The sequence below is a fragment of the Hemiscyllium ocellatum genome, chromosome 13, assembly GCF_020745735.1.
Source record: "Hemiscyllium ocellatum isolate sHemOce1 chromosome 13, sHemOce1.pat.X.cur, whole genome shotgun sequence".
NCBI classification, from domain to species: Eukaryota; Metazoa; Chordata; class Chondrichthyes; order Orectolobiformes; family Hemiscylliidae; genus Hemiscyllium; species Hemiscyllium ocellatum.
In genome coordinates, this window is record NC_083413.1 from 74593598 (window position 1) to 74660127 (window position 66530).

At 43.6% G+C, this 66530-nt stretch overlaps 1 protein-coding gene across 1 annotated transcript; it reads left to right on the forward strand.

The window, feature by feature from the left end:
- The first annotated feature begins 15397 nt into the window (after positions 1–15397).
- On the forward strand, positions 15398–60331 carry parlb (presenilin associated, rhomboid-like b). Its single transcript, XM_060834953.1, has 10 exons — positions 15398–15464; positions 29492–29717; positions 32056–32196; positions 38331–38379; positions 49407–49502; positions 50279–50428; positions 52361–52431; positions 53295–53396; positions 54690–54787; positions 57007–60331. The coding sequence occupies exons 1-10, from the start codon at positions 15418–15420 to the stop codon at positions 57119–57121; spliced, it is 1095 nt and encodes a 364-aa protein (XP_060690936.1). The 5' UTR covers positions 15398–15417; the 3' UTR covers positions 57122–60331.
- The last annotated feature ends 6199 nt before the right edge of the window (positions 60332–66530 follow it).

Sequence of the window (66530 nt, forward strand, 5' to 3'; positions counted from 1 at the left end):
ATAATTTTAAAGTGAGAGGAGGAAGATTTTAAAAGGACAAGAAGGGACAACGTTTTTACAGACTGGTTCGTGTGTGAAATGAACTGCCAGAGAAAATGGTGGATGCAGGTACTGTTACCACAGTCAAAAGATATTTCGATAAGTTCATATTTAGGAAAGGTTTGGAGGGATATGAGCCAAACGCAGGCAGGTGGAACTGTTTTAGGTTGGGAACATGGTCAGTATGGGCTGGTTGGACTGAAGGGTCTGTTTCAGTGCTGCATGACTCTATGGCTCTGAGTGAAAAGATATTTTCTAATATCCTAGGTAAAAACAATGACTGCAGATGCTGGAAACCAGATTCTGGATTAGTGGTGCTGGAAGAGCACAGCAGTTCAGGCAGCATCTGAGGAGCAGTAAAATCGACATTTCAGGCAAAAGTTCTTCATCAGGAATAAAGGCAGAGCCTGAAGGGTGGAGAGATAAGCTGGAGGATGGTGGGGGTGGGGAGAAAGCAGCATAGAGTACAATAGGTGAGTGGGGGAGGGGATGAAGGTGGTAGGTCAGGGAGGAGGGTGGAATGGATAGGTGGAGAAGAAGATAGGCAGGAAGGACAAGTCATGGGGACAGTGTTGAGCTGGAAGTTTGGAACTAGGGTAAGGTGGGGAAGGGAAATGAGGAAACTGAGGAAGCAAATGTGGCTGTGGTAGCGAGTTTGTTTCAGGACATCGTTGAAGAGCTTCAGAGGAAATGACCTGGGAGTTGCAGTGGGAGAGGGAGTCCCTGAGATTCTTGTAGCGAGAGGAGGAAAACTTCTTTAAGGCAGGTTTTCTAATATCCTGTCTAATCCTTCTAATAATTTGTGCCTCATGAGGGGCAATGGTTATTTCCTGACTACCTGTCTAATCTATCTAGTCTTCTCAAGTGGCCTCCTCTGTTATAGGGAAAACAACTCTCGCCAATCTTTCCCAGTGGCCACAGAGTCCAGCACTGGCAACATTCTTCCAAACCTCTGCTGAAATCTTTCCACGGAAATTATCTCCTTCCTGAATTGCAGTGATCAAGTCGATACAGAAAACTCAAAACCACAGTTTCTTACAGTTACAGTATTACACCTTGATCTTGTATTCTATAACTCATCCAATAAATATTCCATATACTTCTTTAGCACATTTCCTGTCATCTTCGAGGATCTGCGGACATATACTCCAAGATCTCTCACTTCCTCTGCTTGACTCAATATCCTCCCCTGAAGTGTATTTCTAGTTTTGAGTCCTCTTCGCTCGCCCCAAATAGATTAGCTCACACTTCTCCCGATACAATTCCATTTGCACTTTTTTGATGACTCAACCAAATTATTGATATAATTTTGGAGTTGACAACTTGCTTCTTTACCATCATCTATGCATCCTCTTTTTGTGCTTTTGCAAGTTTCTCAGTCATGTCTACCACATTTTAGTCTAGCTCATTAATGTATAATATATTTATATCCAAAACAGCATGGAATCTGCCCCTGAGCCCTGTAGAATATCACTGGAAACTTCCTTCCATTCATAAAAAACATTCGTTGACCATTATGTTTTGTTTCCAGTATTCCTGATGAGCAGCGCAAAGATCCTGACAAAATCATTTGCTTATGGAAGATCAACTTAAAGTTGAGCCTATTTTAGGATATACAGGCTTGAGTTCATGTAATACCACCAATGATGGGTGAAATGATCAATTTTCAGCATCTGTTGATACAAATGTATGGAATGTAATTTTGCTGAGTGAACTTAGCTGAAAGGCTTATGGAACTGTTCATTGCTTTGATAGCCAGCAATCCTGAACAAACCTGAAGAAATAACATACTACTGACATTTTGTTAGAAGGAGGACATGGGTTTAAAGCAATTGTAGCAGGCCAGCAGCATTGGCAAGTTATTGCAACCATTTGCAGGTTCAATACAACAGCTAAATTTATATAAGGTGTGGTTTGTTTTTCTCAACAATATCGTCTAGCATTTAGTGACATATGCAAGTGACATTCTACAAGTGGACATTAGGCAAGAAATGTGTCAGATTTCCAATCACTTACAGAACCCAAAGCATGACACAATGATCCACAGCATGTGAAAAAGAATCAACCATGGAACAATGCCAAAAAAACTTTCAAGTTCCATCATGCCACACAAACATGTCAACTGAGACCAAGAGGTAACTGCAATCTTACAGCTTGAGAACCCCAGTCAGGCTTGACAGTCCACATCGATGTGATCAGAAAAATTGAAGCCTTTACCCCGATCCGAGTCATATATTTCAAAAGAAAAGGACAACATGTGCTAAATGTCAATACTGAAACTGGTGTAAATATCACAAGCTATATTAATGTCACTGGCACAATATTGTGTGGTCCATTCAAGAAAAATTGATTTATAAGTCGCAGTACTGTTCCCACTTTCTTCCCACACCGTTTGATCTCTTTAGACCTAAAAACTATATCTAACTCCTGCTTGAAAACATTCTAAGTGTTGACTTAAATCACTTCCTGTGGCAGAGAATTGTGCAGAATGACAACATTTCTCCACACTTCAGTCTGAAATGACTTAACCCATATCCTTAGACTATTACCCTTAGTTCTGTACTCACCAGTCATCAGGAACAACTTCCCTGCATTTAACCTGGCTAGTCCTGTTAGAATCGAGAGTGTGGTGTTGGAAAGGTACAGCAGGTCAAGCAGCATCCAAGGAGCAGGAGAATCGATGTTTCGGGCAAGAGCCATTCATCAGGAATCAGTCTGGTAAACTTTTTTTGATCTCCCATTGTAGCCAGATCATCCCTCCTCAGATAAGGAGACCAAACTGCACACAATATTCCAAACTCCACCAAATATTTACGAAAATCCAAGGGTACAATTTAGAAACCAAGCTTCCCAACTGTCCATTTCTGATTCTCTTAGTTGACTTCTGACACCCTCTAAAAGCAAAGACATTCTTTTAGACCCACAAATAGAAATTATTGAATTTGAACCAGAAGCTAACATCAACACAATCGCATGCATTTTGATTACAGCCAGATACAGCAAGTTGCAGCACATGGTGATCAGCTACAGCAGCTCAAAAAGATCCTCATTAGTGGATAGCCCAGACATACCCATCAGTTCCCTGACTTTGTACACTTGTTCTGGTCATTCAGATTAGGACTCTCCTGAAATGTAATCTTCAAGAGAATATAATTCCACAAGCTCTTAGTTGGGACATTCCATTTGTAGGTCAAAAAGAATATCTTTGCTCTTAGGTGGTTTTGAAAGTCAACTAAGAGGAATTCTAGACCATATAAATGTAGGTCACATTTGTGCAGAGAGAAACAAAGAGTTTGGCCAGTGAATCTATTAAAATTAATATTAGTAGGAACACCAATCAACTAATAAAAGCATGTGAACTCTATCAATCCTGACAATCTCATGGTGGAGTGTACTACAGCCTCCCAGCACTAGGGACCGATTCAATTTCAGCCTTGGGTGACTGTCTATATGGCATTTGCCCATTCTCCTCATGTCTGTGTGGGTTTCCTCCAGGTGCTGTGGCATCTTTCCGCAGTCCAAAGACGTGCAAGTTAAATGCATTGGCCATGGCAAATTGTCCATGTTGTCATGGGAAGTGTGGATTGAGTGTGTTGGCTATGGAGGATGCAGGGGTACAGGGATAGTTTGGGGGGGGGGGGGTGGGGATAGGTCTGGATGAGATGCTCTTTGGAGGGGTGGCATTGATGAATGGCCTGCTTCCACACCAGAGGGATTCTAAGATCTCCCTCAAATGAAATTTGTTCCATGCTGAGGTGCAAGATAGTGACTGTTATTCTCCACGTCAAAGGACATAATTACATTCTGATGACTATTTCAGCAAATTTACTTTTGTGCAACAAAAGATACCACTAATGTAATGTCTGTTGACACATTGACTGCCATATTCAATTTGTTTGCTCCACAGTAGACTAGCAAACTCTTCTAAGTGTGGTGCAGGAAATGGGGCATTTAACATATTACCTGTTCTCCTCACTACCCTCAGTCAAACAGTCTTGTGGATGACTCAGTGTAAAGCGATTGCCAAGATTGTCAGATAGTTGCATTAAATCAATGTGCTCCTCCTTTAAACAATGGTTGTCTTCCAGTGGCTGATCTTGTGTGTGGGAAACAGACCCTTACATAGCCATACACTCATCAACAAAAACCACATGTGCACAGCACAAATTTGGAAGGAAAGGATAAAATAATACATGAACATGATCAGTGAGCATGCAGACAGTTATTCCAAGATGAACCAAGACAAACAAATGTTCAGGGAAAGACATTACATCATTGTGCCCAATCTAGATCATATGATATTGCAATGAGCAACGGTCAAGGCCTGCAATGAAATAGATATCGGAATTGCATTAACTACTTCAAGTTACAATGGATGTTGACTTGGATAATGAAAATATCATGCCAGATAACATCTATGACAAATTATATACATCCATTTGTGAAAAGGGATTGCAGATGGCAGTGTGAAGCTACATGTCAAGCTGAAATGATGGTAACTGGACTAGATGTGGTTGTATTATATGTACACCAAGTCATTACTTGAATATACGGAGATAATTATATGTATGCATCCATGCATGTCAACAGAAAAGGATTCCCATGTTTTAAAAGGGGAAAGTGGATGGGTGCAGTTGTATTTTGGCACAGGTTCCTGAGCAGACCGGTGAGAACTTTTAAGACAGGTGTGTGACATCACAACATGCAACACACCAGTATTATGTACCTGCCTGGTTAGATTTCTCTTATTGGAGATGATTATTGCTTGGCAGTCATGTAGCAGTAGTGTTACAGGGTAACCATGAAGGTTAAGAAAGCTGCTGTTCGTTGTCTTCATAAGTATATGTTGAGGAGCCAGGAAAACCCCTAGCCCTCTCTTTAAATTCCTCACTAAAGAACTGTCTGGGGTTTATCTACCAGCACAGATTGAAAGATGATCCAGCTTGTTAAATTGTGTTATGTGTAATCCAGTCCAGATCAAATTTAATTCAATTCACTGATCTGGTATCTTCAAACTATTAACTGAGGGAGTTAACTGTTTCTCATCAATTTGTCAAGGAAGGAGACACACCAAAAGCCATGGACTAAATACTATTTATTGGTCACAATCTCTAACATAAAGTTGAGTAAACTAGTGATTAATTGACATGTGTAAACATAAATATAACTAAAGGCTCCTTTGACAAAACTAATATCAAAGATTACACAGGCAATTCAATGTATTACTATAAATTACCTCCATAGCAGTTACCAGAAGCTAAGCTTATCTTTTTGCCTCTTTAACAATGATTTGTCAACAGTTTTTAAAGCTAAGTTACTAAATAACTTATGTTAATGTGTGTGATTAATGGCATTCATAGCTAATACAATCTGAATAATGTGGCCAGGCCAAGCACTTTGCTGTTCTGAAATGCAATTGTTAGCTTGTGGAGTGCTGAACTGAATAAACCTTTTACAGTAAGTTATCTGTTTCACTTGGAGCTTTGGGTCACACGTGAGAATGGGGATATAGCCTAAAGGTATTATCGCTAGGCTGTTAATCCAGAGACCCAGGGGATCTGGGTTTGAATCCCACCATGGAAGATGGTGGAATTTGAATTCAATAAAAACCTGGAATGACCACGAATTGAGCGGGAGGATCCAATCTGATTCACTAATGTGAGAAAAATCCTTACCTGGTCTGGCCTAATGTGACTCCAGACCCACAACAATGTTGCAAACTCTTAACTACCTCTGGGCAATTAGGAATGTGCAATAAATGCTGGTTTAGCCAGCAACACCCACATCGCATGAATGCATTTTTAAAAAGTGGTATGTGGGATGGCTTCCCTCTCAGATTAATTATATACTGCAACAGGCCATAGGGGTCTCTCTCCGTAGTAGAGATAGACAATTAGCCACATATAACTTGAGGAATACCACTCTATGAATGTGGGGCAAGACATGAAGGTGGGCCTTCATGAACCCCACAGATGGTATGAGAATTGAACCCTTGCTATTGGCATCATCTTGCATCACACATCAGCTCTCCAGCCAAATGAGCTAACTTACTTACAATTAAGTGGCATTCATAGCACTGCCTGAATAGCTGCTGTGATGCAATTTGTAATGTTTGACTCTCTATCCTGATAGGAACCCTGTACTGGCAAGAACACCATTGCAGTTGCCGCTGAAAACTGTTGCAGAAGAAGAATTGAGGAAATGACAGTTTTCTTTGGGTTAACATGGGAAGATTGTAACTTAGTCATACACTCGTACAGCACTGAAACAGACCCTTCGGTCTGCTAGTCTATGCCAAATATAATCCCAAACTAAACTAGTCCCACCTGCCTCCTCCTGGCCCATTTCCATCCATATCGACTTCTAACAAAGAAAAAGAAAATCACCACTTTAAAAGTGCCCATGCCTTTTCCTGTCAGTCAAAGGCAGTGCCAAAGCAAGGGTTTCCAGAGAGGTTGGTTCAAATTTGTACCAAATACAGCCTTAGTTTTCTTAAGGGGAATCACATAAATTTGAAGGATGATGATCTATTAATGACAAACTGAACACTGTCTCTGGGAACTATCCTTGGTGGTGCAGAACTTTAGCATTGCTGAAAATATGGATTTTATAAAAGGTTCCCATTTTGCGCTAATCAGGACAAATACAAGAATGCCAAATTTCAAACAATCACCGCAAGTTATATTACAACAGAAAAGGGTGATGTTAAGATCCTTTTTGAATTCCCTTGGAGTTTGGGGAACTTAGAGATCCCTAAGGACGTGCCTCGTTCGGTTAGAGTTGACTTGCTAACCAAACAGCACCCTTCTCTGTAAATCATGGTGATCGGTTAAAATTTGGCATTCTTGCATTTGTTGTGTTAATACAAGACATGAAGGTTCAGTAACATGTTTGTCTTTGCATCAACATTTTGCAGGTTGCTTATTTAAAAAAAACTGTCAAATTCCCTTCCTTCAATTCATAAGTTAAATTCTACTCTGTAAGTTGAGAGGGGAAAAAATTAAAAGGGACTTAAGGGGCAACTTTATCATGCAGAGGATAGGGCATGAATGGAATGAGCTGTGGAGGAAGTGGTGGAGGCTGGTACTATCACAACATGTAAAAGGCATCTAGATGGGTTTCTGAATAGGATTGAGAGAGATACGGACCAAATGTTGGTGAATGGGACTAGATTTATTTAGGATATTTGGTCGGCATGGACAAGTTGGACCAAAGGATCTGTTTCCATGCTATGTATCTCTACGAGTGTAAGTGTATTCGTTTATAGGGTATTTCTTCAGATAAATCTCAAAGACAAATACAACCCTTTCACTAATTTCACTGATAAAAGTAAATGGAAGGCTTTGCTCAATGGAGTCAAACATTAGCTAGTTTGCTCATTCTAACATACTAACCAGTTGGACTTACTCGTCGTACATGCCTTAGCATCGATAAAGACCAGATTGTTTTTGTGACTTCTCGATACCTGAATGCATAAACATACGGAGAAATTGCCTTGGGTAACATCATAAGCATGTTTGCCATTGACAGAGTGATCCAAAGTCCCGTCATATAGGAAATCAAGTGCAATTCTTGGAGTGCACCCCCAGTCACCAGTACAATCAATGGAAAGAAATAAAAAATGAATAACACTGAATTGATGACATAGGTCTTTCGAGCCCTGGAGTTGCCAGCCCATATTCCTGAAGTCCTTGTTTTGCAGTATAACATGACATAGCAACTGAAGATCAGTATTAAACAGATTAGAAAGTAGATTACTGTGAAACTGTAATAAATTTTTAACAGAGATGAATGAAGGACGGAGAGCACAAATATTAAAGGTAAAATACAAATTGACAATGTGGAGAATGGATTCTGTTGAGTTCCCAGTGTTATTATGTAGACAATGGATGGTGCGAGGGCAGAGATAATCCATATGCAAATGATAATTTTAAGGGTCCGGGTGGGTGATAGAAGTGAGGTGTAACGAAGAGGCCAACCCACAGCCACGTAAGTGTCCACCACCATAGCCGTGACTGTCAGGATCCCATTACAATAAGCCACTGTTAGCACATACAAGAGCGTCTCGCAAACAACTTTAGGCATTCCCACACCTGCAGCATTAAGAACATCAATGAAGGTGTTCAGTATTGAGTAAATCAAATCATTAGCCAAAGTGTTGGCAAGTAGCAGATACCTAGTCTCCTGACGAAGGTTGTTGTTTGAAAAGATGGCCAACAGGACCAGAGGAGTTGCTAAAAGTGAGGCAAGTAGACAGATGACTAAAGGGATCATCAAAATATCTGTTTTGGAGTGCACCATAGCACTCATCCATGCCTGAATTACATTGTGTGGAAAATGAAGGTCCTCAGGATGGGAAACATTTGCAGATACTTGTACAGTAACGATTTCTTCATCCAAAATAGGCATCTCATTGTAGGAATTGCAATATTCACATTTGGATAAATTCATATTGTCCTGCTCATAATTCCACAGATCTGTGTCTTCTTGTATAGCTATACATATTGTGTATTTGGTATAGCAATGCTCTCCAACCTCTTTAACCAACTTGGCTCACCGGCTGTGTCTAAAGTCTTCTCTGAGTTACTGCAGATTATAGTTGCATCCAGCTACAAACAATACAAAACGGTACACTCTCCAAAACAAAGAAGAAAAATCCTTCTCCACAGAAGAAAAGGGAACTGTGTGTAGCGTAAAATCGATTCCATTATACTGTATTGTCCTCGTCAATCGTCAGAGCATGTAGGTAGAAGTCAATACCACAGAGATTACGGCATCGAGAAAATATATTAAAATTTCTCAAAGTTATCTACATTTCACAAAAGTGAATATATGGCACCATCAACATAGATCAAGTGGAGGGTCGTTAAGGATAGCACAGTACTAATACCTGTCACTCCCAGTCGAACAGAGAGATTCACTGCAACTCAATGACTAATTGTTTGATTTGACACTTCATTGAGCACATACTTCACCCGGCCAATGCCAGTGAACAGAAGGATCAGTTTACTCAAACCAATCACTGAATGAATAACAGCTTTTGAACAACCTCTCACAGGTCAGCACCAAACCATATTGGATATTTCCAGTAATGATTATGATTGTTATTGTGAAACAATTTATTTATTAGTTTCCTACAAGTGAAAGCCGAGCCATGCGTGGAAACGTTAACAATATTTAGCAAGTCGGTATTGTTAGAGTTCAAACCAAAATACTTAAAGAAAACCACTTTCTGATTCCCTGATATGTGATTCGTCAATCAAGTGTTAGCATAACCATTAACCCAAATGACGCATTTTTGCATAAGTAGTTTACAGTTGATTGGAACAACTGTAACAAAAGAACGATCAAAATGGCTTTGTGTGTTGCTAAGAATTTTGTGGGAGCAGGTGGCATTTCATAAATTTATGACTGAGGTTAAATTGAAAGAGTTAGCAGTTAAAGTGAAGGTAGAAATAAAAGCTGGATCTTGCAAGGTGTTTAACATTTTGAAACTAGAAGGAGGGAAACTTGGCATTGAGATGTCTTATTTAGAAAGAGGTAAGGTTTAGTTGGAAGTGAAAAAAAACTTGAGTTACAAGGAGAGAGAAAGAAAATAAAAGTGGGAGGAACACAATGGGAGCAATGGCAATGGAGGAAGAAGAAAGTAAAAGACAATTGGAAATAAGGGAGCTTGAACTGTGAAGACAGGATAGATAATCAGAGAGAAATGGAAAAGGAGATGGCACTAAAAATAGCATGAACAATAAAGACACAGGGAAATTAGACAACATGACTAGGCCAGAGATGAGCTTAGAAAGAAGAGGTAGTAACTTGGAGGATGATTCTGATTCAAATGAGGAACTTGTTCAAGATAATCCATGGTTAGTGCCTAAATCCAGGCCATCACTGCAGGAATTACTCAAGGTAGCGCCCTCGGCCAAGTATCTTTAGCTGCTTCAACAATGACCTTCTGTGCACAAAAGATTTCACAATAAATGTTAATTTTCCATTACATATATAAAGTCAGAAGTGGGATGTTCACTGATGATTGCACAACGTTCAGCACCATTCGTGACTTCTCAGATACTAATATAGTCCAGACCCATACAGAGCAAGACCTGAACAATATCCAGGCTTGGACGGATAAGTCACAATTAACATTTGCACCACCCAAGTGTCAAGCAATGGCCGTGGAAATGTAACCATGGCCATTTGACATTCAGTGATATTACAATCAATAAATCCCTCATGGTCAACAACCTGGTGGTTACCATTGACTGAACTGGATTATCCAGATAAATATTGTACCTTCATGAGCAGGTGGTCAGAGGCTAGGAATTCTGTGGTGAATAATTAATTTCCTAACTCTCCAATGCTTATTTACCATCTACAAATGACACTCAAGAGTGCAATGCAATACTCCCCACTTGTCTGGATGAATGTAGCATCGACAACACTCAAGAAGTTTGACACCACCCAGGATGTATCAGTTTGCTTGACTGACACCACAGCCACAGACATCCATTCCCCCTGCCAACAACACTCATTAGCAACAGTGTGTACACTACCTACAAGATGCTCTGTATACAAGATTTCTATAGACAGAACCTTCCAAACCCAAAACCACTACCATTTAGAAGAGCAAGGGCTGCATGGGATCACCACCACCTGCAAGTTTCTTTCCAAGCTATTCACCATCCTTGTCTCGGAAACGTGCCACACTTCCTTCAGTGTTGTGGTGTCAAACTTCCAGAACTCCCTCAATGACAGCATTGTGGGCCAACCTACAGCATATGGACAACAGCGGCTCAAAAAGGTAGGTCACCAGCATCTTCTCAACGGCAATTATGGATGGGAAATAAATGCTGGCATCGCCAGCGACACTCACATCCTCTGAAGGAATAAAAATAATGACATTCATGAGGATGGAGTTAAATGATATTTCACCTCATTTGGAAAGGTAGCTTGGCAGATGAAGTGATGAAACAAAGCTTGGACTTTCATATTAGAGCGTGCTTTTACAGGTTCAGCGATTCAATTTGTCAGATTAATTTGCACACTATGTAAATTATAAAAGCAATGCCATGCTTATGACCTTATCTCTGAAACTGATCAATTAAAATTAGGATTACAAGAAAGAAATCTAACGAGACAGTCACAAGATTAAAATGGATTAGGCAAACTATAGTTATGAAACTCGTACATTTAATGCCAATTATTATTCCTGTTAATGTAACAGGGAAGTAGTGTTAAGAGGAATTTTTTTTATTGGAAATAAAAATGTATCTTCAGAACACATTTCCATTCTTCTTTTGGAGGTGGGGAGAACTATCAGATTATGTCTTCAGCCCACAGCAAAGAAACTGTCAGGAGTCAGCGAAGTATAAGTTGAGAGACAGGCGCCATTTCTCTTGACTTGAATGTCTTGAATATCAGGAAACAGGCTGAGCCTTTTTTTTATGATTTGCAATAGCATTCCAAATATCATCTGTATTTAATTAGCCTGTTTGTTTTTTTTTGTTTCTTTTGTCATTAAAGAAAATCTACAGTCTCATGTGAATATGTCTCAATGATTAACAATGTTAAGTTAACAAAAAATAACTTATCACCTATTAAGCTGAGTTTCATCTGGGATCTGACTTGTCCAGTAGCACCATCAGCAGGGATCATAATGCATCACAATACTTTTCAAAGATGTACAACAGCTTTCCTAAACTTACCACCCGCTTCAGACACTTCTCAATATTTTTAGTTTCGGAGTCATGAAGCTGAACTCACGAATTTCATATGTTTTTTGAGGAAATCACCAACACGGGTTTTCAGTTCATATACTTTGTTGAGATGAGGTGCAAAGAAGGAGAGAGGAAGCATAGCGTTAGTGCTCCTCAGGCAAATTATCTCAAAATTCTCTCTGACTAGGTTCAATAAATTGCAATAAGCTTATTCCACCCACAAACCAGACCATGTCACCTCTACAAGATTGAGGTATCCATACAAACCGCTGCTCTTGGTGGATGCAACATTGGTGCTTGTGTAGCTAGTGCCTTTTATCTCATACATCATTTGTTAAAGGTTTTCAAAGATCCAGTCAGTATTCTTATAAATATTCAAATTATTTCTCCAACTGTTGAATGTTCACATTTGAAGTCCCATAAAAGCTAGAAGTGGGATTAGGCGACAAAATTCTTTCTTATCAGCACAACCTGTTGGGCTGAACAGCTTCGTTCCGTGCCATGAAGTTTGTTCATTTCCAGCAATACTGAAAATGACTGAGAAAGATAAGAAACTTCATGTCACAGTTCAGAGATCGCTAATGGCTCAGGTCCAGTGTAGAGAAATTGTAGTTAAAGCTAACAAGGTATTGCATTATACCATTAGAATTATTCAATTCGAATCAGATAACATCTTAATGCCACCAAGGTTACCTCAGGCAGCACCTAAAGTCTGTGGCTATGGTCCACAGTATGGTAGATAATTCTGTGATAATAGAAAATATCCAAAAAAGATAGCTCTAAGAACGATTCTTAGCTCAGAAATTCAGCCACAAAGATAACTCAAGAAACTTACAGCAGTTGTGGAGTAAGTGAGAGAGGAAAATAAAAGAATTAAATGACAACCTGCGTACTGATAAATTATTTGATTTAAATATGATGGATTTTGGCTCACAGACTAAACTACGTTATAGGAACAGACTGGATTGTGGGTCAGTTTTATTCCCCTCATGAAAATCCAGCTGCTGGAATTAATACCCCAATGTGGTACAATAGGCGCTGACTTATTGTGTGTTAAGAGCGAACTGTTGGCTGCTAAAACTATCATCTATTTTAAAGTGTACATTTAAAGCAGCAAGTCACCATAGTCTGGTGTAGCTCAGACACTTCATTTTTAATCTCAAAACTGAAGTAATGTGTAAAATGCATCATTAACAGTACAATAATCATTGCATGCAATACCCATTCTTTTAAGATAGCTTTTATCAAGATTGTTCAAATATAAAGTCCTACCATTCATTTATTCACGCAAAACATCGTGCACATCTTTCCATACTTTTGCTGCTTTCAGAACAAAAATGATTTGCAGAAACTTTCAAGAAAATGAAGAACTATCAAGATGTGTAAACAATCTGTGAGACCGATTATTTACTGCACTACGGGACCTGAACTATAGAGTTCAGGCTGCATGTGCATTGTCTGCAGTGTTGCTTACTAGAGTTTGTACATGGATGCTCATTGTTGCTATGATTTAATTTGTAATTTAAAATGGCTAAACACATCAAATTTATGCTTAGTTTGTCCTTTTTCCCATCAGGACATCTTTTCATTAAAACATTTTTTTACTTTTTATAGTTAACAAAGATTTGGTGGATATTTGGAATCAAACCAGTTTACTCATTTTACAAAATATATTCCTGTTTGTAAATCTGCAGGTTGAGAGGTTGTCCAAGACCAGCAGATTTTAATACATTGCACCTTGTATGTTGTGCACTGGAGCTCCTCACTGTTCCCCTGAATGAAGGCACTCGGAGTTTGATCCATTCTATACTTCAGTGGGTGGTAAGTAATAAAAAAATGTTACTTGTTAAGCTTCCTCGCTGATTCAATTTGATCCCAGTGCCTCTGAATCCCAAGTTAATTTTTCTTCTGGTACTGCAAGTTAGGAATGGAGTGCTTAAACCACTCCCTTGAAAGCCTCAAGCTTCTGACCTCACGTTGACGGCCATCTAAATTTTACAGCTGAAGTTGGGTCTCAGGATGAATGACATTGTGTCAGTGGTGTCATTGTGGGTATTGCATAAATCGCAATGAGCAACTTGTCACTATTAACACTAATGTGGCTGCCCTCATCATATAAGACCAGGGAGAAACTTGACTTTCGGCAGTTTGTGACCTGGTTGAAATCAGTTTTTAGCTGATATACCAACTTGAAATAGCCAAGAGTTCAAAAAAATGTTTTATTTGAGAGAAAAACATTTTAAAGGTCTTCAAGTATATTAACTGAAGAAAAAAAGTGAAAATAAAAACAAAGAATTGCAGATCTGACAATCTGAAACAAAAACAGAAATTGCTGGAGAAACTCTGTAGTTCTGGGAGCATTTAGGGAGAGAAAGCAAAGTTAACACTTCAATTCCAGTGACCCTTTTAAGTTTTAAAGGAAGCGAAAAGCTATTTTTCATTAATTTCTGGAAGTATATTGAATGACGAAGAAGAAACATTCAAATTGGACAAATTTTCATCCAATTGATTAACCTCAAACCAAAATATATATTATGATATAACACATGATAAGTTGAAGGCAATTTAAGTCTTACTTGCTCTTTGTTTCTGGCTTGTTCTGTGACTCTTGCTCTAACCTTCCACTTATGTCTGTGCTTTGATTTGTTCTTACTTAGCTTTCAGGTGAGACAAACAAGCTGATATAAAGTTACGAGTTGGGGAAATTTTAAAGACAATAAATCAAACCTTGTTGATGGCAGGTATGAGAGAAATATGAGCTGCAATAATCAAAGTACTCAGCAAACAGTTATCCTCTCAATCTAATCATTGTCATCCTGTCCTTGACCTCATATTAGATTTCCCAAGTGGAACTAGGATCCCAAGTGGGAATCAGGAGCTTCAAAGCAGCAAATACTAATCCCACTTCACTCCCAATCTGATGGCCTTCTCTCTCTTTCCCATCACTCAAGTAATCACAACAATTTTTAAGCTTCAAAATGGTGTCACAGTGATTGAAAATTTTCTCAAATGTTTCTCTCTCTAAACTTTGTTTACTTATGCTAATATAACCATGCTTTTGTCACAATCTATCCTGTCTCTATCTCCCCATCCTCTATATTCCTTTCTCCTTCTCCTCTATCCCTAACTCCATTCCCACCTCCTTATTTCTCTCTCTACCCTTCCTGTTGCCACTCACTCTGCCTGTAAACTTCCCCTCCTCCCTTTACATTATACCTTTCTCTCCAATTTCCTCACTCTCATTCTAACCCCTTTCCTCACTCCCTACTGACCTCCCTAACTCCACACACTCTCTGCAATCTTAATGGTCCTCCTCTATGTCCTCATTATCTGTCCCTCTTCCCACTAGCCCCCCCCCCCATTCCCATCCTCTCTCTCTATATCCCTAACTCTCCTTCTATCCAACCTCCATCCCTCTCTCTCTCACTGTTTCCATCCCTCCCTCCCTGCTACTCTCTCACCCATTCGCTCTATTCCCTCTCTCCCTGCCTTCCAACTTCTCCATCTCTCCTTCCCTCCACAACCCCCTCCTTTCTGTCTCTCTCTCTCTCTCTCTCTCTCTATCACTCCACACTGTCTCTCTAGTCCTTTACCAACATGGCGGCCTGATGCCTTCCGCTGACCCGGATGCTGCCCCGTGAGCCGGAAGTGAACGCGGGTGAAGATGGCGGCCTGGGCCTGCGCGCCGAGAGGATACCGAGTGTGGAGAAGGTGAGAGGGAGAAGAGGAGAGAGAGAGAGGGAGGGAGATGGGGGATTGGAGACAGAAATAGGGATTAGAGGGAATAAATAAAGTCGGAGGGAAGGCTAGAGAGAGGGGGAGGGTTTAGAGAGAGAGAAATATTATGGAGAGAATGGGGGATAGAGGGAGAGAGAGCGGATATTAAAGAGAGAGAGAGAGGAGGGAAAGCGGGGGCGGTTTGGTGGATTTCCAGAGAAAGTGGGGGGCATTGAGAGAGACCAGGAGGAGAGAGAGAGATTGATAGATCAGGGGAGGGGGAGAGAGAGATCAGGGGAGGGGGGAGAGAGAGATCAGGGGAGAGAGTGATCAGGGGAGGGGGGGAGAGAGTGATCGGGGAGAGAGTGATCAGGGGAGGGGGAGAGAGTGATCAGGGGAGGGGGAGAGAGATCAGGGGAGGGGGAGAGAGAGATCAGGGAGGGGGAGAGAGAGATCAGGGAGGGAGGGAGAGAGAGAGATCGGGGAGAGAGTGATCAGGGGAGGGGAGAGAGAGAGCAGGGGAGGGGAGAGAGAGATCAGGGAGGGAGAGAGAGAGATCGGGGAGAGAGTGATCAGGGAGGGGGAGAGAGAGAGCAGGGGAGGAGAGATCAGGGGAGGGAGGAAGAGAGATCGGGAAGAGAGTGATCGGGGAGGGGGAGAGAGAGATCAGGGGAGGGGGAGAGAGAGATCAGGGGAGGGGGAGAGAGAGATCAGGGGAGGGGAAGAGAGAGAGATCAGCGGAGGGGAGAGAGTGATCAGGGGAGGGGAGAGAGAGATCAGGGGAGGGAGGGAGAGAGAGAGATCGGGGAGAGAGTGATCAGGGGAGGGGGAGAGAGAGAGCAGGGGAGGAGAGATCAGGGGAGGGAGGAAGAGAGATCGGGAAGAGAGTGATCGGGGAGGGGGAGAGAGAGATCTGGGGAGGGAGGGAGAGAGAGAGATCGGGAAGAGAGTGATCGGGGAGGGGGAGAGAGAGATCTGGGGAGGGGAAGAGAGTGATCAGGGGAGGGGGAAGAGAGTGATCAGGGGAGGGGGAGAGAGAGATCAGGGGAGGGGGAGAGAGAGATCAGGGGAGGGAGGGAGAGAGATCGGGAAGAGAGTGATCGGGGAGGGGGAGAGAGAGATCTGGGGAGGGGAAGAGAGTGATCAGGGGAGGGGGAAGAGAGTGATCAGGGGAGGGGAGAGAGAGATCAGGGGAGGGAGGGAGAGAGAGAGATCGGGGAGAGAGTGATCAGGGGAGGGGGAGAGAGAGAGCAGGGGAGGGGGAGGAGAGGGGAGGGAGAGAGAGAGATCGGGGAGAGAGTGATCAGGGGAGGGGAGAGAGAGAGCAGGGGAGGGGGAGGAGAGGGGAGGGGAGGGAGAGAGAGAGATCAGGGGAGGGAGGAAGAGAGATCGGGAAGAGAGAGATCTGGGGAGGGGGAAGAGAGTGATCAGGGGAGGGGGAAGAGAGTGATCAGGGGAGGGGGAAGAGAGTGATCAGGGGAGGGGGAAGAGAGTGATCAGGGGAGGGGGAAGAGAGAGATCGGGGAGAGAGTGATCAGGGGAGGAGGAGGGAGAGATTGAGGAGGGGGAGGGAGAGATCAGGGGAGGGAGAGAGTGGAGGAGGGAGGAAGAGTGGGGAGCGAGAGAAATTGGGGAGGGAGAGAGTGAGATTGGGGAGAGGGCGAGCGAGAGAGATTGAGTAGGGAGGGGGTGGGAAAGGGAAAGAGAGGGAGGGAGAATAGATAGGAGTGAAGTTAGGCAGTAGGGAGAGGGAAAGAAGGTCAGATGGAGTGAGGGGGTGTCATGGAAAATAGGGGAGAGAGGTCAAGAATGGAAGAGTGAAGGGTAGGGGGAAAATAGGAGAAGAAGAGAATGAAAGAGTGAATGAGTGTGTAAAGTTAGGGGAGAGACAACACCGTGGGGTTGGTGAGAACAAGGCGAGGGGAAAGGGGTACGAGGGAGGGAAAAGGTGAGAGAGCAAGAGAGGGATAAATAGAGAACCAACAGGGTCGAGGCAGTAAGAGAGGCAGGGGACAGGGAGAACAAGGAATGCAGATATAAATGGAGAAGGTGGTGAAAGGGAGATCATCAAAGGCTGAGGGAAGGTGAACATTTCCAGATCTCCAATTACATTAACAACCTGAGGGGTACCCCCTCAGACACACTCACATTCCCTCAGGCACGTTTGCATACCCTCGCCCCAACCTCTTCAGTCCTGCTCCCCACAAATACACCTACCCCTCATTCTGTCCCCCATCCCTCACTGTCCAACCCCGTCACTCACTGTCCCACCCCCAACCCAACACTCTTCCCCCCAGCTCTCAGCACAGCGCTCTCCCCAAACCCCCACGCTATCCCCCACACCACTCCTCTCGATCGTCCACCTCATCCTTCGCTCTCCCCCATCCCTAGCGGACACTCCAACTCCTCACCCACACTCTGACCCCTCACCCATCAGCCTCTCAGTCCCGCGAGAGCCACCCCTTTCGCTTTACGCCCTTTGTCTCCCTGGAGTCAAAACTCGTTCCCTCACTGGACCACCAACTCCCAGAAGCCAAACCATACCCACCCACCACCCCACCCCGCCCCCTTACAGGAGTATCCCAACTCAGTCTGCCCCAGCCGCCCCATCAACCCTGACCTATCGCCCCTCAGTCTGAGAACCCCCATCGCCCTGCAGTCTGCCCCACTCCCCATCGCCCTTCAGTCTGCTAACCCATCACCACTGTCCCACCTCCCATTGCCCCTCAATTTGCCCATCCACCTTCCCCCCCCTCAGTGTGTTCCCCCTCTCAGTCTGCTCTACCCCTCCCCACTCAGTCTGATCCACAGGTCTCTGCAACCCCCCACCTGGCCTCCACTCTGCCCCCCCCACTCTGCTCCCCCGGGCCCCCATTCTGCTCCCCGCACACTGCCCGCCCCGCCCCCACACTGCCATCCCCACCCCCACACTGCCATCCCCACCCCCACACTGCCCCCCCGCCCCACACTGCCCCCCGCCCCCAATCAGCCTCCCCGCCCCCACGCCGTACCCCCCACGCCCCTACTCTGCTACCCCCACACTGCCCGCCCCGTCCCCACACTGCCCGCCCCGTCCCCACTCTGCCCTCCCTGCCCCCACTCTGCCCTCCCCGCCCCAACTCTGCCCTCCCCGCCCTGCCCCAACTCTGCCCTCCCCGCCCTGCCCCAACTCTGCCCTCCCCGCCCCCACTCTGCCCCTCCCCGCCCCCACTCTGCCCTCCCCGCCCCCACTCTGCCCTCCCCGCCCCCACTCTGCCCTCCCCGCCCCCACTCTGCTCCCCTGCCCCCACTCTGCCCCCCACGCCCCTACTCTGCCCCCTGCACACTGCCCCCCCCCCCCACACTGCCACCCCCGCCCCCACACTGCCACCCCCGCCCCCACACTGCCACCCCCGCCCCCACACTGCCACCCCCGTCCCCACACTGCCACCCCCGCCCCCACACTGCCACCCCCGCCCCCACACAGCCCCCCCTGCCCCCACACAGCCCCCCTGCCCCCACACTGCCCCCCCGCCCCCACACTGCCCCCCCATCCCCACACAGCTCCCCCCCGCCCCCACACTGCCCCCTGCCCCCACACTGCCCCCCCGCCCCCACACTGCCACCCCAGCCCCCACACTGCCACCCCGCCCCCCCGCCCCCACACTGCCCCCCGCCCCACACTGCCCCCCGCCCCCACACTGCCCCCCCACCTCCACACTGCCTCTCTGCCCCCCACCCCCTCTCTGTCCCCACCCCCTCTCTGCCCCCGCCCCCTCTCTGCCCCGCCCATCTCTGCCCCCCTGCCCCCACACTGCCACCCCGCCCCCCCCGCCCCCACACTGCCCCCCCCGCCCCCACACTGCCCCCCGCCCCCACACTGCCCCCCGCCCCCTCTCTGCCCCCCCGCCCCCTCTCTGCCCCCCGTCCCCACACTGCCCCCCGTCCCCACACTGCCTCCCCGCCCCCTCTCTGCCCCCCCGTCCCCTCTCTGCCCCCCGTCCCCACACTGCCCCCCCGCCCCACACTGCCTCCCCCGTCCCCTCTCTGCCCCCCCGTCCCCTCTCTGCCCCCCCGTCCCCTCTCTGCCCCCCCCGTCCCCACACGGCCCCCCCCCCCGTCCCCACACTGCCCCCCCCTGCCCCTCCAGCCCCTCTCTGCCCCTCCCATCCCCCTTCCCCTCCCTCTTCCCTGCCGCCCGCTCTGTCCTGCCCTCTCTCTGCCCCCAGCCCCCACTCTGCTCCCCCTGCCCCCCATCTTTCCCTCCTGCCCCCACCTTTCCCTCCCGCCACCCCTTCCCCTCCCTCTTTCCCTCCCGCGACCCCGCCGCCCGCTCTGCCCCCAGCCCCCACTCTGCCCCTCCCACTCCGCCCCCACTCTGCCCCCCCAGCCCCCAACACCCCAACTGTGCCTCATTGCCCACCTGCCCTCACTCTGCCCTGCACCACCTCACGGTCCTGCTCCGCCCTCACTCTGCCCCCAACTCCCCCTCAGTCTGCCACCGCATGCTCACCTCTCATCTGCACCCCCACACCACAGTCAGTCTGCCCTCACTACCCCCGGCCCCTCTCAGTCTGCCCCCAGCCCCCCGTCTGCCCCAGCCTTCCCCTTGTTTGCCCCTACCTCCCTCCTCAGTCTGCCCCCCACCTCCAACAGCCTCCCCTCAGTCTGCCCCCACCTCCCCCAGACCTCCTCTCAGTCTGCCCCCACCTCCCCCAGCCCCTCCTCAGTCTGCCCCCACCTCCCCCAGCCCCTTCTCAGTCTGCCCCCACCTCCCCCAGACCCCCCCTCAGTCTGCCCCCACCTCCCCCAGACCCCCCTCAGTCTGCCCCCACCTCCCCCAGACCCCCCCTCAGTCAGCCCCCACCTCCCCCAGACCCCCCCTCAGTCAGCCCCCACCTCCCCCAGACCCCCCGTCAGTCAGCCCCCACCTCCCCCGACCCCCCCTCAGTTTGCCCCCACCTCCCCCAGACCCCCCCTCAGTCAGCCCCCACCTCCCCCAGACCCCCCGTCAGTCAGCCCCCACCTCCCCCAGACCCCCCCTCAGTCTGCCCCCACCTCCCCCAGACCCCCCCTCAGTCAGCCCCCACCTCCCCCAGACCCCCCCTCAGTCAGCCCCCACCTCCCCCAGACCCCCCGTCAGTCAGCCCCCACCTCCCCCGACCCCCCCTCAGTTTGCCCCCACCTCCCCCAGACCTCCCCTCAGTCTGCCCCCACCTCCCCCAGCCGCTTCTCAGTCTGCCCCCACCTCCCCCAGACCCCCCCTCAGTCAGCCCCCACCTCCCCCAGACCCCCCGTCAGTCAGCCCCCACCTCCCCAGACCCCCCTCAGTCAGCCCCCACCTCCCCCAGACCCCCCTCAGTCTGCCCAGACCTCCCCTCAGTCTGCCCCCACCTCCTCCAGACCCCCCATCAGTCTGCCCCCACCTCCCCCAGACCTCCCTCAGTCTGCCCCCACCTCCCCCAGACCCCCCCTCAATCTGCCCCCACCTCCCCCAGACCTCCCACAGTCTGCCCCCACCTCCCACAGACTCCCCGTCAGTCTGCCCCCACCTCCCCAAAACTCCCCCTCAGTCTGCCCCCACCACCCCCAGAATCCCCTCAGTCTGCCCCAGCCCCCCCTCAGTCTGCCCCAGCCCCCCCTCAGTCTGCTCCTGCCTCGCCCAGCCCTCCCTCAGTCTGCCCCTGCCTCACCCAGCCCCCCCCCCCTCAGTCTGCCCCCACCTCCCCCAAACCCCCCTCAGTCTGCTCCCACCTCCCCCTCACTCTGCCCCCACCACCCCCACAGTCTGCCCCGCTCCCCACCTCCACCACATCTATCACCTCCCCCCCAATCTGCTCCCTCCACCCCCTCAGTCTTCCTCCACTTCCCCCAGAACACCTTCAGTCTTCCCCTAGACCCCTCTCAGTCTGCCCCTACCTCCCCCAGTCCCCTTTCAGTCTGTCCCCACCCCTCCCAGTCCCCCCTTCAGTCTGCCCTCACCTCTCCCAGCCCCCCCCAAGTATTCCCCCAGCCCCCCCTCAGTCTGCCTCCTCTGCCCCCACCCCCCCCTCAGTCTGCCCTCACCTCCCCCAGCCCCCACCAGTATTCCCCCAGCCCCCCCTCAGTCTGCCCCCACCTCCCCCAGACCCCCCTCAGTCTGCCCCCACCTCCCCCAGACCTCCCTCAGTCTGCCCCCACCTCTCCCAGGTCCCACTCAGTCTTCCCCCTCCTCCTCCAGACCACCCCCTCAGTCTGCCCCAACCATCCCAGTCTGCTCCCCCTCCTCCCAGGTCTGCCCACTACCACCCCCACCCCCACCCCCACCCCCACTCCCACTCCCCTCAGTCTGTGCTCTACCCCCTCTGCACCCCACCCAATTTGCCCCCTCAATCTGTCCCACACCCTGTCCCCCTCACCCTCAGCCTGCTTCCACAACTCCTGCAGTCTGCATCTCCTCCCTCTGCCCCCTCGGTCTACCCCCAAACCCCTCAGACTTCCACCTCCAGCCTTCAGTCTTCTCCCCACACCTTCCTCAGTCTTGCCTGGTTCCCACACCCACACCCCGGATCAATCAGCCCCTGGACTTCCCCCCATCCATCTGTTGCCCCGTCAATCTGCCCTCCCCATCACCTGTGCCCCCACCTCTCCCTTCAGTCTGCTACCCCTGCCCCTCTGCACAATCTGCCCGCCCTCCACTTACCCCAGACCCATCGTCATCTGCCCCAGCCCTTCACAGTCCACTGTTCCGCTCCTTCAGTCCATCACCCCATTCCCTCTCACTCTGCTATCACGCTCCCCTCACACGAGTGCCCCACCCCCTTACTCTCACCCCCTGGACCCTCACCGCACCGATTCGCCCCGCCCTCCATTCCGCCCCTCACTCCTCCATCGCACATCCTCTCACTCCACCGCCCCGCCCCCTCTCACTCCATCACCCCACCCCCCTCACTTCACCACCCCACCCCCTCTCTCTCCACCGTCCCGTCCCCTCTCACTCCACCGCCCCTCCCCCTCTCACTCCACCGTCCCGCCCCCTCTCACTCCACCGCCCCGCCCCCTCTCACTCCACCGCCCCGCCCCCTCTCACTCCACCGCCCCTCCCCCTCTCACTCCACCGTCCCGCCCCCTCTCACTCCACCGTCCCGCCCCCTCTCACTCCACCGCCCCTCCCCCTCTCACTCCACCGCCCCTCCCCCTCTCACTCCACCGTCCCGCCCCCTCTCACTCCACCGCCCCTCCCCCTCTCACTCCACCGCCCCTCCCCCTCTCACTCCACCGTCCCGTCCCCTCTCACTCCGCCCCGTCCCCTCTCACTCCACCGCCCCGGCCCCTCTCACTCCACCGCCCCGGCCCCTCTCACTCCACCGCCTCGGCCCCTCTCACTCCATCACCCCACCCCCCTCACTTCACCACCCCACCCCCTCTCTCTCCACCGTCCCGTCCCCTCTCACTCCACAGCCCCGCCCCCTCTCACTCCACCGGCCCGCCCGCCCCGTCTCACTCCACCGTCTCGGCCCCTCTCACTCCATCGCTCTGTCCCCTCTCACTCCACCACCCCACCCCCCCTCACTTCACCACCCCACCCCCTCTCTCACCACCGCCCGGCCCCTCTCACTCGACCGCCCCGGCCCTTCTCACTCCATCACCTCCCTACCATCCACTGTCCGGGCCCGTCCTCTCCATTCGCCCCGCCCCTCTCCACCCTGCTTACCGCCCCCGCCCTGTCCACTCTCACTCCTCCACCCCACCCCACCCTCACTCGACCGCCCTGCCGCCTGTCTCTTCTCAGCTCCGCCCCTCAGTCCTCCATCACCCCCAGCTGCTTTTACCCTCCCCCATCACCCAGTCCTCCCCCCATTATCCAGTCTCCCACTCTCACTGCCCCCAAACTCCCGCCCCTCCCTCTCACTCCCTCTCACTCACCCTCTCACACCCTCTCACTCACCCAGTCCCCCTCCCACCCCCTCTCTCTCCCCCACCCACCCCCCTCTCTCTCTCCCCCAGACACCTCCCTCTCTCTCCCCCATCCACCTCTCTCTCCCCCACCCTCCCGCCTCATTCCCCTAATCCTCAGTTCGCACCCCCTTCTTCCCAATCCCAGTCCCCTTTCACCCTGCCCAGTACGCTTTCACCTCCCTAGTCCCCCTTCACCCCCCTCTTACTCTCAGAACCCACTCCACTCCCAATCCCTGCATTTGCCCCCAGTTCCCGTCTCACTCCCTTCTTCCATTCTCCCACCGACCCCCCGGTTGCTCTGTCCCATGCCGAACACCCATTCCTTTCCTGATCCCTGCAACTCGTCAACCTGACCCTCCCAAACTCCACCCTGGCTCGTGCTGCTCTTGACCCTGCTCTCCCACCCCCAGTCCAAGCCTGCCTATGCCCCCCACACCGGTATGTCATCCCCATCTGACACATTGACCCTTCTGCCCCAATACCTTCCCTTATCTGCATCTAACTCCAAATCCCCCTTCTTTTAATCCTATCCCTGAACACCTAGAACTTACCCAAATCTTCGGATCCACAGAGTCTTCAGCCCCTAACAATTTTCTGTGCATCCCTCTCTTATAGAATCATAGAATACTTACAGCATTGGCTTGTTGAGCCAATGAGTGTGTCAGCACATGCAATTTAGCTGGTCCCAGTCCCAGTCCCTTCCCCCGCCCCCTCCCCCCCCCATCTTTCGCCTCTTTGTATGCTTATTAAATACCATTCAGAAAACCACACTGAATTTGCCTCTACATTTAGGCAGAGCATTCCAACTCCTAACCACTCACTGTATAAAATGTTCATTCTCATCCTGTCTTTGGTTCTTTTTGCATCCATCCTAAGGTAGTTTCCTGTGGTTTTCCTCCCTTCCATCACTTTTTTCTGTATTCTTCACGCTTTTGAATATCTCCATCAGACCTTCTCGGAACCTTTTCTTTATCGAGGAAATATGATTTGCCAATAACTGAACGGACTGGAAACCCTCCTAAGTTCTGTAGCAAGTCATCACTTCCTCCCCAAGATCTTGAATTGGATGTGCCACTCCATTGAGATCACTGTACGTTCGTACAGGTTCACCATAACTTTGTTAATTTTGTACCCTATGCCTCTGTAAAGCCCAGAATCCTGTATCCTTTTTTTTAATAACCACTTTCTCAAACTGCTCTGGCCATGTCCAGTTATGTGTGCTCATACACCTCCAGGTCCCTCTGCTCCACCACTCCCTTTCCAATTTTTTCTCTCATTTATATTGCCTTTCCTCACATGTCCTACCAGCTATATTTTCCATGTCTGCCAACTATATCTTTCATATGTCTGCCCAACCCGCTAGTCTGTCCCTGTTCCCCTGAAGTCTCTCACTATCACCTTAACAGTTGATTACTTCCAAGTTTTATGTCATCTTCATATTTTAGAATTACATGTTCTGCACCCAAGTCTAGTTCTTTAATGTGGGTAGGGAAAAAAGAAACCTGGTCTTAATACCAGCTCCTGAGATATCTCTACTAAATGCCATCCTCCAATTCAAGAAACATCTGTTCACCACCTACTTAGCCCTAGAATCTAAGAACCAGGAGCTGGGGTAGACCAAACAGCATATTGAGCCTGCTCCACAGCCATAATAATTTTGGATGATCTTTGGCTCAAACTTCACTTTCCGCCTCACTTTCCATAATCCTTAATTTACTAAGACGCCAAAACTCTGCCTATTTGAACTAAATTTAATGATGAAGCATCCATAACTCATTAAGGTAAAGACTTTCCAACTCTTGATGAAGAATTTCTTGTCATCTTAATTGTAAATGATCATCCCGTTATGCTGAGATTGCGTCCCCATGTTCTGGATTCCCCTTAAGGAAACCACCTCTGCATATATTATATATATAATAACCCTTTCTGAATCTTATATGTTTCAATGAGTTCACCTCTCATTCTTCCAAACTCCAAAGGAAATGGCCCCAGTGTAACTTAACTTATCATCATCAGATAATCTTCTCATTCCAAGCACCAGTGCTGTGTATCTTTGCTATGTTACCCCCAGTGCACATATATCCTTGTTTTACTACGGTGAGCAAAACTGCACAGTGTTCCAGGTGTGATCTGCTCCACTGGTCACAGCTTGTTAATTTGAAACTGCTGCACTTACCTGTGGTCTTTGCTTCCTGTCCATTAACGAATCCTCTATCCATGCTAATATATTATTCAACTGCCATGAAGCATTATTGAACAATTTTTTGTGTGGTACCTCACCAAAACACTTTTGGAAATTCTGCATCTAATGCTTCTCTGTTATCAATCCTACAAGTTGCAACCTGAAAAATACAAATACATTTGTCAGACCGAGTTTCCTTTTGGTAACTTGATCTCATTCTAATAATGAGGTCTGCAGATGCTGGAGATCACAGCTGCAAATGTGTTGCTGGTCAAAGCACAGCAGGTTAGGCAGCATCTCAGGAATAGAGAATTCGACGTTTCGAGCATTATGCTCGAAACGTCGAATTCTCTATTCCTGAGATGCTGCCTAACCTGCTGTGCTTTGACCAGCAACACATTTGCAGCTCATTCTAATAATATTGTGCTTATCTAAGACTTCCTAAAAGATAGATTCCAGTGCTTTCTTGTTGAATAGTATCACGCTAACTGGCCTGTACTTGGTGCTTTTTCACTCCATTCTTTTTTGAATCAAAATGTTTGCTGATACAAATGATCCATCAATAATTGCCAACTGTGCATGTTCTCTTAACCTTTTCATTCTGTGTATGTTCATATGCATGTGCAGTAAAAAAAAATTCAACAAGAAAACTAATTAACACCTTTTTAAATTATTTATTTGAATGTTTCAGTTTGCTGGCTTTCGGTTGCTTGTTTTGTAAGTGTTTGACATGTATCACTTTTACTGCGCATGCTTTTCTGTGTCAGCAGATGCAGTCTTCTTGAATGTGATGTTGGATTTGCTGGTTCCTAACCTGCTGAAGTCATTCCAGATTTTGGGAACTTTTTGATAATTGTAGTGGAATATTTACTATCTCTGCAGTTATCCTTTTCAGAAGCCTCCGTGTAGGTTGGCAGGCCCTGGGGATTCATAAGCTTTGAATCCCATCAGTTGCTTCAAAATATTTTTCTCTGCTGATGTGAATTACCTCAGTTTTCTGAACTTTTTTTTGGTCCTTAGGTTAGCCACCTTTTCCGGTATGTGTCATCTGTCTTCCATTGTGAAGGCTGATAGAAAATAATTTTTTTTAATGTCTGCCATTTCCTCATGTCCCATGATATTTCTTCCTGTCACACATTCTAAGGGACCAACGTTTAGTTTAGTTACAGTATTCCTTTTATATCCACAAAACTGTTTACAATCTTTTATATTCCTGGCTCGTTTGCTTTTTTTGTAAGTTTCTATTCCTTTTTATCCACTTTTTGGTGGTCCTTTTCTGGTTTCTGAAACTCTGCAAATCCTCAGGTTTATTATTCAATGTTTAAGCCTTGTTTTAATCTAATACATCTCTTTAACCAGCTGAGGAAATCACAGGTGGATGGTTTGGCTGTGTCTTTGCTTTTCTTATGAATGTAATTTATGAACAATTTTGAATTGTTTTACTGCCATACCTTTGAATCTATTTACCTGTCACTCCTAGTCCGTTCTCCCTCATAAGTACGTGAAAAACTTTATTTGACGTTGGTTGAAACTCTTTGCTGTCACTTTTTTTTAAAAAAGTGATAGGCTTCAATTTTTCTGAGAAGCCTTATGTGTGACACCTCATCAAACCCCTCTTCCCCACCCCCACATATTGTCACCACCTCTTGCCCCTACCCACCCCCACACCACTCCTGCCTGCATCTCTGCCACCACGGTATCTTTTACATCTCTCTGAGAGGATGTCCATTCGCAAGAGGACACCTTGGACACTGCAGCTCTTACTCAGTATTGCGCTGTGGTGCCAGTGTATGTTTCCAAGTCTCTGCAGTGTGACTTGAGCAGACAGCCTTGTGAATCAGGTGAGAGTGCTAACATTGAGCTACAGCTCGTCATGGTGACTTCATTTCAAAAAGTATCATTGAAGATGTGACAGGAGGAATTTTAATCACAAGGTGCTACTAAATCCTGGTGCTTTCACTGTTGAAGTACAGGCACAGTAGGAGAATTTCATATACTTCACTTTGTACTTTGGGGTCATGCTGATATCATCAAACTGGCAATCCAGAATGCCAGGTTAATGTTCTGGGGACATAACTTCAAACCCATCATGGCAGATGGTGAAATTTGAATTCAGTAAAATTGAGAATTTAATACAAGTTGGTGTATTTTATTAAATAAAAATGTAATGGTTTCAATAATAATCTATTCAGCTCGCTAATGTCCTACAGGGAAGCAAACCTGCCAACCTGATTGGTCTGGCCTCCCTGTGATTCCAAACTTAATATTAAAAATCACACAACATCAGATTATAATCGGGTTTGTTTGGAAGCACCAGCTTTCAGAGCACTGCTCCTTCATTCGGTGGTTGTCCACCCCAGTCCAACACTAGCACCTCCAAGTGGCGACCATTCCAAACTTAACATAGTTGATTGCTAACTACCTTCTGAAATGTCAATCAATTCAAGACCAATTTGGGATGGGTAATAAATGCTGGCTTGCCAGCAATACCCACATCCCCATCTGCGAATTAAAGAAAAAGTTACATCTCCACGGCAACACTGAATAAAGTTCATTGCAGCACAGAAATTAAAACGAATCTGTGCCTACAAAATTTACGGAATTCAGTGATGCCAGCGACTTTTTGATAATCAAGTATAATGATAGTGGATTCTAATTCACAGACTAACCCTTCAATTAAAAACGCAGAAATTTAACATCGCTTCCATTTATGTTGCAACTCTCACCATTTTGGGGTCCTCCCAAAGTACTTTACAAATAATTTAAGTGTTTTGAAATTTAGTCACAATCATGTAACAAAACAACAGTGGATTTGTGTCCAGCTGAACTGTGCCAGACAGCAATGAGATAAGGGGAGAAATGCTAATTAGAAGTTTTGCACCCCAAAATGCAAATGGGAGAACTGTCATTTGCAGGGAGGGCACAAATTCCTGATGTATTGGAGCTCCTAAAGAATTTTGGATACTGAAGTAGATGTCTCTCTTTTGGTGGTAAAGGCTGCTTGCTTGAGATTTTTATGTGGGAAAAATATCAGGTTTTGGGGAATGTGAACTCTGGCTTTGGAAAAAATCTCATGATATAATTTGTCCTTATGTATCATTAAACTAGTATCCTCTAATGTGGTGCACTCTAGGTCTCAAGTCAGTGATCAATATGAAGCATTGCTTTCTGAACAAAAACTGAAAGAACTGCGGGTCTTGGAAATCAGAAGCCAAAACAGGAATCACTGGAAAAGCCCTGCAGGTCTGGCAGCATCTGCAGAGAGAAATTCTGAGGAAGGGTCACTGGATCCAAAACATTAACTCTAATTTCTGTCCATAGATACTGCCAATCTGCTGAGCTTTTCTAGCAATCTCTGTTGTTTCTGCATTGCTTTCTGAATCCTGTCTTGTAGCGTGCAGAAAACAGAATTTGGAGTAGATCAAAAAAATCGAATGAATGAGCTATACTGAAGTAAATAATTCTGTGACTGGAGCGATGAGTGGGATTCAGTTCTCAAGATCCAAATTTATAGTAATTTTACCATTTGGCTAATGAGCTGAAGAGATTTGTCTTTATCTCTCACAATACACATTGATAAAATATCTCTATATTGAATAGCGGACGGGGAGGTGAATATCTTAATTTGTAGGGACGAAGGAAGGAAAAATATCCTATTCTATTACCTACACATTGGCGCCTTTTTGTCTGGGCATATTTACTGTGCTGTGTGTACTGCTGAAGTCAGTAATATGATCAATGATCTGGGAAGGTGTGCTGACCAACAATGGCAGGAGTGCTCCTTTAGTAATTGCAGTGCCTAACTTGTGTTCTGGGTGCGTCCTGCTGTTGCTGATATACTATAATTAATGTATTTGTGCTGCACAAGTGTAGTAAGCCTTTTGAAGTATATTGAACATTGTAATTTTTTTTTCTCTGCCAGGTTAATTTTCTACAAGGATGCTCGGCGTGGGTTTAGAAAAGCGCCCAAAAAAAATGAGCCCCGAAACGTGGAACCGGACGAAAAGATTCTGAAGGACTTGGCCTCGCGTGTGAATCGGACGAGCAAAAGCAGCCTCACCCCAATGCTGGATGAGCCCGTCTTAGCTAAATCATCATCATCACGCTCATTCAGAAGGCTCGTCAGACCCTTTGTGTTTACTGTAGGGGTAAGTTGACACTAAAGAGGATGCTGTTCCCTCCTCTGCTGAATCTCTGAGAGATACTAATGAACTGGGTGCTTCCTTGGGTGGCAGTTCTTCCTGTGTGAGTCAGGAGATTGTGTCATTAGGCTGTTGATTGACTGAACATTAGTGCATAGCGATCAGAAGCTGTTGGTCATTTTCCTTTCCCTGACCTGGGGTTCTGAGATTAATTTTATTTGAGAAAGGTATGGGCCACTAATCCCAGTGAGTCTGCTCCTCTTTTGTTGACTGTGGCATCTTTGCCTTCAATCCAAATTCCCATACCCTATTTTCAACAAATATTTTACTTTTACGTGCCTCGGTAGATTCTGAGCCTGCAATCTGGAGTAGTACAGGTACACAATCCTTTAACCAAAATCTTTGGGGCCAGTTGTTTTTCAGAGTTTGGAATTTTTCAGATTTCGGAATAAATGATATTTTCACGGTAAAGTTAAAAAAAACAAATAGTAGACCCACATGTGACTAGTACGAGTGCTGAGACACAGTTGACACCGTCCAGTGCTGGGCCACACTGCCACGTCACATCTGAGTGATGTGGGTCAAGTGGGTGTGGAGTTGGGTCACCTGTTTGCACAAATAACCTTGTTATGCAAAAAAAACTTCACAAAGGAACTTCAGATTTCGGAGTTCTTTTGGAATTTCGGATAAATGATTATCTACCTATACATCCCAGTTTTTCACAAATCGTTTGTGTACAAAAAATATTGCTTAAATTTTCAACTTGTTTTGCTCAATCCTTAAGATGTGGCCTTTTTTTTTGGAGGGAAGAGCTGAATGTGATCTACCCTATTAATCTTGTGTATTTTAATCACCTTAGTCAGACCACTCCTTTGCTGTTCATCATTGGGGATTTTAACCTGTGTTTGTTCAAAATAGATTGTTTTCCTGTGAGTTGCCGCTAATTTTCTGCAAATCTGTATGTCCTTTCTAACCTGACCAAACACTATTACAAATGAATCTGCCTACTGTTGGACGTTACTGCAGTTGTATTTTATTTCATACTCTATCTCCATTACACAGGATTGCACAAGTCTTTTTGAGTGAATTTTCTACTTGAGAGCATTCTTTTGATTTATATATCTAGATTCCTGAATTCCTTCGTTCACCTCATGTTGCTGCCCAGAACTTTGATCTTTCCTGGTCTGAGGGATCTCGTGACTTACTACTGCTTGTAATTGTTCTTGTTAATGGTGCCTGTTTTTAATTCGGGCATAAGCCCTACTTCAGGAATGAGGAAGGTATGCCAAGCAGGCTAAGATAAAAGGTAGGGAGGAGGGACTTGGTTGGGTTGGTTGGTGTGGGTGTCCCACAGGTGTCCCATGGCTGAACACTTTAACTCCCCCTTCCACTCCGCCAAGGACATGCAGGTCCTTGACCACCTCCAACGCCAGACCATGGCAACACGACGCCTGGAGGAAGAGCGCCTCATCTTTCACCTAGGAACCCTCCAACCACAAGGGATGAATGCAGATTTCTCCAGCTTCCTCATTTCGCCTCCCCCCCCCCCCCCCCCCCCCCCCACCTTATCTCAGTCCCAATCCTCGGACTCAGCACCGCCTTCTTGACCTGCAATCTTCTTCCCGACCTCTCCGCCCCCACCCCCTCTCCGTCCTATCACCCTCCCCCTCACCTCCTTCCACCTATCGCATTCCCAACGACCCTCCCCCAAATCCCTCCTCCGTACCTTTTATCCTAGCCTGCTTGGCACACCCTCCTCATTCCTGAAGAGGGGCTTATGCCCAAATTGTCGATTCTCCTGCTCCTCGGAAGCTGCCTGACCTGCTGCGCTTTTCCAGCATCACATTTTTCAGCTCTGATCTTCAGCATCTGCAGTCCTCACTTTCTCCTATTTTTAATTGTATGGTTATTTTATCCAATGGAAATATCCGTGGGTCATCATTGTGAACGTTGAATGTCAACAGCATCGATCCTGGGTGCAATTGGAATTTTCTCAGTTGGAGGCAAATTTGAAAATACCCCTGGCGGGTGATGATCATGCATTTTAGACGTATTGATTTATTTCAGCTTCTCTCCTGTTCCATCTTTGTGAGGTCCGATGCTGGCCTTTCAGCTGGTATCCCACACTGTGAGCCTTTGGTCTTTACACTGTGGGCCTGGGCTCTTTGCCAGATATCCTGCTTCGTAGATCATGGGCTATTTGTCCTGTAACATGTATTACAAACCTTGGTATTTTACCCAGTGGATTGCACTATTGCCCTTGTCCTGTAACAGGGCTGATCTAGTGATGGTGTTATGTATTAAACCGAGTTATCAGCTAGACGTTGATCAGTAACTTCTTTAGTTTACAGGATCCTCATTCGGAGTGGCAGCCATCTGGCAGTATGAGTCTCTCAAATCTAGAGTTCAGAGTTACTTCAATGAGCTGCGATTAGATTGGCTGGAAAAGCATCACCCTCCCAAAGCTGGTGATATCAGGAAGCAGGTAAAAGTTTGCGAAACTTCACAGTATTTCAAACAAAATTCAAATTTCTTTTGAGTTATAAGCACCTGATTTCTATGGATTTTATTACCTGGGGGTTGGATGAGCTGCTTTAGAATCACCACAGTAAGTGAAGGCAGAATGATGTGACCACTTTGTTAGACCAAAGAGAATGTCACTGCAGCCATAGAACTGTATTTATATGCTGTGGATTGAAAGCTGGTTTTCAAGGAATATTAAGGTATCATTAGATCAGCACTGAAAATGTGTTGCTGGAAAAGCGCAGCAGGTCAGGCAGCATCCAAGGAGCATGAGAATCGACGTTTCGGGCATGAGCCCTTCTTCAGGAATCTCGATTCTCCTGCTCCTATGATGCTGCCTGACCTGCTGCGCTTTTCCAGCAGCACATTTTCAGCTCTGATCTCCAGCATCTGCAGTCTTCACTTTCTCTTAGAAGATCATTAGGTCAGCACTCTACTGAGTTAGTGAGTAGGTAACATTGATTAGAATGGACCAAATGAATGCCAGTTGACTTGACAGTGGTGAATGCAGAAATACCATATTACTTTTGGCTAAACAGTTTGCAATGGAAATCCTTTCATGTAAACACTGGGACAGTACTGAAGTTGGGTTTGGCTTAATAGCTCCCAAATTCAAACAGGTTTATTGTGTTTGAGCTGCAAACGTCAATCACAGTACGAATCAAGAACAAGTACTTGAATTTTAATAACTTTTTAGGAAACATTAGGAAGCTAATAGTCGCTTAAATAGGGAAACAGGTACTAATCTACAATGGTAGTATCCCTGCCCCTGAGCCAGGAGACCCAGGTCGAAGTCTTGCCTGCAGAGATGTATAATAACATCTCTGAAGAGATTTTTTTAAAAAAAATACAATATCCAAATCATTGTATGTAGAGGTCATCATAGTCAGGTATGGTGCTTTTACTGGCAAAGGCCATTAGTTCTTCAGACACACATTTTCTTTGGCTGTAATGTACAAGTAGGTGAGGAAAAACAATTTGTGTATACTGTATTAGAAATAGAAAAATTTGCATTTAGGTAAAACTTGTCACAACCTCAGACATCCCAAAGGAGTATATATGATTTTGGGGAGAGGAGGGACATAATGGTATTTTTGAGATATAGTCACTGATAGGCAATGTAGCACCTACTTTGTGCAAAGCAGAATTCCATACATGTGATGGTGACCAGATAATCTGATCTTAGTGGTGCTGGTTGACAGATAAATATTGGCCAAGAAACCAGAGAGAACTTCTCTGCTGTTCATGTAGTGAAGTGGAATGTGTTATGTACATATGAGAGGACAGATATGGCCTTGGCTTAGCTTATCATCTGAAAGACTCCTTCAGCAATGGGAATGTCAGTCTGGACCTTTGTGCTCCAGTTTCTGCAGTGACACTTGAACCCACAGCATTCAAGTCAGAGCTGATAAGTAATCTGATATCTTTCATCCTGCTTTATGAATGAACGAGCAACAAGATTTTTTGATCCCAGACGCAGAAGCATCATCTGTAAATTACAGTGATTGTTTGACAGCAATTTGAAATTATGAGTGAAACTTAATTTGATTTCTTTTGTTTCTGATTGGACTGGGAAGTGTATTTTGGGGTTGTCTGGGGGTGGAATGCTCCCAGTTACGGAATTGTTCTGAGACCTCAGAGGTAGGGCAGAGTCTTTGTGAGATGGTTAGCAAAGATTATTACTTAACAGACATTAATCCTCCATCTAGTTCTGCTGAGTATATTACCGTTGGGCCAGTTTTTTATTTTGTATTTGTGAGGATTAGTTTTGCTTGTTAATGTTATTCTGCATTTGCTGTATTGTTATATTATCAGGGCTCTATTGAGAATGGATGTGTGCTGGAGGACTGGAGAGTGGCAGGTATAGCAACCATTTTTAAAAAGAGAGGCAGAGCTAATGCAGGTAATTACAGGCCTGTCAGTTTACCATTGAAACCCAGGAACATTTTGGTATCTATAATTTAAAAATGAAGTTTCCATTCAGCTATATGAAAAGAAAACATTAGAAGTCATGCTTCACAAATCTAAAATTAATTAGCACATACAATGCATTTATTATATATTAAGTTGAGTAAATGCTTTCACAAACTATCAGAAAATGAGGGGCCATGAAATTATTAGTTGGAAAACTAGAATAAAAGTGATTAGAAAGGAGTAAGTGCAAGGGTAATAGTTGAAAGCAATTATCCAGAGGTCACTGGTGTCCAGTGAGGCTTAAATTATAGGCCTCACTGAAATGCTGTTCATTATACAAGTGAGGTATTCTGACATAGATCGAGAGAGAATGATGACAATGTGCCAATGCTGAAGTGCAATTAATACAAACATTAGTTTGTAGAAAACACGAGGAAGTTGCAGAGGGAATTTAATGAGGTGGGAAGGTGGGCTATACAGTGGCATGAAGAAGCTAGTACAGTCCTTTTTGCGATAACATGATAGTTGCAATCTTGTGCGGCCTTGCACTATAATAAATTGCGTAATAAAAATAATTCTTAAAGAATTAGCGGTGGACTCGTGTAATAACCAACACATGAATGCAAAAGTTTGCATTTTATAAATAATGTCACCTATTCATCAATTGAGGTACAGCCGATTTGTGTTGACGAAACACGTAATAGCAGAAAGGACTGCATTGTGGATTAACAAAGGGAATGGAGGTTCAAGTGGGTAATAAAGGTAAACTCCATTTATGAAGGCTGGTTTAAAAAAATAGCTCGTGAATTATTAGTTTTTATCATGAAAGATATACAGTATTAAAGTTAAGAGGTAATGATGAAATAACAATGAACTAACTGAGGCTTCACTTACAGTACTGAGGTTATCATTGATTTGCACATAATAGGAAGGATATTAAGACCTTACAATATATATCAGACAAATATCCTAGGACGCTGCTTGGTGTGAGAAAGTACAAATCTGCAGAAAGGTTTCATAATTTCGGTCATTTTGAAATGTACAAATGCAGACTGCAAGATGATGTAACAGTGTTAAAAATAATAAAAGGGGAGATAGAATCACAGTGTTCTCAGTTGTTGAGCTGAGAACAAAGGGCAATAAATACAATATGAAATGCAAGGGCTAGAGGGGAAAGAATAAAAAAGAACCTGAGGGGCAACCTTTTTTACACAGGAGGTGGTACACATATGGAATGAGCTGCCAATGGAAATGGTTGAGGCAGATACATTAACAACATTTAAGAGGCATTTGGACAAGGTTTAGAATGATATGGGCCAAGTGCAGGGAAATGGGATTAGCGTAGGTGGACATTTTGGTCGGCATAGACTAGTTTGGGCCAAAGGGCCTGTCTCCATGCTGTGGGACTGTATGACTCTATGATTGAAATGGAGGGAAGGTGACATTTCTTTGCAAGGAGAGTTGTGAAACTACGCAATTCACTTCTGGGATAGTTGCTGAGGCCAGAAAATGTGATTAGATCGGATAGATGAATGAAGGAAATTAAAAAAAAAGAAACAGAGTGAGTAAATTTACATAAGACTATTGGAAGAAATGTAAATCCTGAAGGCATTGTTGATAAGTTTGCAAATGCCACAAGGGTATGTGGAGGGATAAGTAATGTTGAGGTATTGGGGTGGCTGCAGTCTTGAACCGATGGGTGAGTGGGCAAAAAAGTGGCAGTTGGAATGCAGTGTGGCAAAGTGAGAAGTTATACATTTTGGTAGGAGGAATAGAGGAATTGACTATTTTCTGAATGTGGAAACGCTTTGGAAATCTGAAATGCAAAGAGACATGGGAGTCTTAGTTCAGGATTCTAATTAAGGTTGATATTTAGGAAGGGCAAAGCAATGTTTGCATTAATTTCAAGAGGACTAGAAAACAAGCCCAGATGTGCTGCTGAGGTTGTGGTCAGACCACATTTGGAAAATTGTGAGCCCCATATCTAAGGAAAGATGTACTGCCATTGGAAGGGGTCTGGAGGAGATTTACAAGAATGATCGCGGGGCTGAAAGGCTTGTCATATGAAGAGTTGTTGAGGACTCTGGATCTGTACTTGATGGAGATTAAAAAGGTGAGGAGGTTCTGATTGCAACTGACAGGATAATGAGAGGCCTGATAGAGTGGAAGTGGGGAAGATTTTTCCACTAGTAGGGGAGATTAGAGCCTGAGGCACAGCTTCAGGTTGAAGGGACGTCCATTTAGAAGTGATATGAGGAAACATTTCTTCAGGCAAAGATTGGTGATTCTCTGGAACTCAGGATGTGGAGGCCAAGTCTTTGAGAATACTTAAGACAGAGAATAGGTAGGTTCTTCATTAGGAAAGGTATGAAGCGTTACAGGGAAATGGCAAGAGAATGGAGTTGAGAAGCATGATTAGCCATGATTGAATGGCAGAGCAGCCTTGAAGAGCTAATTCCATATCTATATCTTATAACATGGATTGATTGAACTGGTATGTTCTGTCCAGCATTAACCTCTGTAGACATCTATGTATTTGTTTACTGTTAACCTGCTACTTCTGTTTAGTAGATGACAGCCCAAGTTGAGAGAAAGTTTATACTGTAGCTTCCTGAAGTTTAAATAATACGGTCTCCTGATCAACACCATGGCTTTACGAGAGATTGTCTGAAAATTTGTTTTTGGGGAGCAATGGCATGCATCTAGGAATGGTCTTTGTTGCTGAGCACAAGATGAATATCTTAGCAAAAAGCCTAAAAATGCAAACACACAGAATGAATAGAGTCTGATAACTCTTATGGTCAATCAGCTTACTCGTAGCCCAGTTGAACATCTCATTTGGAGAAGATGATGCCTGTGTGGAATGATCTGGACATTTTTCCATATTAAAGAAGAGTTGGGCTATGATAGGAATGAGTTTTCATGGGACACTCAAGGAACGGCATGAGTAAGTTTTAAGGTTAGAGTTAGTGTATGATAAAGGTAAACTTTGATGGAGTTAGAATCCAAACATGGTAAGTGTCAATTGTAGAATTGGGGCACAAATATTTTAGCAGTGATGGGGTACAAGAATGTTGAACTTTGATGGAAAGAGTGGCATAAAAATGGGATGAGTTTTGGGGAAGGTTTTAGAGTCTGGAATTTTGATTTGACAGTTGGTAGGAGTGAGTAATGAGTTATCTTGAAGGAATTCAGATATCAGGAGAATCTGCTTTTTTAAGCTTTAATGAGAAAATTAGGATATGAGAGATATAAACTTTAATAAGAGAATTTCTGTTATTAAAGGGCTTGTATGATTCACAGTAGCAGCACTGGAACAGGAGTGGAGCATTTAATAGTTTGAGCCTGTCCTACCTGTGAGTGAGGCAACAATAACTAATTCAGTAATCAAACTGCACATACCCATCTTTGCTCCATGTTCTTTAATGTCCTTGGATAACATAGATCTATGAAGTTTAGAATTACAATTAACAATTGTCAATTAATTAAGAACTAGCAATTTGTGGAGGAATTTTCCAAATTTCTCATATTCTTGAGCTTCTTTATTCACTTATGGGATATAGGCATCGTGGGCAAGGCCAGCTCATTCCTAGTTGCCCTGGAATAGTGGTAGCGAGCTGCTGCCTCGAACCATTGCAGTCCTTGTAGTGTAAGTAAACCCACAATGCTGTTAAGAAAGGAATTCCAGGTTTTAGAGCGAGTGACAGTGAAGGAAAGAAGCTATAATTCAAAGTCAAGACGATTTGTCTCTTGTAGGTAAACTTGTCCACATTGGTACCCTGTGCTTCAAGAATGGTCTAAATAGAACATTCCATATCTCAAGCATTGATTCTACCTCTTATTTTAATTCCCAGATAGAGATGACAGCATTCTGTTTTGTCTTTTTGAATGTTATTAGTATTTGTCCATGATGCTTAAATGATCTGCATTCACGGACCCCACTCTCCTAGAGACTCCGCTATTTCTTGTCTTTCACCATTTAGAAAGTAATCTGTTCTTTCAAGTTCAAAATAATGATCCCTGATTTGATGACATTGAAAATCCATTTGCCACCAGCTTTAGTTATTAGCTTAATCAGTTAACATCTATTTATGATTTTATGCATCTATACTGCTTACAGTGGCATTATCACTGTGCCAAGTCTGCTCTCATATTTGAAATTCAATTATTGTTGTGTTTTAGGTGAATCAGTGGTGGAACAGCCTTACTGAGGGGCAGAGGACTGTCACAGGTTTGTGTTAAATTAAATGAACATTCATGGAATGTTGGTGATAAATACTGAGAAGATAGTTCTCGATCTTAGGTCAGTCAGCCTTCTACCTTGGCCATTACAATTGTGATGTTGATATTTACTTCAAGGACTTTAGTTGCTTTCTGTAAGTCTTATACAAAGGCTGTTTTGAGATTGCATTGCAGTTTCTTTAGCTGCTCAGTCGTAATATATCCTCAGTCAAACATTTGGATGAATAATATCGAGGATCCCTTACATATTTCTCTGTAAAAGATGTTCCTATCTGGAAATATCGAGGTAATAATCTACTTTTGCTATAAAATGAAGTGGTAAATGAAACTTTTATTTTCACTGTTGCAGTTACAAGCCAGTTGCAACATTTGCCACTGCAGAGAATCATAGTGAGTTGTATCTTTTTGCACATAGCCATTGACCCCACACGGTGGTGCTGTGTCATTCAATTCTAATATCCTTTGGATCGGCCACATATTACAAATTTCATCTGATTTAATTTTGAAAGAAAGCACCAACAGATCTGGAATCTTGATCTACATCATGTACCTTGGTCTGAATTCCCCACGTTGACCCATGCAGATGGTGATGCCTTAGATGGTTGTAACACATGATCTTTGTCATGTGTTATAACCATCTAAAGTCATTAGAATAATTATAATTCACAGGAGGCCACTGGCCCTTTATATCCATCTCTAGTCTCTACAAGACCAATAAAGCCAGACTCATTTCTCTGTAACCCCTAGATTTTTTTTTGTTTCTCTGCAGATAATTATCTAGTTCTTTTCAAAAGGCTGAATCTGCCATTGCCACACTGTCAGGCCATGCATTCAAGATTCTAACGAAAAGCTGCATAAAAGAGATTTTTTTTCCTCTTGGGACTGATGGATGAGGAGCGGTTGAATTAGTTAGAACTATATTCAATGGAGTTCAGAAGTATGAAGGAGAATCTCATAAAACTCTAACATTCTGGCAGGACAAGGCAGGGTAGACTGAGGAAGAATGTTCCCATGATAGGGGAGTCCAGAATCACGGGGTACAGTCTAAGGATGTAGGGTAGACTATTTAGGACTGGGATGAGGAAAATTTCTTCACCCAAAAAGTTGTGAGCCTGTGGAAGCAACTGTGTCCAAAAATTGCATCATTTTAAGGAGGAGTTGGATATAACAGTTGGGTCTAAAGGAATCAAAAGATTTGGGGGAAATGTGGGAACTAGATTGGTCAATGTCAGGAGATATAGGAAGGTAGTTCAGGAGTCTCTTATGGTTATTCCTCTGTCAAAGAAATGTATCTTTTTGAGTACTGTTGAGGATAGTATCTCAGTAGAAAATAGAAATGACAGCCAAATCTTGGGCACCAAGAATGAATCTTCTGTTAAGTGGGGTTTGATGAAGAATTGTTATGGAGGGGCCCTGCTGTCAGGGGCACAGGCAGGAGATTCTGCAGGCTTGAGTGTGAATTCAGGATGGTATGTTGCCTCCCTAGTCAAGGATGTTTCAAAATGTTTGCAGCATATTGTCAAAGGAGAGAGTGAGAAGCCTGAAGATGTTGTACACATTGGTAAGAATGACATGATTGGGGAAGGGGTTGAGGCTTTGCAGAGTGAATGTCAGATGTTAGGTAAAAGGTTGAAGAACTTCAAAGTTGACAATTCAGAAGGTAGAAGATAGGGCAGCTAAATCAATGACTGAGGAAATGGTACAGTGGACAAGGGTTCATGTTTTTGCATCATTTGAGGTCTTTTCTGCTGCAGAAGAGATCCAAAGGGATGGGTTTGACCTGAACTGGAAGGGGTCAACCTCCTGGCGGGGAGATTCGCTCATGCTCTTTGGGAGCCTTACAACTAACCGGGAGAGAGGTGGAGACGTCCTAGGTAGTAGTGAGAATAGAAAGACAAATGCAAATGGTTCTGAATTTAAAAAAAGAGCAAATTAATTCGAAAAAGGCAGGCAAGGGCAAGTCAGAATGAGGTGACTCTGAAGAATTAAGCTGCATTTACTTCAATGCAAGGAATCTTGCAGGTGAGGCAGATGAACTCCGGGCATGTATGGAAACATGGGACTAGGACATCGTAGCTACTACGGAAACATGGCTGAGGAAGGGACAGGACAGGCAGCTCAATTTTCCAGGAAATTTGGAGGGCAGAATGGTGATATGAGATAGCCTTGGCAGGTAAGTTAAGGATAACCCATCGAGATTCTACAAGTACGTTATGAGCAAAAAAGGCAAATAAGGAGAGAATAAGTCTTCTTAAAAATCAACGAGGTTATTTTTGTTTGGAACTACAGGAGATGGGAGAGATACTAAACAAATATTTTGCATCAGTTTTTACTATGGAAAAAGAAATAGAGGCTAGGGAGTTCGGGGAAATACATTTTGATATCTTGAAAACAGTCCCATTACTAAAGAAGTGCTGGAAGTCTTAAAAAACATAAAGGTGAACAAATCTCCAGGACCTGATCATGTCTTTTCCAGGACATTGTGAGAAGTAAGGGAAGAAATTGTGTGGCCCTTAGCAGCGATATTTGTATCTTCTTGAGCCGTGGGTGAGATACTGGAGGGTGGCGAATGGTTGTCCCTGTCTTTAAAAAGATTGTAAGGAAATGTCTGGGAACTGTTGATTTGTGAGTTTGACATCTGTGATGGGTAAGTTGTTGGGGGTGATTGTGAAGGAGGGGATTTACTTGCATTTGGAAAGGCAAGGACTGATTAAGGATAGCATGGCTTTATGTGTGGGAAATTGCATCTCCCAAACTTGATTGAGTTTTTTGAGAAAGTAACTGAGAAGATTGATGAGGGCAGAGTGATAACATTATCTGCATAGACTTCAGTAAAGCCTTTGACAAGGTTCCACATAGTAGACTGATTAGTGAGGCAGATCACATGGGATTCAAGGAGAGCTTGCCAATTAGATACAAAATTGGCTTGAGAGTAGGAGACAGAGGATGGTGATGGGGGATTTTTTTCATTGGACTGGAGGCCTGTGATTAGCAGTTTTCTTTAGGGATCTGTGCTGGGTCTACTTTTGTTTGTCATTTATATAAATGATTTGGGTGAGAATTTAGGAGGCATTGTTAGTAAATTTGTGAAGACACCAAAATTGGTGGAATAGTCAATAGTGAAAAAGGTTATGTAAGATTACAAAAGAATCTTGATCAGTTGGGCCGATGAGCTGAGGAGTTGCAGATGGAGTTTGATTTGGATAATTACATTTTGGTGAAACTCTCAACGGGTGGGACTTCTGCAATTAATGGTAGAGCCCTGGGTAGTATTGACAAACAGAGACATCGATGGGGTCAGGTGCATAGTTTTTTGAAAGTTGCATCATGGGTAGATGTTGTGTTAAGAGAGCATTTACCATAGGGTCATAGAGGTACAGAATAGAAATGGACCCTTCAGTCCAACTCGGCCATGCCGACCAGATATCCAAACCTAATCTAGTCCCATTTTCCAGCAACTTGGACCGTATCGCTCTGAACCCTTCCTATTCATACAGCCATCCAAATGCCTTGCAAATGTTGAAATTGTACCAGTCTCCACCACTTTCTCTGGCAGCTCATTCCATACACGCACCACCCTCTATGTGAAAAAGTTGCCCTTTAGGTCCCTTTTAAATTTTTCCCCTCTCAAACTAAACCTATGCCCTCTAGTTCTGGATTCCCCCACCCCAGGGAAAAGACCTTGTCTATCTACCCTACCTATGCCCCTCATGATTTTATAAAACTCTATAAGGTCACCCCTCAGCCACCGACACTCCAGGGAAAACAGCCTCAGACTATTCAGCCTCTCTGAATAGCTCAAATCCTCCAACCCTGGTAACATCTTTGTAAATCTTTTCTGAACTCTTTCAAGTTTCACAACATCTTTCTGATAGGTGGGAGACAAGAATTGCAAGCAGTATTCCAACAGTGGCCTAACCAATGTCCTGTGCAGCCGCAATATGACCTTCCAACTCCTATACTCGATGCTCTGACCAATAAAGGATTGCATACCAAACACCGCCTTCACTATCCTATCTGCCTGCAACTCCACTTTCAAGGGACTGGGAACTTGTACTCCAAGGTCTCTTAGTTCAGCAACACTCCCTAGGACCTTACCATTAAGTGTATAAGTCCTGCCCTGATTTGCCTTTCCAAAATGCCGCACCTCACATTTTTCTGAATTAAACTCTTATCTGCCACTCCTCGGCTCTTTGGCCCATCTGATCAAAATCCCGTTGAGTTACTCTACTACACTGTCCACTGCACCTCCAATTTTGGTGAGGTCTGCAAACTTACTAACTATATCTCCCAAGCTAACACCCAAATTATTTATGTAAATGATGAAAGATAGTGGATCCAGCACCGATCCTTGTGGCACTCCACTGGTCACAGGCCTCCAGTCTGAAAAACAATCCTCCTCCATCACCACTCTCTGTCTTCTACCTTTGAGCCAGTTCTGTATCCAAGTGGCTAGTTCTCCCTGTACTCCATGAGATCTAACCTTGCTAAACAGTCTACCTTGAGGAACCTTGTCGAACACTTTAGTGAAATCCATATAGATTACGTCCACTGCTCTGCCCTCATCAATCCTCTTTGTGACTTCTTCAAAAAACTCAGTCAAATTTGTGAGACATGATTTCCCACGCACAAAACCATGTTGACTATCCCTAATCAGTCATAGAGATGTACACCATGGAAACAGACCCTTCGGTCCAACCCGTCCATGCCGACTTGATATCCCAACCCAATCTAGTTCCACCTGCCAGCACCCGGCCCATATCCCTCCAAACCCTTCCTATTCATATACCCATCCAAATGCCTCTTAAATATTGCAGTTGTACCAGCCTCCACCACATCCTCTGGTAGCTCATTCCATACACGTACCATCCTCTGCGTAAAAAGGTTGCCCCTTAGGTCTCTTTTATACCTTTCCCCTCTCACCTTAAACCTATACCCTCTAGTTCTGGACTCCCTGAACCCAGGGAAAAGACTTTGCCTATTTACCCTATCCATGCCCCTCATAATTTTTAATCCTCTATAAGGTCACCCCTCAGCCTCTGACAGTCCTTGCCTTTCCAAATACATGCACATCCTGTCACTCAGGATTCCCTCCACCAACTTGCCCACCATTGGTGTCAGTCTCACTGGTCAATAGCTCCCTGGCTTTTCCTTACCATCTTTCTTAAATACTGTAGTGGCACCACATTAGCCAACCTCCACTCTTCGGGCACCTCACCTGTGAGTATCGATGATCCAAATATCTCAGCAAGGGGCCCAGCAATCACTTCCCTAGCTTCCCTCAGAATTCTAGGGTACACTTGATCAGGTCCTGGGGATTTATCCGTTTTTATGCATATTAAGACATCCAGCGCCACCACCTCTGTAATATGGACATTTTTCAAGATGTCACCGTCTATTTCCCCACATTCTTATATCTTCCATGTCCTTCTCCACGTTAAACACTGATGCAAAATACTTGTTTTGTATCTCCCTCATATCCTGCGGTTCCACAATTCGGCTGGCTTGCTGATCTTTGAGGGGCCCTATTCTTTCCCGAGTTACCATGTTATTATATTTATAGAATCCCTTTGGATCCTCCTTAACCCTATTTGCCAAAGCTATCTCATGTCCCCTTTTTGCCCTCCTGATTTCCTACTACATTTATACTCTTTTAAGGATTCACTCGATCTCTGCTGTCTATATCTGTCATATGCTTTCTTTGTTTTCTTAAACAAAACTTCAATTTCTCTAGTCATCCAGCATTCCCTACACTTACCAGCCTTTCCTTTCACACTAACAGGAATATACTGTCTCTGGACTCTCATAATCTCATTTTTGAGGGCTTCCCATTTTCCAGCTGTCCCTTTACCTGCAAACATTTCCCCCCAGTCAACTTTTGAAAGTTCTTGCCTAATACTGTCAAAATTAGCCTTCATCCAATTTAGAATTTCAACTTTTAGATCCGATCACTGTTTTAAAACTAATAGAATTATGGTCGCTGGTCCCCAAGTACTTGCCCACTGACACCTCAGTCACCTGCCCGGCCTATTTCCCAAGAGTAGGTCAAACTTTGCACCTTCTCTAGTAGGTGCATTCACATACTGAATCAGAAAATGTTCTTGTTCACACTTAACAAATTCCTCTCCATCCAAACCTTTGACACGATGGCAGTCCCTTTTTATGTTTGGAAAGTTAAAATCCCCTACCATAATCACCTTATTGTTCTTGCAGATAACTGAGATCTCATTACAAATTTGTTTCTCAATTTCCCTCTGACTCTTGGAGGGCCTATAATACAATCCCAATTCGGTGATTATTCCTTTCTTATTTCTCAGTTCTACCCAAATAACTTCCCTGGATATATTCCCAGGAATATTCCTCCGTAAGTACAGCAGTAGTACTATCCATTATCAAAATCACCAATTTCCTTCCTCTCTTGCCTCCCTTTCTGTCCTTCCTATAGCATTTGTATCCTGGAACATTAAGCTGTCAGTCCTGTTCATCCCTGAGTCAGGTCTCTGTAATTGCTATGATATCCAGGTCCCATATTCCTAACCATGCCCTGAGTTCATCTGCCTTCCCTGTTAGGCCTCTTGCATTGAAATAAATGGTGTTAATTTATCAGTCCTGCCTTGTTCTCTGCTTTGTTCCTGCCTGCCCTGACTATTTGACTTGCCTTTGTTCTCAATGTACCAGTCTCAAATTGAAATCTTTCCTCACTATCTCCCGGGTCCCATCCCCCGCCTTACTATTTTAAATACCCCCAAGCAGCTCTAGCAAATTGTCCCTGCCAGTATATTATTCCCCTTTCAATTCAGATGCAATTCCTCCTTCTTGTACAGGTTATTTCTACCCCAGAAAAGATTTCAAAGATCCAAAAATGTGAACCCTTCTCCCCTGCACCTGCTGCTCTGCCATGCATTCATATGCTTTGTCTCCTATTCCTGCCCTATCTGACCATATCTGCACCTTTCTCCCTCCCTATAACTGCCATCCATCACACCCATAGCTCCTGTTAATTTTTTTTTGCCTCTAAAATTATGAGGGGTATGGATAGGGTAAATAGGCAAAGTCTTTTCCCTGGGATCGAGGATTCCAGAGCAAGAGGGCATAGGTTTAGGGTGAGAGGGGAAAGACACAAGAGCGACCTGTGGGGCAATTCTTTCACACAGAGGGTGCCGCTTCAATCGATCCATTCGATCTGATAGGATTTGCAATCAAAGACACTTCCTCCAGACATAATCACCAGTAACATGGAAATTCTCCCCAAACTCCCATATCTGACAGGAAGAGTACATCACTACCAAAGGCCATTTTGCTCCTTAACAATCCACACACCCAGAAAAAAAACACCAACTTATTGCTCTCACAAAAAACTGCTCGAGGCTAACTTAATACTTATGGTTTATATTTTCAACATTTAATCAAGAGATAGATCTCAATAAAACATATAATCAAGAAAGAGCCCATTCTCTCACTGTTGTAGATTTACAGCAAGATTACACTTAAACATTATGCACTTATCTGCTCTTATGCTGTGAGCTCTCCCACACAGGGTCCTCCAAGGTCAGCTGTGAATTTCGCTGTTTGTTAATTTTTTCTAGACACATTCCGATATCCAGAGGTACATGAACTCAAATAGCAAAGGCAGTAATTGTGCAGATTCACTGCTGTGTTGGACAGCAGTGTGGGCTTCTTTCTCTGACCGTGTGGTCACTGCCTTTGTTTCTCTTCCTCCTTTTTGAAGTGATGTTGTTTGATCATTTCCATCCCCCAAAATTCCAAAACAATGCAACAGCATATGGAACAGTAATTGCTGCTCCTGGAATTCGAGGAAATCATCTGCAACACCTAAAATACCTCAAATGCTGACCTTGATTGCTCAGGCCATTGGGTATAGCAGTTGGGATGTCATGTTGAGGTTGTGCAGAATATTGATGATGTCACTTTTGAAGTGCTGTGTACAGTTCTGGTTGCTCTTCTATAGGAAGGATATTATTAAATTGGACAGAGTTCAAAAGATATTTACCAAACTGTTGCCAGGACTGGAGGGTTAGAGTCATAAGGATAAACTGGAATATTTTTCACTGAAGCATATAAAGTTGAGAGGTGATCTTAAAGAGATGTATAAGCGCTTGACAGCCATAGATAAGATGAATAGCAAAGGCTATTTCCCTAGGGTGGGAGTGTTCAAAAATAGAGGGCATAACTTTAAGGTGAGAGGGGAAAGACTTAAAAAGGACCTGAGGGGCAACGTTTTCACATACATTTTGTGGAATGACCTGCCAGAGAAAGTGGTAGATTTAGATACAGTTATAACACTTCGAAGACATTTGGACAGATATGTGAATAGAGGGATATGGGCCAAACACAGGCAAGTGGGACTAGTTTAAATCGGAAACTTAATCGGTGTGAATGGGTTGGATTGAAGGCTCTGTTTCTATGTTATACAACTCTGAGTTGGCAGATTAGCTATGATCGGAATGATTGGCAGCACAGTGTTAAAGGGCTGAGTGGCCTACTCCTATTTTCTATGTTTCTCATATCACCTTTGATTCTCTAAGCAATTGTTGTGAATTTGTGTCGTCTGGTTGGTGAACCTATTGCAACAGCTTCTCTCCAGCTACATTGTCTCAGCATTGATTTTGTTCAGCTTCTGATCAACCTTCCACACGCAGACTGCAGGAGACCAATGCTGGTTCCACTTGCTACTCATACTGAGCATCCACAATTCCTGAGCTGTCAGATTGTTACTTTCCTACTCCTCTCAGACCTTGCGCCATGCCTCCCCATTGTTTACCTCTCTGCCTTGACTCTTCTAACCAGCGTGGACCTGCTGCAGATCTGCCTCCAGATGCTGCAACTCTGTTTCTGTTTTGTTCCAATAATGGGCTGCTTTTTGTCCTTTTCCCAAATCTCTTCCTAGGTAAGACCTCTTTTAGTGGCCTCCCTGATTAGAGACTACTATTTGTTACCACTTCAGGGCCAAGCCTTCCTCAGCCCATCTATTTACTTCATAGAATCCCTAAAGTGTGGAAGCAGACCATTCAGCCCATTGAGACCACACTCACCCACTGAAGAGCATCCCACCTAGACCCACTTCCCAACCCGATCCCTGTAACCCTGCATTTCTCATGAACAATTCACCTAACTTGCACATCTTTGAATTAGTGCATTGTTGGTGCAGTTAACATCACAATATGCTCAGCTTCCTGTGGATGAGGCAGTGGGAGAGTCCAGAGAATTTGTAACATGTCGAGGGATGTAAGTGTAGGATTCCCTGTATGGATGGTTAGGTCTAAGCCAGTTCAGTCTTCTGCACCTTATGGACTGCATCAAAACACTAAACTTGCAGAAACTTTTGAAATTAAATTTCTTAATTTTTTTGTTTAGTTTGATAATTTTCATGCTAGCTAAGATTGCAGAATTTTATGGGTTGTGGGGAAAAGTCAGGAAAGTAGGCATGAGAAATATAAAACCATGAATGGTGGAGCAAACTCGACGGGCCAAATGGCCTTCTACTGTTCCTGTTTCTTATGGTCTTGTAGTCTTAATTTGGATGCAGGCTGTAACTATAAAAAGTTGGCCCATTTCTTTTTAATCTACTCCTGGATCTTGACTATTTTCCTTAATTTCCCTAAATTCTGCAGTACACTCCTGAAGGTATTCCCCCTTGAATGAGCTGCTGTTCACTAGCTGCTCTCTGTTATCCTACTAAAGTGATCATTTGTGAATAGATGAGATAATATCCTGGGTGTAAAACCTTTGTGAATACCGAGAAGAATTCAAACATACTTATAATTGTGGCCCCATTCATTAATAAGGCCTGTATCAGTTGAATTCACTTGCCAATTTATCTGTTAACAACCTCTGGGCTGATTGCACTCCCTGCAGTGAGTCTGTCCATTGATCATCTTGCAGTTCCTCCTATTCTTTGTTGTTAGTCTGTAATTTTTAACAAACACACAATGCCAGGTTATAGTCCAACAGGTTTATTTGGAAGTACTATAACATGGAGGTTGTGTGATTTTTAATTTTGTTCAGCCGAGTCCACACCGACACCTCCACATCAAGCCTGTAATTTTGTCATTCCAGCACTGTTTCAACTCAGTGCTGTGCCTCAGCCTGTTATTACCTTAACCTCAGCTGTGCCAACCACTGTGGAACTTTACGGCATCAGTTAAGCTCACTGTTGTGGATTTGATTTTTAACCTTCTCTCTCCCCACACCACCACCACCACCTCAAACCAATGACTGCAGCGTGTTTCCAAGTTTTAAAATGTAACATATCTTCTAGAAAGAGGGGCTGTCTGATATTTTAGGTGTGAATATAATGGCCTGTGGTTTATTAGTAATATTGATAGTACTGTATACAGTGCCATTGAGCCATTATTACATTGTAGCTATACAGTCACCTCCATAAAGGCAAAAGTGGGTACTGCAGATGCTGGAGAATAGAGTCAAGATTAGAGTGGCACTGGAAAAGCACAGCAGATCAGGCAGCATCTGAGGAGAAGGAAAATCAATGTTTTGAGCAAAAGCCCTTCATCAGGAAGCAGGAAAATCGACTTTTCGGGCAAAAGCCCTTCATCAGGAAGGGCTCTTCCTTCTGTCTGTCAGAAGTATTGTCTGGAGTTTGGTCAGGCTGTACAAGCAGGCATAGATCCTAAAGTAATCCCCGTCTAATGTTTGCTTTCCCTGAGTAACAGCAAAAACACTGACCAATCCAGAGAAAAGTCCTAACTTCTCTCTGATATGAACAGATCTGTTGTTTCAAAACCTTGGGTTTATATTTTGGAATGCGTCTGCCCTGATTCACTCTTCTGATTGAAAGTTGTGAAAGTTTTTGGGATGCTGGCTTAAACATCTCAAAACATTCCTGGTTTGTAGAAGCTGGCTCATGTGCTGTGAAAATTATTAATACCTGAACCATAGCCCTGTATAATGGCATAGGTCCCCTTAGATGCCATTTACTGGTTTAATGTACTCAACAATTAAGTTGCTTCACAGTCTGTTTGTTCTGTTCTTTCGCAGGCATTATAGCAGCCAATGCCTTAGTGTTCTGTTTATGGCGAGTTCCATCAATGCAACGGACCATGGTGAAATATTTCACCTCTAATCCTGCTTCCAGTAAGTGTGACAAATATTCAGGATTTTGCCCATCGAAGATTTACAGCCATTTTCAGTTTCCTGTCCAAGCTTCCTATGGGACTCTTTTCATGATTTTGACACTCGTGAAAGAGACACATTCTGGTTCTTTTGTATGTTCTCTAATTACACAGTGCCAAAAGTTTGATAATGAAGGAGGGACAGATGAATTAATTCAACTCTGACTGAAGCAACTGTAATACTGTTGCCTGTGTGGATTCTATATGAAATAAATCTGAAGCAGTTTTGACTGAATTACTGGTATGTGTAGACTCACACTTGGGACATTCTGGTTTGATTAACTGGGAATGAGAACTGATTTGGGACTATTTGAGAGGTACTCATTTGTTGCAGACTTTCAAATCTGCTCAGGACTGCAACAGTGGCCTGAACCCTGTTGTTTCAGTTTATGTAAAAGTTGAAGCATTTGGATCGAAAAGAAGTAAAGTGCCTTTCAACACATCTGTTGAAGAAAATATCTCATTTGAGATTCTTTATCTGCTACTGGAGCACTCATACTGAGACCATTAGCTTTCCTATGTATCAGTAAGTCTGTACAGTACCTTGAGTACCTTTATGCTGTGGTTATAGTGTACGTGAATCTTATTTTTGAATTATAGTATAACTGCACTGTGTTGCTGAAGTTACATTGGACATGTAAGTGTACCCTGACGTTGGAGATATATATGACCCTGCTTTCTCAGTTCGTGGTGAATGAATAGTGCTGACCATTCATACTGTTTTTCTTCTTGTTTAAGCGGCGTTGTGCTTACCCATGGTACTGTCGACCTTCAGCCACTACTCATTCTTTCACATGGCAGCAAACATGTACGTGCTGTGGAGTTTCTCCTCCAGTATAGTCCAACTTCTCGGGCAAGAGCAGTTCATGGCTGTCTACCTATCAGCAGGTAACTACTTCGCTACTACAACTTCTGATCAGAGGTAGAACTTAGTAAACTTTAAGATAAAATGTTTCCCTGTAAGTTTGTGTAAGAAAGACATGCATGTTGGAGCCCTAGGTGAGAATTGAATAGGTTAGAGAATTGGTACAATGAACCTTTGTTTCAGAACAATGTAGGGAGGAGGAAATTATATAAACTGGTGCATTTAGAAATTGGAAAAGCAAGCAGGAAACATCAGATTAATGAGAGAATTGACACAGAAAAGGGTAGGGACGAGCGTGAAAGAAGAGTTGACTTTTTTTGATATTCCATTCGGAATGTGCGCTGCTTGTCTAAAGTTGACAGCAAGATTCAATTATTGTAGAAAGTATATAGAATTGCTTAAAGGAATAGTGAGAATAAATTGTGTTCAGCGGCATGTGGTAAGATCTGAAATACTTATAAGCAATGTTGTTTTGAGATATTTGAGGTTGCTCAAGACATTTGAGTACTGGAATATTAATAGATTAAAAGGGACAGGGAATGCATCTGGCGTTAGAGGTGGGTCAGATGGAAGAGAAAATACAATGCCCAAAGGAAATCCTGAGTTAATGGGCTAGGGGAAATAATTAGGAGGCATCAGCCATCAGCTGGACAACTGGTAGAAACTATTGAGAAGAAGTTACATCACCCAAAATGGATTTTTCAAAGAAACTATGATCGTATGCTGTTTTGAAGGGCACTGTGGCAGATTCTGAACAGAATATAAAAAATTTAAGATATTTGGATTTGCAACCATGTTTTCAAGAAGAGAAGTTGGACTTAGAGTGGGGAATAGCTAGATTACAACTTGAAATATTATGATGCAGGCATAAAACTTAAAGTATACAGCCTGGGGAAAATGGAAAAGGTGCCAATTTGGGCAGCACTGCTGCTTCACAGCGCCAGGGTCCCAGGTTCGAATCCAGCCTCGGGTGACTGTCTGTGTGGAGTTTGCACATTCTTCCCATGTCTGCGTGGGTTTCCTCCAGGTGCTCCGGTTTCCTTCCACAGTCCAAAAATATGCAGGTCAGGTGAATTGGCCAGGCTAAATTGTCCATAGTGTTAGATGCATTAGTCAGAGGGAAATGAGTCTGGGTGGGTTACTCTTCGGAGGGTCGGTGGACTTGTTGGACCAAAGGGCCTGTTTCCACACTGTAGAGAATCTAATCTTAATCAAAAACCTTACTTGGTGTCCCAGGTTTGACATGTCGGACAAGTATAAGACTTGATGTCAACTACCATAGTATAGCAGAATAATGTAGGATCTGGCACATCAGGGAATCAGCTAGGGTAAGGATGAGGTCTGAAATCTTCCAACAGAGAATTGTTAACTTACTGATTCAGAAAGGCTGATCACAAGAATGAACACTTCCATTCGCTGAGGATAAGCATTGCAAATGCACTGATTCCCAGTGACAGACGAAACAAGTCTTTTACATTGATTGTGACTTAGCTGCAGAATTGTCTGTAGACAGCACATGTAAGGCAGTGACCAGAGAGCTCTCCATGGGGAGACAGAGTATACGAGCTAGTAATGGAGTTTAGGGAATGTATACTGTGCCAGCTCCCTCAACTCCACCACTGTTCTATGTGGTAAGTTTGGGGTACTATTATCACTTCCTTTCTCGACGATGCTAAGATTAATTGTAGAATTGCCATTTATACCCTGTTTAAGATTGAGCAGCGCAGCAATGGAATTGTGGCGAGTCCCTATTATTTATTTGTCATGTCAGCAGAGGAGTAGAGATTTATTTTTATGTGAGATGATTTATGTCACTTAAATGTTGCAAGTGGAAATCTATGCACTGATATTTTTCTTTGACCAAATTATTCCTGCATTTTCCCCTACTGTTTAACTGACAGTTTGTGTAAATAGCTGCTAATGATTATTGCATTTTATCTCTTGTTATGTTCCAGGTGTTATCTCCACGTTTGCCAGTTATGTGTACAAAACTGCAACTGGCCGCTTAGGAGCATCACTTGGAGCTGTAAGTGTCCTGTTATCTTGAAAGATCTTAAATTATTATGAAAATGTATTGTTGATGGAATATGGTGGAAAGTCCTGGGTGCCACAGCTGTGTTGCAATGTTCTGTCGTAAACAGCTAGATTGAAAAGATATTCTTGTGAACTATTGCAAACCTCAAGCCTGCTAAAGGGGAGACCCATCTAGTCTACTTTCCTTTTATTCTGACAGTAATAACCAATAATATGTCTCATTGCAAGATACATGTCCAGTAAGATCCTAACAAAATCTCAACTAGTTATTCTGTAGTCTTTCTCTGAGAGCTGTTCTGAAGCTCCCCTGCTGCCAACTCTTTGTGAACTAATCCTTTTATTTAATCTCCTGTTTCTAGTGCTTGTTCCTCTATCTTGTATCAAATCCAATACTCCTGACTCACCACCTTCTTATTAACTTTGTTACCTCAGTCATGTTTCCCAACCTAGTTGGCACAGCGTTGCTTCTTTAAACCATAAACTGTGCACTCAGTGTTCGGATCTTTCTGAACTTTCAACAGTTTAATGCTCCAGTTACTCTTCCCTTTTCCTTGAAGTAGAATGGATGGCTGTATGATCATTGTTGCTTGGGTGTCCCAGTGTCCCATCACTCTTTGATTGTTTTTTGAATCAGTTAGAGGGATTGAAGTTTAAACACAGAGTTCTGTGTGACATTCAGAAGCAATGTTCCCAGCATTTGGGTTCAAGGCTGTGGGCATGATCCCAATATGTATTCCCCTGGTCCCGTAAGGCATTCACAAGTAGTCATTTTCATCACATTGCCTACAGATAAGTTTGCAAGTGTGGATCCACTTTTTTTTTCTCACCTACTGTTTTGTCTTTTCTTCCTACTAGTCTGGTGCAATAATGACTGTCCTTGCTGCGGTCTGCTCCAAAATGCCTGAAGCAAAACTGGCCATCATCCTGCTGCCCATGTTCACCTTCACAGCCAGCAGCGTAAGTTTCCAATGCACCTTCTGGATATGGTGTAGTTTAGCTAATGCCTGGAAAAGTGGGTTTTATCTATCTCAGTATTGTTCACATCCTGTCAGAAGAAGAGAATATTGCTGCAAGAAGGCGCATTTTGTTGAAGCTTTTCTTCGTCAGGACATTGGCAAGAAATAGCAATGTAAAGAGGAATACTTTTTAATTACTGTATAATCAATTTACAATTGTTACTCAGGCTCTCAGTGTGACACACTTGTGAACGCTGGGAGCTATGTATTAATATGTAGAGTCCTTTTTTTTTGCAGACAAAAGAAATGTACACATATTGTGCCTGTTTCAGCTTAACAGAATAGGCAACGGCCATTCTGTAGTTCAATCCTGAGGACATGCCAAGAATTTCCTTGAATTAAGCTTTGTAGGCAACTATGCGTGTGCGCTCATTCAGGCACACGCACACGCACGCCTGTTTCCAAATATAATACATCACCACATTGAATTTACGTGTAAATTACACATGCACAGCCAAGTGCGCGAAGCTTTGAAAAGTGGTTTAGTGGAGGGGAGATGGTATGTTGGTTGGGGGTAATCCCCCAGTGTGAGGAGGGAAGAGGGCCCCTGAAAACTAGGAGGCGACAAACCTTACTCTCCCTCTTGCTCCCTTCTCCTGCACTACCCTGCTGTTTTTCCCTACACCAAACCCAAACGAACCCCCACCCCCACCAAACCACCCCACCCCCCTCCCCCACCCACCCCCACAAACTCTCTTCCCGGTTCTCAATCTTGTCCTTTCTCACTTCGTACTTCAAAGAGGCTGCTACACTACGCTAGATAGGAATAGCTATAATACCATATAATTATTTATACAATGTATCTGCACAGTACCATACTTATTTAAATCTATGTTTCTGTCGATATTTCAACATCATCTTCCTGTGAAAAGAATGGACATGTATAATGAGTCTTGTGGAACCATCACGAGACATGCAAAGTAGAACAGCTAAGATTCCCTGTACCGAGCAGCATGGTACCCCAAAAGTGTTCATGCACACATGATTATATACTTCATTACTTTTATGTAGTCCTTAACCTCCGCCAGTGACGCCTTAATGTCTCACCCTAAATCTAGCATGCACTAAAATGGTAGATGACCCTTCTGTTAATGCTCAGACATTTTGAGACCTATTGACCTGGTTCTTCCTGTTTAAGAATGTCAGGATCTATTTTATTGTTTCCTAAATATAACCATGAACAGCTAGGATGGGTATTTGCAGGAGGGTTTACATTTGGTTTTGTCTGTTGCAGGCTCTGAAAGCGATTATAGCCATGGATACAACTGGCCTGATTCTGGGATGGAGGTTTTTCGACCACGCAGCTCACTTGGGTGGTGCAATCTTTGGAATGTGAGTCTGGGATCACTTCAGCCGTAGCAATTATTTTCTTTTAAACAGTGCTAAGAATTCAGTGTCCTGATATTGTAGTGAAAGGATTCTTCAGATGATGTGGAGATCTTGGGTTCAAAGACAATGTATGGAAGAAGTTATTTGTGGATTACTCTGCCAACCAACAGTGTAATCTTTTGGTGGATGATTAAAGATCAGTCAAGATAGTTAGGAGGTGAGGCAACTGTCATCTATAAGTGGCTAATCAGTACATCACAAGTTTGGGTGGAAATGTTGGGTAAGAGTAAGAACTGGAAAAGTAACGGAATGAAGAAAGGGTCTAACAAAATACTAAGCCAAGCAGGAATATTCTTACAGGGGATTTGTTAGTGGTATTGTTAAGTAGCTCAAGAGAAAAACTTGTTAGTGATTTGATTAAGCACCTCAAGGAAGAGAAAGAAGCATGGAAGCAGGTATGTTAAAAAAAAGTTACACTCGTCAATAGTACAAGGTGAGGGTGTAGACAAACTACTCAATTCTCATGTATGAGAAAGAGTTCATGATCCCAGAAAAACAGAGAGCACAAGAGTTAGCCCAGAGCCAAAACCTAGAAAACAACTGGACAGAATGAAATAATGAGATTAAAACCAAACTGGATCCAAGTGCAGATTTATTTTTCCAAAACATAGGAAGGAAAATTGGAAATGTTAATTATAATCCTCTGGTGCTTACTAGATTAGTGATAGCTTCAGGGAACTGAAAGTTATAAAATGTGACATCAGTTGAAAATATGGAGGAAATGACAAATCAATTAACGATAACAATGATGGGAAATAGCTGTCATGTTTGGAATAAATGAACACTTGAAAAATGTATGCTGATTAGGAGAGTGCTTAAGACAACAGGATAGGTTTAGAAAAGGTGGGTTATATCCATCGAACTCAGTAGAACACTTTAATAATAGAATTAATAGATGCCCTATCTATGGATTTTTCAAAAGACATTAACTAGCATTGTAAATCAACATTGGAGGTGACCTGTTTGTAAGAATGGCACACTGGACAGGGGTTAGGACGCTGGATGAAGATTGGGTAAAATTGAATGTTGCAAATGTTGGCACAATTGAAATGAGGTTGGTAATAAAGGGGACCACAGTCAACTTTGTAGGTTGTACTAAGCTAGAATTGATAATGAATTGTTAAGACGATGTGACATAGATTAAGTATATAAAAAAGTGAATAATATGAACATCAACATGTGAAGTTGTTCACTTTGGAGATAAGAATAACATCTGTCACGGTGTATAGTACTGATTGAATCTTCTGGAAATTGCTGTTGAGTTTTGAGCCCCCCCACTCTACCCACGTTTCAACGGATTTATACTAACCTTCGAGTAATTCCAGAAATGGTTCATTTGAATTATACTTACACCATCATTCAAATGTTCCCATGTCAGCTCGAGTATAGATTAGATGCAAATACGAATGGGTTAGAAATATTTCATTTTAAATGTCCAATCACTGCACCATATTGTCCAGTATCAGTAAAGCTCTCTACACTGCATTAATATTGTATAATGCCCTTTCCCATACTAACCATTCTGAAATTTCTGAGTGCCCTTGTTAGTCTAATGCTAAATTAAGGATGGTTTGGGGTTTAAGAAGGAACTAAGTTGTGACTCTCAAGATCATTCATCTCATGTCTAAGCTGGAGTTGGCTGGAAGATTGCAATGAAACATCATGGCATAACTTGAAGTACACAGTTCAGTCCCCCTGCTTTCCCATCTCAAAAGAATACTATATCCACTGTATTCTGCCTCTGATGCATTATTACAATTACATTGGACTTTTTGAAATTAAAGAGGAATAATATGTTAGTGTGGAGTGAAATCTGCCACATAGCTTTTCAAAGTCCCCATTTATTCTCCAGCTTATCAATGATTAGAGCTCATATGTTTGCTTGACTGACCAAGCCAGCTACTCCCAGAGTTACTATTTCTCATAGCTGCAATGACTCCTATTATACCTGATTTGCTTTCAAATCATTATAGATTTTCTTGTGCAAATAACAAAAACGTAATACAATTTAACTGAATTTTGTTTGTACACGGTTCTTTTCCACTTGCGCACCTGCTGTGTATTCCCAGGAATTGGTACCTTGAGTAAATTGTTTGAAGTGATGTTATTGTTTGTGGTATCTGCTTAATTAAAATAACACGCTGTTCTTTGTCATTTTTCAGTTGGTATATCTTTTATGGACATGAACTGATTTGGAAGAACAGAGAGCCTCTCGTGAAGATGTGGCATGACATGAGGACAAAGGGTCCCGGGAGTGGAGGGCGCGGCCCGTCCTAGTCAAAAAGCTGCAATTTAGAAAGAAAAGTGATATCCTCTATGCTTTGGGACAAGCACAGGAGAGAGACAATAACTAAACACTGGGCTCCAGCAGAAGTAGGGGTTTACAGCAGGACCCTGAATTCAGGCAAAGCAACAAGTTGCAGCAAATTTTTAACTTCTGAAGGAGTGTATTTAGACTATTTACAGGACTGTACAGTGAGAAATAAACAGGAGCATTTCGAAGAAAAGGTTTTGACCCGACATTTCTCTTCCCCGTTGCATTAGCTGGCCCCAACCCTCCAAAAAGAAACTGACTTGAGACCGACTGTTAAAAATCTGTCAACTGCTCGAAGCACATTTGAATTTGAGACCATCCTTTACTTTTGCCATAACATAAAACAAAGAACTGTGGCTGCTGGAGATTTGGAAGCAAAAACAGAAATTGCTGAAGAAACTCAGCAGGTCTGGCAGCATCTGTGGGGAGAAAACAGAGTTAATGTTTCGAGTCTGGTAACTGTTCATCAAAATACTTCTGATGAAGAGTCAATGGAATCGAAACGTTAACTCTGTTTTCTCTCCACAGATGCTGCCAGACCTGCTGACTGTCATCAGTTTCTGTTTTTGTTTCATTCACTTGCAATCTGTCCCTGGTTGAGTTAAATGACATAATATGAAATTTGTCAAATTGGTCCCCACAATATTCACCCATTCCCTTATCTGGAGAAAGAATATGTGATGAATGCTCAAGTTTTTACAGCTTAGCCAAATGCATCCAGCATTTGGAATTTATTGCCACAATTTAAAGTTCTCAGAGAACTATTTAGAAATCTGTAATTTATGTGTTGGTTCGGTTGATGTAGAATGTACTAGGGAAACACAAGCCCATTAGCTCAAGTCTAGAGTTCTCAACCTATACATGACCACAATACACACAGTGGTACCACTGGAATTTAATCAGCAAAATCCATGCAGTTTACCAGCCTGGTTAATTCTCACTGCTGATCTGCAAGCTAGGTCCCCTATAACTACTAAGCCATTGAATTGAGGAGTTCTCTGGAACCAATTAGGAATGTTTAAAGGCGACAAACTATTGAAATTTCAATTTTAATTAATGCTTTGGTACACAGAATATTTTGATCAATTGCCAATCTCTATCTAATGGTCAGGTACAGGGGTTTATAGTTTGCCACCATTATGGTTCTAAGCCTGAGACTGTTGCTGCCATGATCTGTTTCTGGTGAGTGAACAGTATAGTTGTCAGACCTGTGCCCCTTTGTGCAAAGGGTGACTGGGTTTCTCAATGACTGCCGGGTACTATGGGCTTGTGTCTCTCCCCAGTTAGGGAGGTGGTTCACTTCACCACATTGCACCCACCATGTTGCATTTTAAATCAGCAATGTTTAGTGAGCTCTTTGATGCGAATAAATTGCTCACCTTCACTCCAGTGCTCAAACATTCAAATGCTCAGAATGTAATATTGAATGTTATGTGCCACAGATGACATTATCACTCTTTTGCTACCAAGTTAAAGGATCACTAACTTTAAATGCTCTGCCACCCTGTATTTCTTATCACATCACAAAAAAAGCATCTAAATCAGCAGTGTTCCAGTACACTTGAAAACTCAAGTTGAGTTGAATGCACTACTCAAATTATTTAAGTGTCAAGCACTTTATGTAAAGTTGTTGGATTATTTACCATCCTCTTTGCTTTATATAGAACTAGATTTGAATAGGCAAAGGGAAACCATGTCACCTCTCAGGTTTAACCTGTATTTCAAGCAGGTACATTTGAGTTTCTGTGTACATTGATATCAGCAGAAATGTTTTCTTCAAAGGGGTGATTATGGGGGAGAACAGAAAGGACTGCTAGAGCAACCCATAATCCAGTAATGAAATAATTTTCTAAAGGGTTGCAGCATTGAGTTGGGCAAATTATTGGCCCCTGAATTTGAGCTTCACAAACCTTGAAACGTGTTTTCCTATCTTCTCCCCTCCACCAACTCCTCCTGTTCCAATGTTTCCCCATTATCTTTATTCGAATTGATGTTGAATCGAGGACCACTGTGGTTTTGATGACTTAATGACATCCTCAACATTAAACATTGTTGAGTCAGTAGCTAAATTGATTAAAACACCTACAGCCATTTAGAAAGCACTTTATTGTGTCTTCAGGATGTTCCAAAACACTTTATTCAAGGATTTCTTTTTTGTAGGAGCAGTCAGTCACAGCAGTCACTTCATTAACAGCAAAGTCATACGCATCCTTGAGGGAGGAATGTTAATCGTAACACTTTGAGTGCTCTTAAATTAGCGCCTTTGGGTCTTTTACAGGGTCCAGCTTATTACTCTACTGAATCATAGTACCTCCAGTGGTGATACACTGTGGAACCGATTTCAGTCGTGTGATTAAGAATGTAGAAGCAAAGATGGTACCAGCTAGGTCATACAATTAGGCATAGTGAACAAACCAGCCATCACTGTTCCCGAAGAAGTGTTGAGACTGCCAACTATTCTGAGTATGGGAAATCTTATTTCTTAATTGCCTTGCTCCCATGTACGACTGATTTTGTGTTCTAATGCAACAACTATGTTCAAATATTCAAATGGCTATTGTCAACAATTCCTGTGGTTTGACCCTGTTCTCGCACACAGATTTCAATTAAGTTCTGTCACATTGTGCAATTATTGTTATAATGCTGATGCACTGTGTTGCAATGCTGTTTCCCAGTAATTTGCTCCCTTGCTGCTTGGCCCTTGCAAGTTTAAACCTACTATGTCAATATTACACCTCAATCAGGGAGTCTAAAGGTATGAAGTACACATTAATTATGCCAACTATGAAACATCTATCATTATTAACCTACATCATGCCAGAAGTAATCCATAACAAAATCAGTTGACTAAATATAGCATTGTATAGTGTCCATACACAACAGTTGGCTATTCATAAATTTTAATTAATTATGTCAGGTTTTGCAAAGTGTAGACAAACTATCAAACAGCTTTTATCTACTCATATTTTTGTTACTTGTGTTCACAATTGACTATGATTGTAAATCAAGCAAGTTACGGATTAACTCCTGTTCCCCTTTTGTGTAACTATTTGCTGCTGCTATTACCTACTCAGTGTTCCTTGGAAAAGCATTGTTTTCAATGGAATTTGGAGCAAGTATGTGACAAATCTATGCTGTACTGAATGGCTATATAAATCATTGTTTGAAAATAGCATTATACGTGGATCACTGAATTGAGGTATTTTGGAGAATATTTACAGCACAGAAACAGGGTATTCTCATATTTAAGCTGGAGTTTATTCCCCACCCGAGCCGCCTCCTATTCCTACCTCGAGCCCCATCAACTTTTATTGTATTCATCTAGCTTCCCCTTTATGCCATTTGCCTCAACTGTCACTTGGTAACAAAGATTAACAACCCTGGTTGAAGAGATTTCTTCTGAATTTCCTGTCTTCTGTTTATGGTACTTAGTCTGGTCTTATTGCAAGGAGAAGCATTCTTTACATGACTCCCATAGTAAATATTTTCATACCTGTGAGTTATCTTCCATTATTTCAGAGAGGAAAGAGCTCAGTCTGTTCAATTCTTCTTGAAGCTTGGTGTTTTTCTAGCATTGTGTATTAATATATGTTCAGCTGCAGCTTAATATCATCAAATTTTGAAATTATGCTTGTAATTTCTGGTCCAATTCCTTATGTAAATAGCGAACATTTGACTACCCAGCAGAGTTCCTTGTGGAGCTCTACTTCCTATCTTGTGCCACTCTGAATGACCACCTACTCTCCATTCTGTTTTGTACCGAGCTTCCTGTCTGTTATGTAACTAGTCCCCAACTCCAAATGTTCTGACTTTAGTCCCCTAGGTAGCTGCAAGCTATCTCTGCATTCCTTGTATGCATCAATTGACTTGTGAATTCTTCAGGCAGTCTGACTGTGGCATTCAGAAACTGCCTATGAGATGTGAATCAGCCCCAACCTAGTCAATGTATATTTCGCGCAGGCAATTTGAAGTGTGGAAAATCTGAAGTAAAATCTTGAATATTATGGGATGGCTCAGATTTATTGACCTCTACATAAGCTGTAGAAATCTTGAAATTCAACTCATTGCCAGCCAATCAAGATGAAGCATTCAGATTTTCTTTCCCCATGTGTGAGATCAAGATGATGTGCTGCATGTCACAAGAAAATGTCATGATGTTTTAAGAAAATATTTAGTTTTCGGCAGAACTACTCAATAATGGTCACTGTTTGTTAGCCACAAATCTACCAGTACATGCTCACTCGCTACAAATGTTCAAAATTATTGCCAGTCTCCTTAATTTAACTTCAGGTGAAATACTGCTGGTAATCCTGTTTAATTTACATATCCACACATATCAATTAAGTGCAATGAAGAAAGTTACAATTTAACACTAATTGCAGGGAGAAAGGACTGCAGATGCTGGAGGTCAGAGCTGAGAGTGTGGTGCTGGAAAAGCACAGCTGGTCAGGCAGCATCTGAGGAGCAGGAGAATCGACATTTTGGGCGTGAGCCCTTCAACAGGAATTTTCCTGCTCCTCGGATGCTGCCTGAGCTGCTGAAATTAATTGCCGCTGCTGTCTGCTCAGTGTTGAAAGCATGATCTCATTGGCCCTCTTTTTGTATGGTTTCAAATAAACTACCAATATCAGAGTTACATCAAAGTAGATCACCTTTGAGTTCTTCTGAGGACTGTGTTTTGATAATGTGTTCCATAGTCTGATTAGGAGCTCTACAGCTGTGTTCTCTGGATGGTTTAATCTTTCATTAATGTGCTTGCAGCATCTAACAAGGCTGGTACTGATGTTTGTCCAGTGTTTGCAAATATGGTTTGATCTTTTTTGAATCTTGAATTAGCTTTTTTGTCACATGAAATGTTTACACATCACCACTTATGGTGCCATTTTAGTTACAAAAGTACAGATTCTTGAGTACAAATTCATAGGAAAAAAAATAGAAAAATAAAGAAATAACAAGCCCAGCATTACTGACCTTCAAAAATAAAAAGTCATAGCAATAAATTAGAAAATTAAAGAAATAAAAAGTTCAGAACAACAGTCTTTTCATGATAAAATAATAAAGAAAATTTAAGACGAGGTCCACTTCAGGTTTAATGTGCATAAGAAGGTGATGTGGCCTTCTCACTGTTCTTTCAATCTTTGCATCATTGGCTATCAAAGCTGAGAGAAGATCTTTGAGCGGTTTGGCAACTATTTGAAATGGCCTTCCATATCTGAGATTGGTTGGTTGTCCATTGGTTTAATCAGAGTCGAAGAGTGGTGCTGGAAAAGCACAGCTGGTCAGACAGCATACAAGGAGCAAGAGAATCAATGTTTTGAGCATAAGCTCTTCATCAGCCTATATCATATTTGATGGATTCTGTATATTCATGGCAAAGGTGTGTCATTGCCATAATGGTAAACACAGGTAGCAAGGAGGTTGTTGTTGATAAGTGTTCTGGGATAATTCTCCAAGTGAAGCAGCAGATTTGTTATCAGGACATGATAACCATGATAGAGAGCAACATGTTGAATGTAATTTTACTGAAGATCATAACCCATGCATACTACTTCTATGAGCTTCACAGCAGGTAATGAAACTTAGTGACTAGGAACAGGGAATTCAGCTAATGATTTTTAAAAATTTTATATATGTATATATATTTATTGAAACATTTTTACAGTTTTCCAAAGAAAGCCCTAAAAGTTATAAAAGTGCAGAAATACAGCAAAGTAGAAATAATATCATATTATTATATTACAGTAACATTAACAATAAAGTGCCTACTACTCTTCAAGATATAGTCATCTAATATTTACTTAAGCAGAATTAGAATAAACTCAAATAAAATAGTATTAAATTAAATTATACTACATTAGCCTACTCCAATGGCTGAAAATGTGTTGCTGGTTAAAGCACAGCAGGTTAGGCAGCATCCAAGGAATAGGAAATTCGACGTTTCAGGCCAGAGCCCTTCATCAGGAATTACTCCAATGGCTGCCCCTCCAACAAAGCTCCTGTCCATGGGAGCAACAGTTATTATACCTGTATTTACTAGCTTCCTCCCCCCCACACCATGGACCACCACATACGGCCCTTGTAAATATATAAAGGCCCTAATCAGTACCACTGATAGGTCTATGTCTATGTAATTTAGGAAGGGCTGCCATGTCTAAGAAGATTGCTATGTTCTATGGCACACCATACTTGTCAGATAATCTTGAGGAACATGCTCCATCACAAGTTTGTGCTACTACACAAGACTTGGAAGTTTCTCTAACATCCAATTCATTAGGATGTTCTTCCTTGCACAGTGTGTAAGAATGTTAAATAACCTCTTGCCGTGCTCACCCACAGGGCAGATTCGGTTGTTCCAAAAGAAGGGATACCAGATCCTCTTTAACTTCAATTCCAAGGATCTTCTCCAGCTCATTCACTATGGCACCCCAGTATCCACGAATTTTGTAGCAGGACCAAAAGCAATATGTAAGGGTATCTATGCTAATTTTACATTTGGACATTTTGGAGAAGATCTTTTCTTAATCTTTGTTTGCTTCTCTGGCGCCATTTAGGCCCTGTGAGGATGTTCAATTTCATTGCTTGTACCTTACTGCATCTTGAAATTTTCTTTACATCCCCCTATATATCCTATGTTTCCAGTGAGATTTCTTCCTCTAACTCCTGATCCCAGATCCCATGGAGTCTCTCCATATCCCCCAAGGCAGTTCCTCTGCAGATGATATGTGGTACTAACAGAAAGAGCGCCCCCTACATCGGAGCACTCTTCTTTCTGATGAAGGATATTCCTGATGAAGGGCTTTTGCCCGAAACGTCAATTTTATTGTTCCTCGGATGCTGCCTGAACTGCTGTGCTCTTCCAGCACCACTAATGCAGAATTTGGTTTCCAGCAGTCATTGTTTTTAACCTACTCTTCTTTCTATAACCAACTTATAGGGCTGAGCCAAGAGTGTAGTCTTCTTTTAGATAGATATATTACTTACAGTGTGGAAACTGTACAGTTTTGTATATAATCCCTAACCTGGAACTATCGGAGAAGATCCCTGTTAGGAATCCCATATTTCTGACTTAATTGGTTGAAAGCCATCAAGACCTCGCCCTCAAATAAATCTCCCAAACAGGAGATTCCCTTGGCCTCCCATGCTCTGAACCCGGGGTCCATTAACCCTGGTCTAAATCCTGGGGCTCCCACTAATGGGATGAACGGCAAAATCTTAAACAAATTGCCCCCATCCTGCCGCATTATCCTTCATAATTTCACAGTATTTATAATAATCGGGCTCTCACAGTTCTCAACCACACATCTCATCTTATTCACAAACAGTAAGTTGATGTGGGGACATCTCACCTGTGAGGCCTCAACATCAAACCATATCGACCTTGTGTCTTTACGCACCCATTCACCCACATATGACAGTAGGACACCTATTTTGTATCTTTCAGATCTGGGAGGTCTACCCCCACCAAATCCTGCGGTAGTTGCAACTTGGTAAATTTAATTAGGTGGTGCGTATGGCACCAAATAAATGATTCAAGCCAACCGGCAAACCTCCACAACACCTGTTTGGGTAATAACAAAGGGAGCAACCTCATGGGATATAATAACTGAGGAAGAACACTCATTTAATTAAGGCTATACAGCCTAACCATGATATGGGTAGTCCCTCCCACCACTGCAAGGAGTTCAGCTAATGTTAAAAATTCAATTTAAAAGAAATAAGTTTTGGGTCCAAGAAGGTAACTCATTATCTTTTCAAAGCTAATTAATGGATGGGCAATAAATCATCGAGTAAAATAAATCATGTCCAGGACAGCCATTCCCAATCTCTTAATTAGTTTCAAAAAGACAATGAGTTGCCTTCTTGAACCATTGCACGTTTAGATCCATTCTCTTTCTGTATTCCAAATCATAAGGAAGTGGTGCCTTAGTACCATGTCACAGGGACATGTTTAAATCTCACCACGGCAGATAGTGAAATTCAAATCCATTAAAAATATGGAAATCAAAGCCATGTAACCAATACTGATTCTCATAAAAAGCCATTTGGCAGGATGGGAAATTGATTAGGGCATTCTATCCATCTGGTTCACTAATGTCTTCTAAGTAAGGAAATCTGCTGTCCTGACCTGGTCTGGCCTACATGTGACTCCAGAGTCACAGCAATGTGGCCAAGTCAACTGCCCTCTGAAATAGCTTAGAAAACAGGACAGTTCAAGGACAAATAGAGATGAGTGGTAAATGTTGTGATGTCCACATCCAATGGACAAAGGAAAAAAAGTGCCAGATTGGATGAAGAAAAGGCATGCTCAAGAACAGTCTTCAGGTTTGGACTTCTTTATAACGCTGTAGCCATTTACAAGTTTGCTGGCAACACTACTCTCCCGCCATTGTTGTTCCAGCAGCAGGAAGTGCGGGAGCGTCGAGCAGGCGGCTGTCAGAAAGGTGAGCAAAAAACTTAAAAACTCACGTCTAGCGTCGCGCCTTGCCATTTTCCAGCAGCAGAGGCAAAGGTGAACACCAGGGGCTGCCGGCAATATATCTGGGCAGCAGCTGAACCGGAGACACTACATGTGTACTGTCTCCCACCCACACTCCTGCACTAACCAAAAACAAATCTGTGGTAAGTTGATAGTAAGTTGTTTGGTTAAAATGTAACTTTTTTAATCATCTTCTATTAATTGGTTAATTGAATAAGACTATAGCAGAGAGGTACTAGAAATTATTTAACTCAAATTTGTATATATTAATTAACTAGGTAGAGTTGGCTGGGCAGGTGATGTGCTATAGCTGTATGATGTGGGAGCTGGCTGATCCCATTGTGAACGGCATTGACCACATTTGCAGCAAGTGTTGGTTGCTGGAGGAACTCCAGCTCTGAGTTGATGAGCTGGTACCTGAGCTTCAAACACTGTGGCACATCCGGGAGGGGGAGAGTTACCTGGACGTTTTGTTTCAGGAGGCAGTCGCAACTGGTAGATTAAGTAATTCAAATTCAGTCAGTGGTCAGGGACAGCAGGCTGTGATTGCAAGTGAGGCAGGTGGGGAGGATCCTGAGTTCAGTAGTAGAGGAGCCTCAGTTTTTGACCTTATCCAACAGGTATGAGATTTCTTGCTCCCTGTATGGATGAGGAAAAGGGCTGTGGACAGGGTGAGCCAGCTGACCACGGCACCATGGTGCAGAAGGCCATTCAAGAGGGGGGAGCAAAAAGCCAAGTGATAGTTATAGGGGAGTCCCGCATGGTGTGTTGCGTGCCAGGTGCCTGGGTGCAGGACATCTCTGACTAGCTTGAAAGGATATTGGAGTGGGAAAGGCAGGATCCAGTTGTTGTGCTCCATGTTGGGACTAACAACATAGGCAAGGCTAGGATGGAGG

Bases quoted from the DNA above. Each gene is read 5' to 3' on its own strand.
- parlb (XM_060834953.1), top strand. From the start codon at position 15,418: ATGGCGGCCTGGGCCTGCGCGCCGAGAGGATACCGAGTGTGGAGAAG. The intron at 38,380-49,406 runs GTTTGTGTTAAA...GTTCTTTCGCAG, and splicing joins GGGGCAGAGGACTGTCACAG to GCATTATAGCAGCCAATGCC. The intron at 53,397-54,689 runs GTAAGTTTCCAA...TGTCTGTTGCAG, and splicing joins TCACCTTCACAGCCAGCAGC to GCTCTGAAAGCGATTATAGC.